The sequence below is a fragment of the Dysidea avara genome, chromosome 9, assembly GCF_963678975.1.
Source record: "Dysidea avara chromosome 9, odDysAvar1.4, whole genome shotgun sequence".
NCBI lineage: Eukaryota > Metazoa > Porifera > Demospongiae > Dictyoceratida > Dysideidae > Dysidea > Dysidea avara.
The window spans coordinates 19,001,800-19,071,553 of record NC_089280.1 but is presented as its reverse complement, the minus strand read 5'-3'; the positions used below and the strand labels follow the sequence as shown (position 1 = coordinate 19,071,553).

The following is a 69,754-nucleotide window of genomic DNA, read 5'->3' as shown; positions in this document are numbered from 1 at the left end:
ACAGTTTAAATTAGTATGCTAGGACACTATCAGCCCAGCTGTATTCAGAATTGCAAGAGTTTTGTTGATTTCATCCACCCTTCAACCACCACCAAGTCTTCTATTCGACAGACTTTTGACGATGCTGCTAAGGTGTGCATATCCTGCTCACAGAAAATTTTCTTTTCAAGGAATTGCAGTGAGTGGACAGCATAGTTTATGTGTAATAATGTAACAAATTTCTATTTTTGCATGTAGGTTTAGGGTTTTTTGTTTGTTTGTTTAACCTTGCCGTGCCCACACAGATCTCTTCTAAGAGTGGTCGCATGAGACCAAGGTCTCATCATACTGTAATGTACTATTTACATGTTTCCTCATTTAATAATGATGATTCTCTCTGTGTATATAGTTGTTTAATATGACAAATTGTCAGTACAACAATGTATATGTATTTATACTGCCACTGAGCTAAATTTAAAAGGGGGGTTCTGTTGAAACCCCAGAAACCCATCTAGATCCGCCACTGTTAAAGTGTCTAGGTAAAACAATCTAATCAAAAACAGCCAAGCTGTAAAAAAAGGTGCGGCCCCCAAAAAGGCCATGGTGAAAAAAGATGTGAAATCCAAGGTGGCGGCCAAGAAATGGCTGTGATGGTAGGTTAATGGTTACATTTTAATAACAACAATTCAGGTGAATTTGGTGCCAAGACCAAGCGGCACAAAATTCACCTGAATTGTCGTTATTAAAATGTAACCATTAACCTACCATCACAGCCATTTCTTGGCCGCCACCTTGGATTTCACATCTTTTTTCACCATGGCCTTTTTGGGGGCCGCACTTTTTTTTACAGCTTGGCTGTTTTTGATTAGATATCACTTCTTTTTGTATTTGTATACTGCAAAGCCGGCCTATGGCTGGCTTTGGGGCTTTTTTAACCCATGTGTTTTTTTCTTTAACACATGGAAGAAGAAAAGAACTTAAAGAAGAATTTTAGTACTTCAATTATTTTTGATTTTATTAGTAATTATACAAATTATATACATATATTTATTACATGCCCATTATTCCCCACAGGATTTTTTTTGCAGCTGATCTCTCTACTGGGTGACTTGAAATGTAGCTGAACTATATACAGGATGGTTTCTTTGTAGCTGAACTCTCTACAAGGTAACCTCTTCTAGCTGGTCTCTCTACAGGGTATTTTGTTTCTAGCTGAACTCTCTACAGGTGATTTGTTTGCAGCTAAACTCTCTACATGGTGGTGTCTTTGTAGCCGAACTCTCTACATGATGGTTTCTTTGTAGCTGAACTCTGTACATGATGGTTTCTTTGTAGCTAAACTCTTTACAAGGTGACTTCTTCTAGCTGAATTCTCTACGGGGTAATTTCTTTGTAGCTGAACTCTCTATATGATGGTTTCTTTGTAACTGAACTCTCTACAAGGTAACTTCTTCTAGCTGATCTTTCTACTGGGTGATTTGTTTGCAGCTGAACTCTCTACATGGTGGTTTCTTTGTTGCTGAACTCTCTACAAGGTGAATTCTTCTACCTGATCTCTCCACAGGGTGATTTGTTTGTAACTGAACTCTGTACAAGTGCGTTTTTGTGGGTGATCTCACTGCAGGTTGATTTGTTTGTAGCTGAACTCACTAAAGGGTGATTTTGCTTGTAGCTGAACTCCTTGCATTGTATCTAGTTTCTAGCTGATCTCTCTACAGGGTGATTTGTTTGTAGCTGATCTCTCTACAAGTTGATTTGTGTGTAGCTGATCTCTCTGCAGGTTGATTAATTTGCAGCCGATCTCTCTACAAGGTAATTTGTTTGTAGCTGAACTGTCTATAAAGTGATTATTTGTAGCTGACCTCTCTGCAGGTTGATTTGTTTTAGCTGAACTCTCTACAGGGTGATATACTTGTAGCTGAACTCCTTACATTGTGTGTAGTTTCTAGCTGATCTCTCTACAGGGTGATTTGTTTGTAGCTGATCTCTCTACAAGTTGATTTGTGTGTAGCTGATCTTTCAACTGGTTGATTTGTTTGTAGCCGATCTCTCTACAGGGTAATTTGTTTGTAGCTGAACTCTGTACAAGGTGCTTTTTTGTAGGTGATCTCACTGCAGGTTGATTTGTTTGTAGCTGAACTTACTAAAGGGTGATTTGCTTGTAGCTGAACTCCTTACATTGTGTCCAGTTTCTAGCTGATCTCTCTACAGAGTGATTTGTTTGTAGCTGAACTCTCTGTAAGGTGATTTGTTTGCAGCTGAACTATCTACATGGTGGTTTCTTTGTTGCTGAACTCTCTACAGGGTGTTTTGCTTGTAGCTGAACTCTCTGCAGGGTGATTTGTTTCTAGCTTATCTCTCTACAGGTTGATTTGTGTGTAACTGATCTCTCTACAAGCTGATTTGTTTGTAGCTGAATTCTCTGCAAAGTGTTTTGTTTGTAGCTGACCTCTCTTCAGGGTGATTGTTTATAGTTGATCTCTCTACAGGGTGATTTTTTTGTAGCTGACCTCTCTTCAGGGTGATTTGTTTCTAGCTGATCTCTCTACAGGGTGATTTTTTGTAGCTGACCTCTCTTCAGGGTGATTTGTTTCTAGCTGCTTGCTCTGTAGGTTGATTTGCTTGTAGATGAACTCTCTACAGGGTAACTTGCTTGTAGCTGAACTCCTTACTTTGTGTCTAGTTTGTAGCTGATCTCTCTACAGGGTGATTTGTTTGTAGCTGATCTCTCTACAAGTTGAATTGTGTGTAGCTGATCTCTCTGCAGGTTGATTTGTTTGTAGCCGATCTCTCTACAAGGTAATTTATTTGTAGCTGAACTGTCTAAAAGGTGATTTGTTTGTAGCTGATCTCTCTGCAGGTTGATTTGTTTTAGCTGAACACTCTACAAGGTGATTTATTTGTAGCTGAACTCCTTACATTGTGTGTAGTTTCTAGCTGATCTCTCTACAGGGTGATTTGTTTGTAATTGATCTCTCTACAAGTTGATTTGTGTGTAGCTGATCTCTCTGCAGGTTGATTTGTTTGTAGCCGATCACTCTATAGGGTAATTTGTTTGTAGCTAAACTCTCTATAAGGTGATTTGTATGTAGCTAATCTCTCTGCAGATTGATTTGTTTTAGCTGAACTCTGATTTGTTTTTAGCTTATCTCTGTACAGGTTGATTTGTGTGTAACTGATCTCTCTACAAGCTGATTTGTTTGTAGCTGATCACTCTGCAGGTTGATTTGTTTCTATATGATCTCTCTACAGGTTGATTTGTTTGTTGCTGATCGCTCTAAAGGTTGATTTGTTTGTAGCTGAACTCTCTGCAAAATGTTTTGTTTGTAGTTGATCTCTCTACAAGGTGATTTTTTGTAGCTGACCTCTCTTCAGGGTGATTTGTTTCTAGCTGATATCTCTACAGGGTGATTTTTTGTAGCTGACCTCTCTTCAGGGTGATTTGTTTCTAGCTAATCGCTCTACAGGTTGGTTTGTTTGTAGCTGAACTCTCTACATGGTGATTTGCTTGTAGCTGAACTCCTTACATTGTGTCTAGTTTCTAGCTGATCTCTCTACAGGGTGATTTGTTTGTAGCTGATCTCTCTACAAGTTGAATTGTGTGTAGCTGATCTCTCTGCAGGTTGATTTGTTTGTAGCCAATCTCTCTACAAGGTAATTTATTTGTAGCTGAACTGTCTAAAAGGTGATTTGTTTGTAGCTGATCTCTCTGCAGGTTGATTTGTTTTAGCTGAACTCTCTACAGGGTGATTTATTTGTAGCTGAACTCCTTACATTGTGTGTAGTTTCTAGCTGATCTCTCTACAGGGTGATTTGTTTGTAATTGATCTCTCTACAAGTTGATTTGTGTGTAGCTGATCTCTCTGCAGGTTGATTTGTTTGTAGCCGATCACTCTATAGGGTAATTTGTTTGTAGCTGAACTCTCTATAAGGTAATTTGTTTGTAGTTGATCTCTCTGCAGGTTGATTTGTTTTAGCTGAACTCTCTACAGGCTGATTTGTTTGTAGCCGATCTCTCTACAGGGTAATTTGTTTGTAGCTGAACTCTCTACAAGTTGATTTGTGTGTAGCTGATCTCTCTGCAGGTTGATTTGTTTGTAGCCGATCTCTCTACAGGGCAATTTGTTTGTAGCTGATCTCTCTACAGGGTGATTTATTTGTAGCTGATCTCTCTTCAGGGTGATTTGTTTCTAGCTGATCTCTCTACAGGGTGATTTTTTGTAGCTGACCTCTCTTCAGGGTGATTTGTTTCTAGCTGATTGCTCTGCAGGTTGATTTGCTTGTAGATGAACTCTCTACAGGGTAACTTGCTTGTAGCTGAACTCCTTACTTTGTGTCTAGTTTGTAGCTGATCTCTCTACAGGGTGATTTGTTTGTAGCTGAACTCCTTACATTGTGTGTAGTTTCTAGCTGATCTCTCTACAGGGTGATTTGTTTGTAGCTGATCTCTATACAAGTTGATTGTGTGTAGCTGATCTCTCTGCAGGGTGATTTGTTTGTAGCCGATCTCTGGAGAAGGTAATTTGTTTGTAGCTGAACTATCTATAAGGTGATTTGTATGTAGCTAATCTCTCTGTAGATTAATTTGTTTTAGCTGAACTCTGATTTGTTTTTAGCTTATCTCTGTACAGGTTGATTTGTGTGTAACTGATCTCTCTACAAGCTGATTTGTTTGTAGCTGATCACTCTGCAGGTTGATTTGTTTCTATATGATCTCTCTACAGGTTGATTTGTTTGTTGCTGATCGCTCTAAAGGTTGATTTGTTTGTAGCTGAACTCTCTACAAAATGTTTTGTTTGTAGTTGATCTCTCTACAAGGTGATTTTTTGTAGCTGACCTCTCTTCAGGGTGATTTGTTTCTAGCTGATATCTCTACAGGGTGATTTTTGTAGCTGACCTCTCTTCAGGGTGATTTGTTTCTAGCTGATCGCTCTACAGGTTGGTTTGTTTGTAGCTGAACTCTCTACACGGTGATTTGCTTGTAGCTGAACTCCTTACATTGTGTCTAGTTTCTAGCTGATCTCTCTACAGGGTGATTTGTTTGTAGCTGATCTCTCTACAAGTTGAATTGTGTGTAGCTGATCTCTCTGCAGGTTGATTTGTTTTGTAGCCGATCTCTCTACAAGGTAATTTATTTGTAGCTGAACTGTCTAAAAGGTGATTTATTTGTAGCTGATCTCGCTGCAGGTTGATTTGTTTTAGCTGAACTCTCTACAGGGTGATTTATTTGTACTGAACTCCTTACATTGTGTCTAGTTTCTAGCTGATCTCTCTACAGGGTGATTTGTTTGTAGCTGATCTCTCTACAAGTTGATTTGTGTGTAGCTGATCTCTCTGCAAGTTGATTTGTTTGTAGCCAATCTCTCTACAGGTAATCTGTTTGTAGTTGAACTCTCTATAAGGTGATTTGTTTGTAGCTGATCTCTCTGCAGGTTGATTTGTTTTAGCTGAACTCTCTACAGGGTGATTGCTTGTAGCTGAACTCCTTACATTGTGTCTAGTTTCTAGCTGATGTCTCTACAGGGTGATTTTTTGTAGCTGAACTCTCTTCAGGGTGATTTGTTTCTAGCTGATCTCTCTACAGGTAGATTTGTGTTGATTTGTTCATTGCTGATTGCTGTAAAGGTTGATTTGTTGCAGTTGAACACCCTGCAAAGTGTTTTGTTTGTAGCTGATCACTCTAACGGGTAATTTGTTTGTAGCTGAACTCTCTCCACAGTGACTTGTGTGTAGCTGAATTCTGTGTAACTGAATTCTCTAGAGAGTGACTTAATTGTAGCTGAATTTTCTACACAGTGCATGACTTGTTTATAGCTGAACTTTCTTCAGTGTGACTTGTAATGTTCTGAATCTCTATAGTGATATATTTGCTTAACTCTCCTCATGGTGACTGTCTTCTTGCTAAACTGTCTATAAGATTAACTGTTTGCAGCTGAACTCCCTACAGAATAACTTGTGATGTAATAAAATTCTATAATGGAGTAAATAAATTAGCCGAATGCTCTATTAGGGTGACTGTTCTATTAGAGTATCTCGATCTCGCATTTGCTACACGGAGTTGGCTTTCGAATCATAACTCAGTGGTTTGTAATCCGATTCTTCTGTACTACTGCAAGGACTTTCTATGAAGATTATTCCAGCTATACACCGATTTTCAGCTCATTGCTCTAAGCGGTTTGCCTAGTAGGCGTGAAAACTAATACTTTTTTATTCATAAAAATCGATCGCGTAATTGTGACACAGGTTGGGTTTTGTGTCATATCTCCGTGGTCTTTATCTCGATTCCTTTCAAACCACCAAAAGGCACTCCTACGATGGTTACTCCATCTACATAGCAATTTTCAACTCGTTCCATGAAGCGGTTTACACTGTAGGCGTGACAACAAATCGATCTTGTTTTACGCGAATAATCGGTCATAACTGCTGAACCATTCATCGGATTTGTACCAAATTTGATGCTAGGATTCGCCTTGGGACTCCCTTTCTGTGTGCCAAATTTCAAGGCGATCGGAGTACGCGTTTGCTTGTTATAGCAATTTTTGCAAGTGTGCGAAAAGACGAAGAAGAAAAAAAAACGAAGAAAAAAAAAACGAAACTTTGGCAGCTCGTATCTCGGAAATGACTGTAGCGATGTCCTTCAAATTTGGAATGTAGACTCCCTTGGCTGGCGGGCAACTGTGTAGCAAATTTGGTTCCAATCAGATAAGTGATCACCGAGATACAAAGGTGTGAAAACGACGTTTTCGTTCTTCCTGTCAATATACTCACGGTGTGGCGCGCCGGCTTCTTGGGCCGCACGACACACTACCGTGTGTCTTGATTATACGGCTGCTCTCATCAGGAGACACAAGAAAGTATCGAGACCCAAGTGTGGGTTAAAGTTAGGGATATATCTTTGACAAATTTATAAACAAAAAGATACTTACCAGTAGTGAGAAACTCACTGACATGCTCTATTGAAAAATTGTGATATTGCACAAAGATTCAGACATTAATGCCACATCTCACTCACTTCCACCAGGAAGTATGGAGCAATGTTGGTATTTTGCATGATGTCCAAATTTCCCTGTATTGATGTAAGGTTGATTAAATTCCCTGTGGAATTCCTATTAGTATGAGGCAATGGTATAGCTATTGTGAGAATCTCGCAACTTATGTTGTCCATCAGTAATTGTGAATCTCAAGAGTTATATGGAGTCAAAGGTTGGGCTATTTGTAAGTGAGTCTGTTTTCATTCAGCCATGCCCAGTATTATTAACAAACAAACTGGATATTCATGTGTATACTTTCAAAGGTTTAGCACTGAAATGAATGTTTTTCTATAATTATTTGATCAAAGCCTGATAAAGATTAACATTCCCAGCTTAGAACACCGCAGACAAGTATCTAGTATCACCCTCCTCTACAAAATTGTTCACAATCTCATTGATATATCCCCAGTTGATTTAATCCCTGTCACTTCTAACACCAGAGGACATGATCAAAGATTTCATCATATCTATGCAAGGACCAATCAGTACAGTAATTCATTCTTCCCTAGATCAATTAGACTGTGGAATTCACTCCCACCTGACCTAATCCAACAACAATCATTACAAATTTTTAAGTACCAACTGAAATTATTATTACTTTCCCCTACCAATCAGTAATCCCATAATCAATCATATTATAAAACATTTTGTATGCATGTTTCATATGTGCGTTAATCCTCAAACTGAGGCTGCACATTTTTGGAAAATAAAATAAATAAAATAAAAAAAAATAATAAATAAAAGTAAAAAATGAGCTCACTGAGCTGGGAGTTGAAATAAACTGGTGCATACATGTTGTAAACAACTACTCAGCATTTCATAATCAATTTTACTAATTGTGCAAAAACAAATGCCAGACCATCACCCCAAGCTAAAGTGTCAATTCATTGATCAAATTACTACAAAACTCTTCAGAGGCTTGTAAGACTTTCTGGGCTTGCTCACTTGCCCTTAACACTTGTTTGTTATCTGTGACTACATACAATGTGTCTATGCATTTAGATCAGTGCAAATGCCTTGAGAAAGCAATAACAAAGGCGACATGTCGATATAAAACATGCTATCAGCATGTATATGTTATACACCTGTAGTTTCTAAGATTAAGTGTGGTAAAATGATGCAGCTACTAGTCAGTGGATTTGTGATGATGTGGTTGCTTGTTCAAGCCAACTGTGAGGTGAGTTAAATTAAATACTACACAGATGCTAACAGCATTGAGGGGCGAGCCTGAACAAATATTCGAGAAGGTATAATATGTGATCATCACCTATATAATGTTGTTCTAGCAAACCCATAGTCTGTGGCTTGGCATATTGATTAGAGATTATAAGTGCGACCATTCAAAAGTGCATGCCGCGATTATGAGACTATGTTGTTATAGCTAGTATGTATGTATGTAGCATTAGATCAATTGTTTGCATTTGGAAATATGTCAGCACGTATGGTAGGCTATTGTGATAGCTAACATAATGCAGCAATAGTGCCTGCCAACACAACTGCTGCTTAAAACACACAAACATTACAAAGATAAAACCAGAACACAATAAACTTATAAACGAAAAAATTAAAAGTGATCTGTCTTCCCAATTTGAGGGGAAATGGAATGGTTTGGACCATCCATCAAGAAAGTGTAGAGGGTAGTAGGTATTTAGACTAAATTATAACAAACGATTTCTCTCTTCATGGTCTGGGGTAGATGGAGTGATGTGGTTCATCTCATTTGAAAGAGAAGGCATAACTAAAATAGAAACAATAATTATTTATACTGCACACACACACACACATGTAACAAACCATTTCTGTCTTCCCAGTTTGACTGGTCTGGGGGAGATGGAGTGGCCTGGTCCATCTCATAGGAAAGAGAAGGTGTAACTAAAACAGAAAATGTAGCTACTTTTATGCTGCACACACACAGAGGTGACAAACCATCTCTGTGTTCCCAGTTTGACTGGTCTGGGGGAGATGAAGTGGCCTGGTCCATTTCATAGGAAAGAAGAGGTGTAACTAAAACAGAAAAAAAGTAGCTACTATTTATGCTTCACACACACATGTATCTCTGTGTTCCCAGTTTGACTGGTCTGGGGGAGATGGAGTGACATAGTTCATGTCATATGAAAGAGGTGTAACTAAAATGGAAAAAGTAGCTATTATTTATACTGCACACAATGAAAGCATGAGAGCAACATGTGCGTAGACTCAAAAAAATAAAATAAATTGGTAGAATTGCACGTGCTGCTTGGTCAGTGCCCAGCTAAGAATGGAGGGAGATACTGATATGAATATTTCAGAAGTAGTAGAATGTAAGTCTGGAACAGTTCATGGGATTTTTGTTGGCGGAGTTTCACCCATCAAGAAAAGTCAGAAGAGGAATAATGTTCAATATTTTGAGGTGAACATTAGCGATGGTGGAAAAACTGTTCATATGGTTTCGTTTGAGCCGAAGTTGTGCAAGGAGGTGGAGATGCCTACAAAAATAGACGGAAGTGGCAGTCACAAATTGTTGCATTAAGAGAAACCGAGAAGATGAATTTGAAATCTTAGCACATAGTAAATCATCCATCACTAATTCGCCTAAAAAGTTTAAGGTTAATGATGAGGGCACCGATAAGATTGCAAAAGTGAACATTTGTGATTTAGGAACAATTGAAGAACTGATAGATCTTGGCAACATGTAAATGTAGTAGGGAAAGTTGAATATTTATCTCCAAGTGAGGAAATAAAAGGAAAGAGTCCAGGTTGTGTGTACCACATGCCTAGAAAAGTCAGAGTGATATCTGATTTGTAATAATATTATAGCAATAATACCCCATGCAAAAACAGTTTGGCTGTACAAAAATGGTGTCCCCATCAAATTAAAAGTAACACGACAACTAAAGGAGCTAATATCTGGGTGAGGCCAAGAAATACTGGCAAATAAATCATTATAATTTATAAAAATTTGATCCTTTATCATTGACTCGTACAGTCTTGTTGCATTCCTAGCTAATTCCCTGTAACTCTAATTGGCTAGTAATTTAGCCGCCTTTTTTCTCCTCTACAACGCCGCACTATTTAGAAAGGTACCAATTTACTAGCCTATTAGATTTACAGGGAATTAAGTAGGAATACAGTCAGACTGCACAAGTCTATGATAAAAGCAAGATATTACTTTGGCTGATGGTACAAGCCAAAATAATATTAAAGTATATCTGATTGTGAACCATACTATTAAATTAAATGCAATAATTACATTTTATTAATGAATATATAATGTGGAGTGGTCATTTTGACTTTGGGTTCTATTTCTTTGATCATAATTATGTGCTTTTTTGTTATGTTCTACATATGTAGCCTCTTTGTAGTTCTTCCTCCATGCATGTAGCTGGACAAATTATGTTGCTGTCTTGTTTTCCATTACACAGTTAGGCACAAGACAATGCCATAGTGGAATATGCTGAGTCAAGTGATTGATGATGCAACAAGTTGTATTCATCTAGGGTGCTAAATGCTTGATCTACAACATAAAGGTCATAAGTATGTTTGAACAGAAGTCACTGATGTGCAACACTGAAATAATTCACTTTATTGTTAGATCTGGTAAAGCTACTAATAGCTAGCTATATTTGATATACACACAATGCAAGCAAACAAAATAAATTGTGACTGGATTTTGGAAAATCACCCTTATGGGTGCATTGTTGATTCAGAGAAAAGCATATTTTAGTAAAACTTCACGTTACTCACCAGCCTTGGCAGCTACACGTTTGGATTTTTCAGCAAAGATGGAGCAATTCACAACCTTTAAGAACAACTAAGGTGATCCCTGTAGAGTTTCCCGCCATTTTAGATAAACTTTTTTCACCAGTGTTGCTGTATCACGAGTCCTCAAAAAGGGGTGGAGGGTTGGGGGTGGCAGGGTGGGCAAGAGATAGACTACACAATGGATGAGAATGGTAAAAAGAGGCACCAGACCACAAAACAGCCTGTCAGAGGCAGGGAACAGATAGAAATCTCACAAAACAGACATACATCACACCTGCTCGTCTGTCCAGAGTGCATGAATCCCCCAAAACACTTCACTGTTGTTCACAGACCTGTACAGACGCCTGGTGTAGTTATACAGGCCGCCAGAGAATGGTCCACCAAAAGCAGACCTGACAAGTTGAAGGCAAGTTTGATATCCCCATAATGGAAATTGTTAGCCTGTGAGTGCAGCAACATACTTCATGCTGGTGTTATCTCACTTTTGCCTTTTGCACCCATATGGTTGATTTTGCTAAATCAGGTCACAATTGTGTTAATTTTATTAACTAAACCAGGTGTACATAAACACCAAAGGGTGTGGGTGTCTGCATGGATTCAGTGGAATGGAATGGTGGACTGGAATAGAATGGTGGAATGGAACAGTACTTTGGTAAATTCAATTAGTGGTCACCTCCACCTTCTAACAAAGATCACCTCTTTATAAAAACCGTTTTGCTTTAATGTTTAAATTGCTGCTATCTTGTTGTCTTAGAGTGTATCCCCATAGAATGGTCTTATTGATCAGTTGCAACATTCATTTCTTGGCCTCACCAGATATTAGTTCCTTTAGTTGCCAGTTGCTTTTAGTTTCGTGGACACACCTTTTTTGTATAGCCAAGCTGTTTTTGTATGGGGTAAATAGCTATTACTGTATTGTATCATAAATCAGATATCACTGGCTTTTTAAACATATCATGTGGCACACCATTCATCAATAAGACTGTCTTATATGGCTCTAAAACAACAATTCAGATATCAAAGTAAAACAGTCTTTGTAAAGAGGTGGTCTTTTAAAGAAGTGACCATTAATTGAAATGACCAAAGTACCGATCCAATCCATTCCACCATTCCATTCCAGTCCATTCCACCATTCCATTCCAGTCCATTCCACCATTCCATTCCACTGAATCCAGACGCCCAAAGGGTGTTGACAAACACCAAGAAGTGTTCAAAATTGAATTAGTGCAGTACTCAGGGGTGTTCCTACTACACCATAACAGGTGTGGGTGTTTAGGTAACACAGCAACATGATATGAGAACACCCAACTTTAACAGTGTGGCTATATCTTACTCCCACACACACATGCATGTACATGCACCTACACGATATTTTAAATCAAACAAACTGTTTGTTGTTTACATAATGGTGGGTATACCACAGGACACACTGACACATGAGAACCCATATTAATTAAGTAGTTCAGAAATGATGTCATACAGATGACTATATTATGGTTAAAATTCTCAATCATACTCCCACACAAACATGGATGCACGCCTACACAATATTTTAAACCAAACAAACTGCTTGGTATGGTGGTGTATACCACAGGACACACTGACACAAGAAAACACATTTGACCTAACTGGTGAACCAGAGCAACAGCATGCATGAATTTTATAAAAGATAAAGCAATCTGCTGTTTCCATCTGGGTGATAGGTAAGGAGAGAAATGAAACTCCATTACCCTGATTTGGTATCTAGAGTACTACCCATACACGTAGACATGCGTATACTAGTTTTTTGAGTTGCAGTGAATAACTTTTACTGCGTGAAAATTTTAATTTAACGTAAGATACTTGCCGAATGCCTTAGTGTGAGGCAAGCAACCTTGAGCTTTCTGTATTATCTTATTCATTTATATTTATAGCTATGTTTGTCTGCAATAGAAGTGCATCAATGAATTGGATGATATAATGTGGCAAGAGTTGTTGTGCAATCCACTATGTGATGGGTCTTGTAATTATCTTTGTTGTTGTCACTGAGAGCAGCCTTACAAAGGATTTAGTATTAATTTTATGTTTGCCAGTGTTATATACCTTTGACTTGTGGGAAGCATGAAGTTTCATTTTAATAGCTTAACGCATCTACACCTGCTGTACTTGACTAAAAACAGTGTGTTTATACATTGTTATATACAGTATACTCTTAGCACTTGCTCCATGCATTACCATGTATGGGTCAAACTAGAATATTCTGATCAATGTGATTATTATATGTAGTGAGTATCTCGGTGTACAATACAATGTGAACATTGTATGTCATCGTTTTGCACTGCATGCAGTAAGTTGCATTGTTGGAAGATGTGTTATGTAAAGTTGTATTGTCAGAAGATCAGTTATGTAAAATTGATGGCCGGGATCATAAGTATGTTCACTGGTTCTGTGTCAGTTGCAATGAACTGGTTACGGCTCTTATCTAAAGTAAATCATTCTATAGATTTAGTATATCGTAATAAATTAACATAAATCATAGATATTATAGAACAAAATTTTATGCCTAACTTTGGCACAAATGGCATCCCAAGGTAGTTGCATCTTATTGAGTAGAGGCCTGTGTACAGAAAGTATATATATGCAAATGAAGAATATGTTTTTGACTACATTTTGGTGAAGATTTACAAGCCATTGGCGGTTCTAGGATTTCTAACAGGGGGGTTCCAATGATAGTAGGACTCAGATGCTGGGGGCACAACCCCCAGATGCTGGCAAGGTTTTAATTGTATAATGCTTAAATGTTTAAAAACTACTATACACATTACTTACTGATCCTCGCTACTCAGTATCATCTCATGCCATCACTTTCTGAGTGTTTCTTGAAACTTCTGCAATGCACGGCAGAAATACAATGGTGTCTTAATTGACTATAGCTTATCAGTCTTAGAAAGGATACAATGATTAGGCATTGATCTTTTAACTGAACATGGTGTAATGAGTGTGAATGAATTGCATGCTTACCACACGTAGTGAGAGAGAGTGTAGCTATTTTATCTTTTATTATTTATTTATTTATTATCTAATTTATCCAAAGAGGAAGGGGTGGCACCAAAAGGCTATGCCTGCACAAGGGTGTTTCTCCACAAACTTTACATATATACACACAGAAAACTACTACATACAAAAACACACACAATACACAGAAAACATAGCTATTTACAAAAAAAAACAAAAAAAAACAACATGAAAACAGAGTACACACAAAATATTACATGGTACAAAAATAATTCTTAACTGCATGATGAAAGGCATCACAATTAGATAAGAATAGAATATTAAATGGGATCTTGTTCCAGATATTAATTAAAATGGTGTGTTACCAAAAAAAGAGAAACGAAATGAATTGATGGTAGTCTATAGCAGAACCATACACTTTTTTCATCTTCCAACTTCTCAGCCACTATTATTATTATTATTATTATTTGTTTTCACTGTGCAGAAATCACATAATGCATAGGTATAATTACATAAGTTATTACAAAATTAGGGGAATTAACTATGTAGGGGGAGGGGGTTCCAAAGTTTAATCACAGAGGGGGAAAGGAAAATTTATACTAGTCAATGTTTGTCATCAGTTGCTTGTAGTATCCTTTGGATCATTAGGGGTAATTACTATTTATGATCATTTGTTGTTATATGAGCATTAGTTGTACAGGCTTCTCTAATGTTCAGCAAGTATACTTACAAATGATGAGCATTGTGCCTAGCATGGCCTATCACAGACAAAGTATGCAGTTATGTAAATAAGATGGTAATGTCTTTGTTAAAATTGAATAGCAGTATGGAATCTGAAACACTCAGCTAAGGTAAAATTGATCAAAATATAAGTGAACCAGGAGAAGATTCAAGGCTTAACAAGGGGGTACGCCATGACCAGGGTAGTATAGGTAGTTACATAAAGTTGAGGTTGCCTATAATCTAGGTATGTAAAATTCTGAGTTGCCATATAAATTCTCCATCCATCATCATACTAGGGATGCTGCAATAGTCATGAGATACGATATAATATTGTGACATAAAATCATGACATGGTATGTAGTGGCCCATTTATGTCAACCAGAAATCAGCTTCACAATACCTACATAGTGCCTTGGTAGAGCCCAATAGGTTACTACAAAAATGTTATTCAGTGGAATTTTCTACAGACTGATGGATCGACTGACTTGTAATGGAAATTGTCTGAGATCTCTGTAGTGACTAGATTGATTGCAGAGGCGCTTCTCATAGTACTCTTTGTTTGCTAACAGGCTGAAAACAATGTATAATAAGTCACTTCATTAATTCATAGTTGGGATGTACATTCAGAAGAAAAGAACTTGACAAGTCTGGCACCATTCTTTCTTCTGATGACAACAATTGAAATAGTACTCAAATTTGGTCTACTTTAATGAATATTGTGATCAAAAACTACATGTAGCTTTACTCTTGAAATTATTGTGGAAATTCACCAAAGGGAGACATGTTTTTAACTAGAACAAGTTACGTATGTCGTGACATAATGCCTATGACATATGTCATGACATCCCTACATCATACAGTATATGGTAGTGTTGTATATTAAAGTTTGTATTTTCACACTAAAAATATTGTAAGAATAAAAGTATTGAAATAAGGAGGTCACCTATTATATTATTATTATTATATTATAATGTGCAGAACCTCAAAAAGAGTGTGTGGCACAACATTACAAGTGGGTGAGTTGTGGGGAAGGGGGGTGTGACTTATTACAAAACAGTTCGTACATACAGTCATGTTATTATAAGTGTTCTTTTGAAGTGATCTAGAGTTGGAGAGTTAATGATTTGCTGGCTAAGGCTGTTCCACAATCTGATGGCTGACGGGAAAAAGGAATATAAGTGAGTGTTAATTCTTGAGTAAGGGAGCTGATAGCAGAGTCGATGATGGCGAGTGTGGGAGGTGCAAGGGATAAGAGATTGGTTGCAAGGCATATTTATCAAGTTATTAGATATCTTATACATCATTGTAGCTTTTATGCATGCTCTTCTATTTTGTAGACTTTTCCATCCAAGGTTGTTAATAAGGTTAGTTACACTAACAGACCAAGAGTAACTGTTCGTAACAAATCTACTTGCACGCCTTTGAATCTTTTCCAACATTAGGATATCTTTTTGAGTATGGGGATCCCAAACTGTGCACGAATATTCTAGAATTGGTATAACTAAGGATTTGTAACAGGATTCCTTGATGTGGGGTGGACAGGATTTTAAATTTCTATGCAAAAATCCCAAGACAGAGCTTGCCTTTTTGGAAATATTGGAGATGTGCTCTGACCAGTTCAGTCTCTCATTAATGGTAATTCCTAGGTATCTAACTGATGAAACTTGTTTTATAGCTGTACCATCCATTCTATAGGTTATGGTTAATGGTGAATGTTTGTTTGTGATGCAAAGAAATTCGCACTTGTTAAAGTTAAACAGAAGTTTCCAATCCTTGGACCATTTGACCAGTCTGTTGATGTCATCCTGGAGAACGTTTTGATCATCTCTGGTTTTGATTTTGTAATATAATAAGATATCATCAGCATATAGTTTGATTTTGGAGGCTATATTTAGGGGAATATCGTTTACAAAGCATAAAAAAAGGAGGGGGGCTAAAACAGTTCCTTGGGGTACACCAGATGTTACTATGGAAGAATTGCTACTTGTGCCATCTATTGTTACTTTTTGACTTCTATTATAAAGATAGTGCTTGATCCATGACAAGAGGGGGCCTCTGATCCCATAATGTGATAGTTTATTGCATAGTCTGGAGTGTGGAACTCTATCAAAAGCTTTTGAAAAGTCCAGAAAAATGCAGTCCATTTGTGCATTATCATTGAGGCAGTTGACTAAATCATCTATGGTTGTTATCAGTTGAGTTTCACATGATTTGCCTGCTTGAAAGCCATGTTGTTCTTCAGCCAGAATGTTACAGTTAGTTAAATGTGAAAAGATACAGCTGTAAACAATATGTTCAAGAATTTTACTACAAATTGACGTTAAGGAGACAGGACGATAATTGCAAGTCTGAGTACGGCTGCCCTTCTTGAAGATGGGAATTATGTTTGCAACCTTCCAGTCATCCGGTAGAAACCCTTAGTGTAAGGATGATTGAAAAATTAGAGTTAAAATTGGTGCTAGTTCCTCTGATAGCTCTTTTAAGAAATATGCTGGAATAATATCTGGTCCAGTACCTACCTGAAGTAGTGAACATTTAATCTTATAGGAATTAAATGTCCACTATATCTTCAGGTGTAGGTGACCTCCCTTGTTTCACTATACCTTTTATTTCTTTGCTCCCTATAATCAAACTTAAAATTCTTAATTTTTCCTTGTAGCTATACTTGTAGTGTAATAAAACACTCTGTCTTGTAAACATGTAGTTTAGTTGAATATAATCTTATATCCCTATTAAGAATTCAGGGGCGGATCTAGGGGGGTTTCTGAGGTTTCCAGAAACTGGTCAAGTGTATTCAGGTAATTAAAATTATATTTTACAGTGATTTGCAATGGTACAAAAGTTCAGATCGAAATACTCTAATAGAGCAGTCAACCACTCTAATAGAACAGCCACATTTTGTATTTCTCTGAAGAACTGTAAGTAGCTAGCTAGCTACTTTATTCACCTGTGCCAACACAGTAAAAAATAGTCCAAAATCTTATAACAAAGTATTAAAGTCTGAAAATCTTCCTGGGGGCATGCCCCAAGACCCCCAGAACAACATCCATGTCTGTTGTATGCTTCAAATGTCAAATTTGCTCTGTCCCTTAACTCTTTAGTCTGCACCTGATACTGCACCAGAAGCAAGCACAATTAAGCAGCCTACATTATACCTAACATACACTGCTTGAAGGTTCTTAGTTTACTAATTTGTTAAGATGCCTTACTGTAGATATACTGATAGTAAAGTGTCAGTAAACTTAAGTATATGGAACATAATTATTTTACTAAGTTTTAAACTCTCAGTAAAACATCAGTGAATGCGGGTTTACTGAAAAACTACTAAAATAACAAACAATTAACTGTTCCATGCAGGGGCGGATCCAGAGTTTGGAAAGAGGGGGGGGGCACCTTTCTGAAAAACAGTTGAAGACCAAAAAAACTTACTGAAAACCAGTTGAAGACCAAAAAAAAAAAAAAAAAGGTCACGACAATAATAGCTAGTTATCCTTACCTACTATATCACGTCTGTTATGTAAAATAAAATCCTATTTATAGCTTCATAGGTAAGCTACACTGCCTCATGAACATTGTGACTGCTTTATTAGAGTAATTGACTGCTCTATTAGAGTATCTCGATCTTGTATGCAATTTCTTGAAGGGGGGGGGGGGGGGGGGGGGGGGGCATTTGCCCCAAATGCCCCATCCTGGATCCGCCACTGCCATGTACTGGGGATATACCACTGTAGTAAACTAAGATACTTCAAGCAGTGATAATAATTGTTATATTTTTGAAGTGTCAATATTGCTACCAGATTCAATTTCAAATTGCACAATTTTCTGGAAAATCTTGCCTTCATACTCCCCTAAATTTACATTTGCATATAGCAATAGATTGAAAATCAGTCACTAAATTCCTGGGGCCACCCTTGATTGAAGCTAAACTCCATGGATGCTTATTATACACATTATACATGCATGATGAGAAAGACACATTCATAGACGCTTGGTAGAGCTGTATTTCCAGACTGATAATCTATATATGCATGCATGTACTGCAATATCTATGACCTGCATATAGTCTACCACATACAGGGCCGCCCACAGGGGGGGGGTAACTGGGGCATTTTGCCCCGGGCCCCAGCCTGAAAGGGGCCCCAGGAGACCCCATGAAGGGCCCCCTGAATACCTGTTTAAAAGATCGATATACTCTAATAGAGCAGTCAGATCTAAATACTCTAATAGAGCAGTCACAGTATTCTTCAGAGGAGCAGTGTAGCAAGCTTATAGATAAGGAGATATGGTTGGTGATGGGTAATTATTGTCATTGCCAGCAGGTTGTGACCTTTTTTTTTTTTTTTGGTCTTCACCTTCCAACTTGGGTCAAGGGCCCCACTTTAACTCTTTGCCCTGGGCCCCTTAATTTCTCTGGGACCCTGACCACATATATAGCTAACAGCACATTGAATGGCATTACTGCACTGTAGACATGGCAAGCATGCATCATTAGTTGCAGCCTTTATATAATTTGGTTTGGTACATCTACTTACATGGGTTGAGACACACCTTGGCAGAACCACTTGTAGTTTGTGTGTATTATTCAATTATCAGATGCCACACTACTGCAGTTGCAATTGATGGTGTATATAAGGGCTGGCATACAGTTGCTGATCTAATGAGTAGTACAAGAATGCTGCAAGAGGCTGTACTTATAGTTTGCCTTTTTTGGGGGACCAGTTCTGAGGTATAGAGTAAGGTGTAGTTGAAGAAATAAAAATTAATGTATGAGTGTCCAATGCTATAGTAACGGCTTTCCTTTTCTTAGGTGGTAAGGACCAATGATGCAAAGAATGTGATCATACCTTTCTACAAGCTCTATACTCCATATGACATATTAGGGAATGCAGAGTTTACTACTGAGTACAGTCAGTACACGTCAACAGCATTAAAATTTGATGGAGATACTACTCCTGGAAAGCGGATCTTCAAGCTACCACTAATACCCAATGGTATACTCTACAGCTATTCTGACATCACAGTAGTTGTAACAGTAGGATTAGACAATGAAAAGCGAGATAATGCTCAAAAGTATTATGACAGTGATCCTAAGTTTCTTCTATCTGATGGGAGAACTGGTATAGGATTTGATGTGCGAGATGAACTTGATAACAGGGCTATTTGTAATGGAATGCAAGCCACAATGGGAGAGACACTTAGTTCAGTAGCCAGTTTTTCTGGCTCTCCTCATCAGTATTCTATTCTACCAGAGGAAATAGTCCTAACTTTAAAGCCATCTCAACGTTGGGGATCATGCTTCATTGCAGCTAATAGTGGAGTGATTTCTCCAGTTAAATATACTCGTAGCATCCACCCTGATCAAGGCCTCTGGTTAGAAGTATACAGGGAGGATAGCGGTGAACGCTATACATTTATTTACATCAAGATAGAAATTCATGAGAACTAATTATTGTGTGGGACTAACTTGACTGTACATTATTTTATCAAGCTTTTGCTGACATTCACCACTCTGCAATGAAAACTTATTACACACTGTGAACGTATAGTTTGTTTCTGTACTTAAGTATATACATACAATATTTTTTGTGGAGTTGTGCCATACAGTAATATTATACGTAACTACAAGTTAGATTAGTGTCTGCATACATGGTGTGATGGTGGTTATGATTTGATTATTCTAGCAGTTAGGACAGCTATCTTTAGTAGAAAACATACTCCACCTGGAAGCGTGGTGCAGTCATGCAGCACCCACACAATTTATTATTTTTAATTTAAGGTGGTGATTGGAAAAATAACAATAGCAACCTACCAACTGCACAGCAACAAAGACATGTGTCTGTATGTTATAATTCATACCCTCTAAACAGTTAGCAACAGGTAGTTATATATACTCATTATACCCTACCTAGAAAGGATAAAATTCAAGATAGTGGCTATAATGTACATACAGGTGACTCATGCAGCCTGTATAGACTGAAATGATACTGGAAACCATACAGCTGTTGTGACACACTTGTTTTCTCCAGCTTATTTTAGATAGAAAATGCTCCTTGCTTTAATCTTTCTTTTACCACAGTGCTGTCAGTGCATGCATGGATACTGAGCAGTTTCTGGTGGATATTATCATAGGTGGATGTTAGTACCTAGTCTAATGATCGGATGATGGTTTGGTAGGTGAGATTTCTGCTCCAGCATAAAAATTAAGAATAAGCACTTTTGATGAAAAACATACATTTTTATAACAACTGTATAGCTATGTACTAGTTCTGCTGGCCATCATGTACCAAAACTTATTACACAGCAAATACCGAAGTCTCAGGATGGCTACAGTCAAAGCTGCCTACAAATTTAATTACCAATTGCAAGGCCAGAAACTACAAACATAATAAATACTTAGGTTTAAGGAAGAAAATCCATCCCTCCTGGAGGAAGACTGAGTGTGCCTCGACTAGACATTGGGTGACCTGTAGTTCGAATCCTGTGGCTGGAGGGATTTTTTTCCCCTTACTTTGGCCCCTTTTCTGTTTCACCTTATTAGCTATAAGTCATTTAAGTCTCAGCCCTTGTAATCATTGTTAGGTTAGGTAATCTTAAGAAGGCTACAGCACATGTTGCTGTCAGACCTTCAGTGCTGGTCACTGTAAAGTGTTAATAATAACAATAATAAACCATGCAGCTTCAATTTGCAGTGTATAGAATGTAACTTAGTAATACATATTATGACAAGTGTAATGAGAAATTATATATATATATATATATATATATATATATATGAGATTCTGAGTAGGGATCACAGAACTGCATTAATCACAAAAATATCACCTCACCCACTGATATCATAATCCTATAAAATGACATTGCTTCAATTTACATATATAATGGAAGGCATTATGGGACAGCGTTGAAACTGGGTCACTACTGCTGACCCGGATGACCCACTGACCCAGATTAATCAAAGCCGAGGCGTGTGATAAGAGCTATGTTTCGGCTAGTCTCGAGCGAGCGAGCGAGACTACGTTTTGAGCGTTCGATTCGTGTTGAGTAAATATTGCAACTTCTCATCTGGCATTCCTCAGGGGACGGTGCTTGCTCCACTACTGTTTCTTTGTTTTATTAATGACTTGCCTAATAGAATCACATCCAAAATAAAATTATATGCAGATGATGTACTGTTGTATACTACTATTCACTCACAAGATGACTGCCACAGACTACAGCAAGACCTCGACACTTTAGTAGAACAGTGGGCACTAGATTGGAAAATGTCTTTTAATCTACAAAAATGCAAATTTCTCAGAATTACCAACAACAAAAAGCCCAATATTAGCTCAATACACTCTGCAAAACCAAACTATACAGGAAGTAACTCATGCCAAATATTTAGGGGTGACTATTGATAAGAATTTATCCTGGTCAGAGCATATCAATTAAATAACTAAGAAAGCCAATAATGTAAAATGCTTTTTACAACGTAATATAAGCAGGTGCCCCCCCCCCCCCCAAACCAAAAGTAATTGTTACAAGGCTCTTGTTAAACCTATATTAGAATACACAAGCACTTTCTGGTCACCCCACACACACAGAGATATTGATACCATCGAAAATGTTCAAAGGCGTGCAGCAAGATTTGTAACTACAATTATTCCTGATATGTAAGTGTGACTGAAATGTTATCTAACCTGAGCTGGCCCACGCTAACCAGATGTAGAAATGAACAAAAGGCTACAATGTTATACAAGATCATAAACTGCCAAGTTGACATAAATGCTGACCATCTTCTTATTCCTAACCCTGACATCTACCACACCAGAGGACACAATAAAAGATTTATGATACCGATGACAAAGATTGGCTCTTACAAATTTTCTTCTTTCCGTCTGCTATTAAAATTTGGAATTCCTTACCCAAACATGTGATTAATTTGACAGAGATTGAACAATTCAAGCACAACCTAGCTGGTCTAAACACTATTTAATTAATTAATTAGTAATTATTTATGATTATAATTGTACTATTGTTTCTTTTGTGCACCACACTCTTCTTGAGGTTTGCACAATACAATAAATAATAATAATAATCCTGAGTTCTTCCTATCTGATGGAATATATGGAATAGGATTTGAGCTAAGAGATTCTCCATATTGTCGAGGAATACAAGCAACCATGGAGGATGTTCTTGATTCTAGGACACGATTTTCCTATAATAGACCTGAATCATCAACTGAACCTGAACAACTCATGACATTCAAACCATCTCAACGTTGGGGATCATGCTTCATTGCTAGTGATAGTGGAGTAATTTCACCAGTTAGTTTTACTCAAAGCATCTATCCAGATCAAGGCCTGTGGTTAGAAGTGTACAGGGAGAATACAGATGAACAATATATTTTTAATGACATCAAGGTGGAGATTCATGAGAACTAACACCAGTATTCTTAGGTTTGGTTACAGCTAACATCACTAGGCTTAAGAAATGATAAGCTGTGATTTTAGGGTTCTGCTATTGTATACAATTTAAACAATGTGTGCAGTCATTGATTTTTGATATATTTAATTAGCAAGCCATATTAAAGGGGTAAATGCTAATGCAAAATTTTAGTTGTTACATGTTGTTAGATAGTTCCATTTAGAAACTACTTTAAAACAATAGTTATGTCAACAAGGAGCCAGCATCAGCCAAGCTGTTTTTCAGCTATTCCCTGAACAAATTAATATTTACATAGCTAAATAATTCATCTTAAAATTATTTTTACGATCCTGCTTCAATGAGTTGGGAAAGCTGTTCGAATGGTATATAGTGCCACAATAATACAGGCTTCTCTTTCTGTAGTTTAAATGCACTACAGACAATGATTTGTCATAGACAAAGCAGTTTTAAAAGTGATATGTAAATAAGATCTAAACCAAAACAGCCAAGCTGTAAAAAAAGAATGTGGCCCCCAAAAAGGCCAAGGTGAAAAAAGATGTGAAATCCAAGGTGGCGGCCAAGAAATGGCTGTGATGGTAGGTTAATGGCAAAAAATTTAATTACGACAATTCAGGTGAATTTGCGTTGCCTCCACTAGGATTCAGCACCAAATTCACCTGAATTGTCGTAATAAAAATTTTTGCAATTAACCTACCATCACAGCCATGTTTTGGCCGCCACCTTGGATTTCACATCTTTTTTCACCTTGGCCTTTTTTGGGGCCGCACTCTTTTTTTACAGCTTGGCTGTTTTGGTTTAGATATCACTTCTTTTTTAGGCCAGGCCAAATTAATTCACAGTTTATCGTCACCGCCCGCATGGGTTTTTAGGAATAGAGCAATAATTTCATAATTCATTATTTCTCACGTGATAATCATTGCTTACGCTTCTGAACTCGTTTTGTATATAAAACATGGTGTGTGCAACAAACGTGACGATTATTCCCAGCCTGGTCTTGTTAGTACCTTCAATAAATGGATTTCTAAAGGGAGATTGCATAAACGAATAGCTAAGTATTAACCGTGACGTAATCAAATAAGCTCTGAAATCATTGTTAAAGTAGCTAGCAACTGTGTGAAGCTATTTTTTAAATGTTTTTCCATGTTAAAAAAATTATGAAATATGAAAAATGACCTCCCGCCCGCATGATTTTTTCAAATATCCCGGACGATAAACTGTCAATCAACTTGGCCTGGCCTTATGGCAAGCCACAAAGCTGGCCATGTGGCTTTGATGCTTCGTTTTAACTTGTTTTTTTCTTTACTGCAGGAATTGTGGATCAAAGGAGTGTGTATAGCTTTTGTCTGATGAAATATTTGTATATTTAACATTGAATGATGATTATCACATACTGTAGTTAATAAGGTGACTTCTTACATAACTGAACTGTAGTTGAAACTCTCATTGTTCAGTGGCGGATCCAGGATGGGGCATTTGGGGCAAATGCCCCCCCCCCCCCCCTTCAAGAAATTGCATACAAGATCGAGATACTCTAATAGAGCAGTCAATTACTCTAATAAAGCAGTCACAATGTTCATGAGGCAGTGTAGCTTACCTATGAAGCTATAAATAGGATTTTATTTTACATAACAGACGTGATATAGTTGGTAAGTATAACTAGCTATTATTGTCGTGACCTTTTTTTTTTTTTTTTTTGGTCTGAAACTGTTTTTCAGAAAGGTGCCCCCCCCTCTTTCCAAACTCTGGATCCGCCCCTGTTGTTTGTAGCTGAACTCTTTTCAGGTTGATTTATTTCTTGCTGAACTCTCTACAGGATGATTTGTTTCTAGCTGGACTATCTACAGGGTGATTTGTTTGCAGCTGAATTCTCTACTTGGTGGTTTCTTTGTAGCTGAACTCTCTACAAGGTGACTTATTCTAGCTGAACTCTCTACAGGGTGGCTGAACTCTCTACAGGGTGATTTGTTTGCAACTGAACTCTCTACAAGATGATTTGTTTCTAGCTGATCTCTCTATAGTGTAACTTGATTGTAGCTGAAATATCTACAGGATGGTTTCTTTGTAGCTGATCTCTCTACAAGGTGACTAGTTTCTAGCTGATCTCTCTACAGGGTGACTTGTTTCTAGCTGATCTCTCTACGCGGTGACTTGTTTCTAGCTGAACTCTTTATAAGGTTATCTGTTTGTAATTGAACTCTCTACAGGATGGTTTCTTTGTAGCTGATCACTCTACAGGGTGACTTGTTTCTAGCTGATCTCTCTACAGGGTGACTTGTTTCTAGCTGATCTCTCTACAGGGTGACTTGTTTCTAGCTGATCTCTCTACACGGTGACTTGTTTCTAGCTGATAGGGTGATCTGTTTGTAATTGAACTCTCTACAGGATGGTTTCTTTGTAGCTGATCTCTCTACAGGGTGACTTATTTCTAGCTGATCTCTCTACAGGGTGAACTCGTTTCTGGCTGAACTCTCTACAGATGATTTGTTTGTAGCTAAACTCTCTACATGGTGGTTTCTTTGTAGCTGAACTCTCTACAAGGTGACTTGTTCTAGCTGAACTCTCTACAGGGTGGCTGAACTCTCTACAGGATGATTTTTTTGCAACTGAACTCTCTACAAGATGATTTGCTTCTAGCAGATCTCTCTATAGTGTAACTTGATTGTAGCTAAACTCTCTACAGGATGGTTTCTTTGTAGCTGATCTCTCTACAGGGTGACTTGTTTCTAGCTGATCTCTCTGCAGGGTGACTTATTTCTAGCTGATCTCTGGATGACTTGTTTCTAGCTGATCTCTCTACACGGTGACTTGTTTCTAGCTGATCTCTGGATGACTTGTTTCTAGCTGATCTCTCTACACGGTGACTTGTTTCTAGCTGAACTCTCTATAGTGTTATCTGTTTGTAATTGAACTCTCTACAGGATGGTTTCTTTGTAGCTGATCTATCTACAGGGTGACTTGTTTCTAGCTGATCTCTCTACAGGGTAAACTTGTTTCTGTCTGAACTCTTTACAGATGATTTATTTGCAGCTGAACTCTCTACATGGTGGTTTCTTTGTAGCCGCACTCTCTACAAGGTAACTTCTTCTAGCTGATCTCTCTACAGGGTGACTTGTTTGTAGCTGAACTATCTGCAGGGTGATTTATTTGCAGTTGAACTCTCTACAAGGTGATCCTTCTAGCTGATCTCTCTACAGGATGACTTTTTCTAGCTGAACTCTATAGGGTGATATGTTCATAGCTGAACTCTCTACAGGGTGATTTGTTTGCAGTTGAACTCTTTACATGGTGGTTTCTTTGTAGCTGAACTCTCTACAGAGTGACTTACTTGTAGCTGAACATTGTATAAAGTAACTTGTTTGTAGCTGATCTAGATGAACTCTCTACTGGGTAGCTTTTTTGTAGCTGAACCCTCTACGCAGTGACTTGTTTGTAGCTGAAGTCTCTACAGGATGACTTGTTTATAACTGAATTTTCTTCAGTGTGACTTATAATGTTCTGAATCTCTACAGCGACATATTTGTAGCTGAACTCTCTACAGGGTGACTTGCTTGTAGCTGAATTGTCTATGAGATTAACTGTTTGTAGCTGAACTCCCTACAGAATAACTTGCAACGCAATATAATTCTATTATGGAGTAAGTTATAAACGTAGTTGAATGCTCTATTAGGGTGACTGTTCTATTAGAGTATCTCGATCTCGCATATGCTACACGTAGTTGGTTCATAACTCAGTGGTTTGTACACCGATTCTTCTGTACTACTGCAAGGACTTTCTATGATAATTATTCCAGCTACACACCGATTTTCAGCTCACTGCTCTAAGCGGTTTGCCTGGTAGGCGTGAAAACTAATAGTTTATTGTTCATAAAAATCAATCGCGTAATTGTGACATAGGTTGGGTTTTGTGTCATATCTCGATGGCTTTTAACTGGATTCCTTTCAAACACAAAAAGGCACTCCTACGATAGTTACTCCATCTACATAGCAATTTTCAGCTCATTCCTTCAAGCGGTTTACCCTGTGGGCGTGACAGACCTTCGACCTTATTGTACGCAAATAATCGGTCATAATTCCGTGAATGTTCATCGGATTCCTACCAAACTTGGTACTGAGATTCGCCTTAATGAGCCCTTTAAGTGTGAAAAATTTCAGCCCAATTGGAGCACGCATTCGTGTTTTATGGCGGATTTTGCAAAGTGTGCGAAAAGAAGTAGAAGAAAAAAACGAAGAAAAAAAACCCAATCTTTGGCAACTCGTATCTCGGAAATGGCTTGAGCGATTTTCTTCAAATTTGGGATGTGGACTCCCCTACCTACCCGGCACTTCTGTAGCAACTTTGGTTTCAATCGGATAAAGCTGATTAAAGCATCACAGAGCTACAAAGGTGTGAAAATTGCGTTTACTTTCTTCCTGTAAATATACTCACGGTGTGGAGCGCCGGAATCTTGGGCCGCACGACACACTACCGTGTGTCTTGATAGTGATTTTTTGTTAAAATCTTGTGAATTTGAATGGTATATAGTATGGAATCTGCAATGTCCAGCAAAGGTATAAGATTAAACACAGAAGAACTACAAGTCAATTGATGAGACAAAATGTAAGTGAACTCTCTAGTTTTTGAGGTGACTGATATTTGGTAGAAAACTGCATTTATCATTCGATTGTGTGTACGATACCTAGGAGTGTATACTGACAACCTGGCAATGTCTTACGGAGAGATCCTAATTTGTGGCAAAATTAATCACTTTGAACCACTGTGATGGAGATACTATATCAGGCAGACAGGCACACATTTTTCCAATAAGTGATGTTGCGTAGATTACCTTGGGTGGATTGTTGAGACCTGATATTAAATATCTCTGAGAATTTTGGGGCACTTAGTTTTAGGCAGCTAGCCACATAAAAAGCTGTACAATGGCACACTATATTGTCTGCTATAGTTGTCTAGTTATTATCATTAATATTATTAGAATAACGTACAAAGGTGAGAAACAAAGGGAATGCAAGTACAAAAGTTAGTTCAGATATGCTAATGTCATGATGACAATAATGCAATTCTATATCATCAAGATACAGTAGCATATTATCCTGACATTAACATCAGTAATGGCAATAGGAGGATCATAGTTAAAATAGATTGAAATAGCAACAGGCCTAGAACAGAGCCCTAGGCCTGATGATTGGGGTTCAGTTACTTAACACAGTATCACACTATAATAGCACCTCAAGTGGCTTGACCTTTTAAACCAATCAACAGTTTTCTATTGTTAGTAAAGTATTAAGCTGACCAAAATTTCATTTTATACAGTAGGTTAGTGCAGGCAATTAGTGGATATATCAAACAGTATACATTCGTGATAGGGTGTAGCATGCATGTTTCATGCACATCTCTTTTTGAGGTGGAAATCATTTGATATGCTGTTCCTATATATAGATATGTCTCTTTAGCCAGCCATTCATTCATTGTAGAGTACAGTTAGCCCTGGCCACGTGAGTCAAAAATCCTGGTATTCAAAAACCTTAATTGGTTGTCAAAAACTCTGGTTAAACTACATGTATGCATATACAGTATTTGAAACTATTATGAAGCTGCCTCAATAAACCTTATTTATTTAAGGACTGATGTCAGTGCCTATGTGTGTGTTATGGAGATCCATGCCAGCAGCAATCATCACTGTGACTCTTTAGCATGACTTTATATTCATCTAGATTAGAATACTGCATGGTTTAGTTTGTTAAAAGTACTGCACTGCTCTCTTTTCCTTTGATATTCACATGGCATACATATGCAACCACTGTAGTGTTTCTACAAGCATATAAACACAAATGTAATCCAGTCTGACAAAACCAGTCTTATAACCTTTCCAATTGGCATGACTTGATAAACTCATGTTGTGAGTAAGGTAATTAAAGCAGATAGCACAATTATTAAACTGTTACATGGTAGAGATGGTGCACAAGGCACCTAAAGATGGCCAAGATGGTTGCAATGGAGTACCAGGCGTGAAAGGAGATGTTAGTCCTCATGGACCAAAGGGAAACCAAGGATCAAAGGGAGATCAAGGTTTACCAGGATGTAGAGATGGTCGTGATGAGGTACAGGATGCCAAGGAAGATGTTGGTCCTCTAGCTCGTGGTGATAAAGGAGATCAAAGATTAACAGGACCAAGGAGAACCTTACTAGTCTATGTTTGATGGGGTCATGATTCTTGTCCAAGAACTGAAGCAAAACTTTTGTATGCAGGGAGATTTGGTGGATCTCACCACACACAAAGGAGGTGGCAGTACATAATCCATAGTGCTTGCCATTAGATCCTACCTACCTCAAACATCCACCTGGAATGCAACTGCTTCATCCCTGACCATGTGGTGGAGATTATAGACACCAGAGATCATGTTGTATAGTGGTATATACAACAATAGGGAATTCCTTATGTACATACATACACTCACAGTTACTTGTCTATATCATTCATCAGTCATCAACAGCACAATCATGGTGATCTAATTTATCACCTTGCTGCTTGTCTGCCACTATAAATCTCATTGATTACTTATGTAGGTTACCTTTGCTCTGTTGCTTAATTGGCCTATATGCTACCATTGTAGCTCATCGTGTCAGTCTGGAAAACTGCATGACTGCGCTGCACAAGGAATAAAGTGACATTAATTTTATCAATGATACATACTCCCGTTAAAAATAATTTGAAGTCGTATAGTTGTGCCACAAGCAAAGGCAATTATATTGTTTAATGCTACTGAACTTAAAATCTTTAAGTGACAGTCTGTTTAACAGGAATGAATCATGAATTTGATCATTTCCCTGTAATCCATTTAGTGTATTAAAAGTTTTACTCATCAAAATATTTTTTGTCAATAAAAGTGATAGAGCTTTTGCCAGCCAAAAAGAGAATTCCAAGTAATTGTCTTCCTGGATCTGACACTGCTGTAAGAAGGAAAGACCTGCCAATACAGGGAGTCAAATCTACACTCAAAATTTAAAGCCTTATCAAAATTTAGCGTCTTTGTGAAACAGATTCTGTGCACTTTTATTAATTGTGATGTTCAATAGATAAGTATAATGTGTTGCTCTGTCTGTTTTCAATGCTGGTAGGAGAGCATAATGTGTGCTACCTATCACCTACATACATACCATGAACTTTGCAGTTTACATACACTTTACCATAAGCCATACAAGTTGTCGACACAAAGTACAAACAAGGAACTAAAGTTTTGAGCTTGGCAGTTACTAAAAAAGCATTATCCTTTGGATGCTAGGAGATAGAAATTAAAAAATAGAAATGACCATGAATACACTATGTGTATGAGTGACTATATGAATAGCTGATAGCTGCCATAAGCACAGACCTCTAGTCTCTCTGTATCTTAAAGTGCTAGCTATTCTACTAGGGACTTGTGAGAAGGCTAAAACCTGCACTAAATATAGGAAATCAGAATCTTGAAACTAAACTGTGAAATACACAAGAAATCTCAGACCCAGCTAGTGGTGACTTTACCTTCTAGCAACATGCAGCTAACAAGCAATAATTCAAACTATTTTATAAAACTGCACTACACATTTTGTTACTCATGTTTGGTATTTATAGATAATATTACTCAGCATACCTCAAAGTAGAACCTCTTATAATATGTATTAAAGGTTTAATTATTGTAATTCTCACGACGTGAACTACTGCATATAAATTTTATTCTGACTGTGGCTGTCATGGCTTGGTTTCCTGCTAAGATAGGATCATCAACAGTTACAATGAAGTGCTACCATCATCATCATCATCGTCATCTAACAATAGCATCATTTTGAAAATTACGTTATTAGCCTACTTGCCATACCAGTGAGTTTATCTGTGCTTTTGATACAATAATATTATGCTTAACAGATTATGCCTACAATGCATACATAGCTAGTTAAAGCATAATTATAATTTTGAAAATAAAAAAAGTATTTTTACTGGATTGCTAGTATGTATATGTGTGGGCTAGAATCCCTGGATGAAGCCTTTTGATAAGCTATAGATACAGTTTTACAGATCTCTCAAATTTTGCTTAACTTGTTGGCATGAATGCATACATTTCAGCCGTAATACCCATGCAGTATAAAAGTGGACTGTATACATATATATCCCAAACAATATGTCTCAGAGACTCATAATCATGAGAATTTATTCTGCATTGAGATTTTAATTATTCGTGTTGTTTTGTCAGAAAAAGACAACATCAGCCACAGTCTGTTCTTCAGCTGTATCCTTAGATCTTATTGCACAACTACGTATTTCCAGTACTACAGCTGGCCACACGTGGTTAAGTAAAAGTCCTTGAAACAGCAACAGCAATTGCCATATCTTGGTATCGAACCTGGAGCCTTCTCTAACTATTGGGCTGCTATTATACTGACTCGCTATACTGTTTCCCTGCAGGCCTCTCCACTACTATCTGAACCTTAGTAAGGTGTGAGTTATAATATATTTCATACTTATCTATCCATGCAAAAGGCAAAAACAGCCAAGCTGTAAAAAGGTTATAGCCATTTGTTAATGAGACTGCCTCAATATAGGTCCCAACACAGCTATCATATAAGTATATGGCTTCATGTATGGCTTCAAAACCACCAGTTGAACTCTTGGTATTACCTATGCCTATAGTATTACCTAAACCAAGAGTTCATAATATTATGAACTCTTGCCTAAACTGAATAAATTTGAAATGCATGTTTATTGCAACTGTCAGCATGCTCAACGAATGACTTCTCCAAGTCCTTCAACATTTGAAGATGCTAAGGAATCGTAGCATATGATTTTCTTCTTTTTTTGAAGCTTTGCTATATCTATGCAGCTACAAAACCATAGCAATGTTATATGTTATACTGTCCACTATAATATTAGAAGGTTGTATGTTCAGAAAAATATTTTTTAATGTCTGAACAATTAGTCTTACCTATGTCCTGTTGCTATAGATAATACTTTCCCTATACAGTCATAACATGCAATACCAGCAAACAACTACGTGATATCATAATATGCCTACCTGGTTGTGGGACAGGAGTGACTCCAAGTGAGTCTTCCCTACCAGTGCCTTCAACGTGCTGTAAAGAACAAACAAAAGCATTGGTACCTGCTTTACATGCAGGACAACTAATGTGACATAATAATACATTGTGAACCAAGATATGTGGGCATAAATCACACGTGTTAGACTGTGTTGTAAATGCTGATGCTGCTACAGCATGTAAGTCACCTAACACCTTTACTGCAATAGCTAACGATTTACATCCTGATGGTATAGCTATATCTAGTTAGATTCTTCCACTTTATCATGTTTGCATCCACCTTCCTATACTCTATATGTGTTGTGTTGTGTATGCATACACATTACAAAAATTCAAATGATGATACATATCGGTATAGCTATACATTATCTGTGTTGTGTAGAACAATCTGAATGATGACAACATTTTCCACTAGTGTATATATATAAACAATGTTTTCACCGCTGTTCTGAAGACTACACACATTGTCTTGTATAGCAGTTTGCAATTGTACAGTATGCGTGTGCTACTGTATTGCACTACTGTGAGATGGGTCCTATTGTGTAACTACAATATACGTCATACTGTGGTTCCTGCCATGGTGGTATAGCTACTGATACAAAGCTGTATAGGCATGATGGAGTTTAAACTAAGTTTAATGTTGAACACGATAGCAGCATCAGGCATTTGATCGCGGTGGACAATAATAGGAATAGTGTGCTTTAATAAGAATACTTGCAATTGCGCAGATGCACCACAATTAGCGGTGGACAATGTGTACCATCGGCCAGCATCCAAGAGGCAAAGGTATGTGTTGAAGGTTATATATAGTCAAGTGGTCAACATTAAATCAATGTAAATCAATATATCCTAGATAATATCATGTATAGTCACAAGCAGCACCTTGTGTATTGAATTCCTTTGATGTAGTAGTACTATAGACAGTTATGTACAATTTTTATAATTGTATGATAAATCGTGTGACATAACTCAATGGGGAAATTTTAATTCAATACAATAATTAATTTTGGATCATGTAGCTAACTAGCTGCATCAGCAAAGTGTAGCATGACATAATAGCATCGTCATTCGTCAACAACATCTGCTGTATCTGGTAGCAGTCACTATAAAAGGAGAAGTTTCTTGTACACCAACTTCATACTGCAAAGTGTACTGCCAGTTTGGTTAGTTAATAGTGTTTCCTCTGAACTGCCAGTATGTCAGTTCCAGTCTCATTTGCTTTTCTTATGCTTATTGGAGCAATCTGCTTTTCTCCTGCAGTGAATGCTGACAAGCAGGTAAGTACATTATGAATCCTCAATCCTGTGGCTTGTTAAGCTGAGTACTATAATTATACTGTACGCATTGGTATAAATGTGTGTGTATATATATGCACATTAACTAGTTTATTATCTTTATTAAAATAGATTCAGGTTGTAGAGACCATTTTGCCCTACCATCAACTGATGACACCTGATTGGATACACTCTTACTTCACTATCACTGGACCATTTACACTCTACCCTCAGTATTATGAGATTCCTGCTGGTACTGTAGCTCATCAGCAGACCCTACAGCTCCAACTGGTGGCTCCTGGCATCCTATCCACTACTGACAGTATTACTGTAACCATCACTGTTGCAATGGATACTGGAGTGGCTCAAGGAGACCATGATCCACGGTTTGGAATAAGTGATGGAAAATAATTTATAGGCTTTCAGATGCATGACAAAGGAAACTACCCTGCACTTTCTCCATGTTTTGGGAATGAAGCTGACATAAATAACAAACTATTTACAAATCTGAAATCTGGTGCAGGTTCTTTAGTAGCTTCACGGAAGTATTCTAGTGAGGTCAGGTTACAAATCAGGCCAAAGGAGAGGTGGGGTTCCTGCCACACAGAGCATGATGAGGGATATACTAACATTGCTAATTATCAACGTAAGCTGGACCTCAGTCAGGGATTGTATCTTGAGATGTACCGTGCTGATCCTGGTGAAAGATATCGCATCAAGTATATCAAGGTTGACATTGAACTGAATTAGTAATGTCCTAATACATAGTGACTGGAACATATAATTGTGTTAGATTCTAGGACATTTTGAATCTTTGATCATTGATGAAAATATGTGTACTTACATTTTGTGTATTGCATATACATATATCTACTGTACACTGTTTATCAACTAATTCAGCATACATTCAATTGCATTAGTGAAACTCCTGTATTTAGCCCGCACTGTTTGGGACATTCAGGTTATCCAAACTAGATGCATGGTTTGCGGTCTGATAAAGTTTTGGATAGATCAAGTACAAAGATAGAGCCCATAATAATTGAGGGTTACATGTTTGCATGATGCTGCTTATTGTGCTAAAAATAACTGCCATTTGAGTTTTGGGAAATGGTGAATTCTTACATCTCACATGATCAAAAACTTTTCTGTAGAGACTGCACCTCTCTGCCCACTGATCATGAACTGCATAGCACTAGGCAATAACATTAAATCACAGCTTTGTATTTATATATAAAACAGATTATTATTTATCATAGCATGTATACTACATATCATAGTCACTGACATATTCACTAATGCTGACAATAGTCTAACCAGACTGCCATGCATGATAAGCTAGAATGGTGCATTTGTTACAATAAACAATGTACTTGATGAGTGTTTCAATAATAAAACTATTGACTACAGTGCAGTGATCGATACTTATAAGATAAGGAATCTTACTCCCACACAATTGACACAAACATGCATGGATACATGCCTACACAATGTTTATAAACTGCATGCTTGTTGATTACATAATGGTGGGTATATACCATAGGATGCACACTGACACATGAGAACCCATATTTAACAGAAATGATGTCACACATGCAGATGACTACATATTATATTATGGCTAAAATTCTCAATCTTACTCCCAAACATGAATGGCTTGAATGCACGCCTACACAATATTTTAAATCAAACAAACTGCTTGGAATGGTGGTGTATATCACAGGACACACTGACACAAGAATAACACATTTGACCTGGTGAACCAGAACAACAGCATGCATAAATTTTATGAAAGGTAAAGCAATCTGCTGTTCCCATCTGGGTGATAGGTAAGGAGAGAAGTGATACTCCATTACCCTGATTTGGCATCTAGAGTACTACCCATACACGTAGAAATAGGTATACTATATTGTAGTTTTTGAGTTGCAGTGAATAACTTTTAACCGTGTGAAAATTTTAATTTAATGCAGGTACTTGCCGAATGCCTTAGTGTGAGGCAAGTAATCTTGAGCTTTCTGTATTATCTTATTCATTTATATTTATAGCTATGTTTGTCAGTGAGTGCAATAAAAGTGCATCAATGAATTGGATAATATAATGTGGTAAGGGTTGTTGTGCAATTCACTATGTGATGGGTCTTATAATTATCTTTGTTGCTGTCACTACTGGCCTGGAGAGCAGCCTTACAAAGGATTTAGTATTTATGTTTGCCAGTGTTATATACCTTTGACTTGTGGGAAGCATGAAGTTTCATTTTAATAGCTTAAAGCATCTACACCTGCTGTACTTGACTAGAAACAGTGTGTTAAGACATTGTTACAGTATACTCTTAGCACTTGCTCCATGCATTACCATGTATGAGTCAAACTAGAAGATTCTGATCAACACAATTGTGATTATGTAGTGAAGCATCTTGGTACATGATACAATGTGAACATTGCATGTCATGGTTTTGCACTGCATGCAGTGAGTTGCATTGTCGGAAGATGTGTTATGTAAAGTTGCATTGTCAGAAGATGTGTTATGTAAAATTGATGGCTGGCATCATAAGTATATATCCACTGGTTCTGTGTCAGTTGTGATAAGCTGGTTATGGCTCATATCTACAGTAAATCATTCTATAGATTTAGTATATTGTAGTAAATTAGCGTAAATCATAGATATTATAGAACAAACTTTTATGCCTAATTTTGGCACAAATGGCATCCCATAGTGCACTGATCACTCTAGTTAGTTGTACAGAACTATCTTATTGAGTAGAGACCTGTGTACAGAAAGTATGCAAACGAAGAATATGTTTTTGACTACATTATGGTGAAGGTTTACAAGCCATTGGCGGGTCTAGGATTTCTAACGGGGGGTTTCTAGTGGTAGTAGGACTCAGATGCTAGGGTTTGGGGGCACAACCCCCAGACGCTGGCAAGGTTTTAATTGTATAATGCTTAAAACTTGATGTTTAAAACCACTATATACTAGTGTTGTTTTAGTAAGGCATTTGACTTTTAGTTTTAGTTATAGCTGTAGATAGAAAAGAGTTTTAGTTAAAGTTTTTAGCTTTAGTTACCATCATTAATATATTTTAGTTATAGTTTAAGATGTTAGAAATTTATAGTTTTAGTTAAAGTTTCAGTTTTAGTTACCATCTTCAATACATTTTAGTTATAGTTACAGTTTTAGATGCTAGATTTTTATAGTTTCAGTTAAAGTTTTAGTTGCCATCTTCAATACATTTTAGTTATAGTTTTAGATCTTAGATTTCAAGGGTTTTATAGTTTCAGTTATCCATACGGTATACTGTACGTGCCATTCAAAACAATACCATAGTACTAAATATGATCATTAGGTATTTTCTGGCCAAAAATATCACATATAACCACATGGCTTTTGGATTTAGATGCAAATACGTATGCTAGTTGCACTGATGTATTTAATGGAGTTTAATTAAACAATGTTAATGTTAGAGGTATGCGGTATGTTACTTACTGACAGCTTGTAGTTGATGACCAGGTAGATGCAATAGGGTAAATGGGTTCCACAATGCAAAGTAGGAAGGAAACAATGAACATTATAATCAGGATAACTCTCAAAAAGTATGTGTCAGAAAAGAGTGCACAGATAGCCACACGGAAAGTAGGAAAAAGTTTGTCTCTCCCAAAGCCCACCCCTAGATCTAGGAGACTACACCCAAAATATGTGTATATATTGTGAATAATATAAGCAGTGTATGAATAATAATGAAACAAACAAAAATTGATCAATAATAAATAAGATACATGTCAGGCTGGGGGAGGATATGCACCCACATGCGAGACTCAAGGGGTAGAATTCCATGAGTTGCCTCCAACTCAAAGGTTAGCTTGAGGCATGATAGTGCATGCAGGGTTTCGTTAGGATTGGTAGGATGACGTTAGAAATTCCTGTGGTGTCAAATATAGGAGAACTGTGGAACCCTGCACAAGTTACCAAAACGACCACCATCACTAGACAGTGGTGGACAAGTGCCACATGGCAAACAGTGTTTGTGTGATTGTATTAAGTAGTGCTGTGTGATAATCGTGAATAATTGATTATCATTATTATCGAGAAAAGTTTCATTATCGCATTATCGTGATAATGGGAAATTTCCTGTAAACTACATGAGGCGAACCTGAAATGAGACAATGTTACAATTCCAACTTTTTAGCATTAAACCCTTGTGATGATTATTAAATATCTTTATAGCAAAACACTTTTAGTTACTTTTATATACACTGGCAGATAGGATGTGTATAGTGAATACTTAGCTACATGTGTTACTACAATATAGCAAGGTACTTTTAGTTTTAGTTTTAAACAATCAACAACTTTTACAATTGTAGGTGGTAAGTACTTTTAGTTTTAATTTTAATTATTTGTATACTTGGCAAGTACTTTTAGTTTTAGTTTCAGTTTTTTGCAAAATATTAAATGATATTTTTAGTTTTAGTACAAGTTTCCATGTAAAAATTGAGGCACTTTTAGTTTTAGTCTTTTGACAAATTAGAAAAACTTAAGTTTTAGTTTCAGATAACTAAAAGTAAAAGCCCTAACTAAAACCACTTTTAGTTTTAGTTAACTAAAACAACACTACTATACACATTAGTTTTTGTCTACTGATCCTCACTACTCAGTATCATATCATGCCATCACTTTCTGAGTGTTTCTTGGAACTTCTGCAATGCACGGCAGAAATACAATGGTGTCTTGAGTCTTAACTATATAGCTTATCAATTTTAGAAAGAGTACAATGCTTAGGCATTGATCTTTTAACTGAACATGGTTTAATGAGTGTGAATGGATTGCATGCTTACCACACGTAGTGAGAGATTGTAGCTATTTTATTTATTTATTATCTATTTTATCCAAAGAGGAAGGGGTGGCACCAAAAGGCGATGCCTGCACAAAGGTGCTTCCCCACAAACTTTACATAATTATATACACACACAAAACTACCTACTACATACAAAAACACTCAAACAATACACAGAAAAATAAAGCTATTTACAAAAAATCACATTGTGATAGAGAAGCTGAATGGAGTGACGCTCACTTGACTGACTGACTGTTATCACCTGATTTTTTATTTTGTTATTTGTATCACTACATGACACGTCATTGAGGTCACTACATGTTTTGTTGTATAAATAGGGCATTTAAATGTATATTGTTGCCTTCCAAATTAGCCCTCAATAAAGTGAACTGTTAAGCTGCGATTCTTCCTCGGATTCTTCTTGCCCTGATTCCTCTGGCGGCTGGCGTGCTGTTACACCTGGTGACAGGAGTGGTCGATTCGTTCTACAGCTACTAAGCTTGCTAGCTAGCTCGCGTATGCTGCGCTCGGGGAGGAGCTACCAACCTGAGACAGAACCAGCAATGTCAGAAGTAGCAGAGCTACTGAAGGCCTGGATGGAGGAATCCCGCAGACAAGAGGAGAACCGTAGAGAAGAACGAGACGAACTCTTCGAGAAGGCACGACTAGAGGAACGTTGCCAATATGACGAAGAGAGACGCCTTGAACGGGAAACCAGCAGGAGGCACTATGAAGAATTAGTTCGAGGGCTAACCGAGGGAAGGCCGCGTCGTGTAGAGGTGGTACCAGAGTCGCTAAAGCTTACGAAACTGGCTGAGAATGATAACATCGAAGCTTTTCTCACCACCTTCGAGAGAGCTGTGGAAGCCCATGGCGTGGACAGAGACAAGCGGGCAGCAATTCTAGCCCCTCAACTTACTGGGAAGGCACGATTGGCTTATGCTGCAATGAGCGACCACGACGCAAAGGACTATGACAGAGTGAAAGCAGCCATTTTTCGTCGTTACGACATCAATGAAGAGACCTACCGACGACGATTCCGTGATGTGAGGCCAAAGGAGAATGAAACTCCTGTGGAGCTTGTTATCCGTATCCAGGATCTGGCAGAAAAGTGGCTGAAGGGACGTGCAGATCGCCAGGCAGTGGTCGATGAGTTGGTGAAGGAGCAATTTGTGGAGGTCCTGCCTGAGGAGATTAAAGTATGGGTCAAGGAGAGGAAACCGCGGACTAGTGAGGAAGCTGGTCGACTGGCTGAGGACTACAGACAAGCCAGGAAGCGGGATCTTTGGGTTCCTGGTATGGAGCCAAAGAAAAGCAGCCAAAGGACATGTTTTACCTGTAAGCAACCTGGTCATCTGGCGAGAGACTGCCCTACGAAAGTGGCAACAGGAGTGTCCTCAAAAGGGGAGGATGCTACGAAGGGAGAGACTGCTGTAAAGGGAGAGAGGAAGAAACGGGAGGACAAGCCCTTAGTATGTTACAATTGTGGAGGTAGGGGGCATACGTCAAGGCAATGCCCAAGTGGCTCATTTTATTGTGGGGCAAGGAGTCCTTACAAATCCTCTAAGAGTAAGTTTTTGAGTAGGTGTGAGGGTATGGTGGAAGGTCAGTTGGTATCTGATATTGTATTAGATACTGGTTGTTCTAGGACCTTAGTCCATAGTGACCTTGTCAGTGACGAGAAGCTGAGACAGGGTGAGGCTGTTACAGTCCAGTGTGCTCACGGGGATACTGTGGTGTATCCTCTTGCCAATGTGGAGTTGGAAGTGCATGGACAGGCTGTGTCAGTGGAGGCTGCGGTATCACGAGACTTTACCACAGTCCGTGTTGTTGGGGACAGATGTTCCTGAGCTGTTGAATTTGTTGAGAGCCAATGATGGTGGACAGGCCCTCATGGTGGTTACTAGGCGTCAGGCCCTAGCACAGGCAGCCCAGTTAGAGCAAGGGGAATCAACTGATTCTTCCAGTAGTGTAGAGCCTGTACAGGAACCTGAGGTAGCCACGGGACAACCGGAGGAGCAAATGAGTGTTTCTCCTAGTGCGGATAGCAACGAGCAGTTTGTGTTGTCAGGTGAGTTTGATTTTGGTGATGACATGTTTGTTGATGATAGGGCTGTAAGATCAAAGAAGTCACGATCAGACAAGAGGAAGGACCGGTATGAATGGGCATGTCTTAAGAGGCTTCAAGAAGATATCCCCAATGTGAATCAGTCTAAACAGGAGCTGCGTAAGCTGCAGGATGAGGTTCCGGGCATTCGGGATATGAGGGGGAGAAGCCCTAAGCAGTTTGTTGAGCAAGATGGTCTGCTGTATCATGTGTGGACCCCGAAGAAAAAATCAGGGGAAGCTGTAGAACAACTGGTTTTACCAGAGCAGTTCCACCAGATAGTGTGTAAGTTGGCTCACACTATCCCACTAGCAGGTCACCTTGGTAGAGACAAGACTGTTAAGAGAATCAGTAGACGGTTCTTTTGGCCAGCTCTATTCCATGATGTGGCAGACTACCGTCGCCGATGCCCTGAATGTCACCGTACTGCAAAGGGAAGCCATCGGAGAGTACCTCTAATACCTCTACCAATAATGAAGGAGCCTTTTGAGCGTATAGCTTTGGACATTGTTGGTCCTCTGCCCCGCGGTAGAAGAGGTAACCAGTATATATTGGTAGTGTGCGACTATGCTACTAGGTATCCAGAGGCCATGCCTCTTCGTTCCATTGATGCAGGTACAGTGGCAGAGCACCTGATCCAGTTATTTGCTTGTGTGGGCATTCCAAGAGAGATTCTGTCGGATCAAGGCACTAACTTCATGTCGCAACTTCTTAAGGAGTTGTACAACCTCTTGCGGATACACCAGATCCGTACATCTCCTTACCATCCGCAGACTGATGGATTGGTAGAGAGGTTCAATAAGACCCTGAAGTCGCTCTTGAGGAAGCTTGTTAATAAGGAGGGACGAGACTGGGACAGGCTGCTTCCTTACATTTTGTTCGCTTATCGTGAGGTTCCCCAGGACACAACAGGATTCTCCCCATTTGAGCTTCTATATGGAAGAGAAGTTAGAGGTCCACTCGATGTGCTTAAAGAAGTGTGGGAAGCCGACAAGAAGAGTGATGAGAGTGTTGTGTCACATATTCTCTTAGTACGTGAACGGTTGGAGGAGATGACTGAGCTGGTGGAAGAGAATGTTAGAGCAGCACAGGGACAGCAGAAGAAGTGGTATGATCAGACAGCTAGGCAGAGAGAGCTACAGCCAGATGAGGAGGTACTTGTGTTGTTACCTACTAGTAGTAATAAGTTGTTAGCTCAGTGGCAAGGGCCATATCGCATACTACGCAGGGTAGGTAAGGTGAATTATGAGGTGTTGATGCCAAATAAGAGGAAGAGGAAGAATGTATTTCATGTAAATATGCTGAAGAAGTGGTATCCACCAGTAGCTACAAGTTTTTGGTCAATTGAACAAATGGACATGGAAGAGGAGTTCATGCCCACATGGAAGTGTGAGGGTAGTGATGCTCCTATTGTAAGTGACCAGCTGTCTAAGCAACAGTTGAGGCAGTTGTATGACTTGCTGGCGAAGTTTAAGACGGTGATGAGTGGTAAATGTGGACGGACTTCAGTCTGTCAACACCACATTCACATTAGAGGAGATACTCCAGTCCGTCAGCAGCCATACCGGTTGCCACATGTGTATAGAGAAGCTGTAGAAAAGGAAGTAGAGACGATGCTGGCTGAGGGCATTATTGAGCCCTGCAGCAGTGAATGGGCCTCACCAGTTGTGGTTGTTAAGAAGAAGGACAACACCATCCGGCTGTGCGTGGATTACAGAAGACTTAATGCTGTGACACGGGTTGATGCTTACCCGATGCCACGGGGGGATGATATCCTGGACCAGGTGGGTCAGGCTAGATACATATCCACTCTAGATCTGGCGAAGGGATATTGGCAGGTGCCAGTTGCTGTAGAGGATCGTCCCAAGACTGCTTTTATCACACCCCAGGGGTTATATCAGTTCCGTATGATGCCATTCGGTCTGTGTGGGGCACCGGCTACATTCCAACGCATGATGGATCATGTTATTAGAGGAATGAACAAGTTTGCCAGTGCCTACCTCGACGACCTCATTGTGTTTAGCAGTTCTTGGGAAGATCACCTGGAACACCTCCAGGCAGTGTTGAAGCGTCTTCAGTCATTGGGTTTGACAGCTAAACCTTCTAAGTGCCAGTTGGCTATGACAGAGTGTAAGTATTTAGGGCATGTGGTGGGGAATGGAGTGGTGAAGCCAGAGAGGGGCAAGCTTCAAGCAATAGCCCAGTTTCCGCTTCTGACAACCAAGAAGCAAGTGCGATCCTTCCTTGGATTAACTGGCTACTATAGACGTTTTATTCCTCACTATGCCACTATTGCTACACCTCTCACCAACCTCACCAGAAAGTCAGTTCCGGAACATGTGAGTTTAGATGATGAAGGTAGCAAGGCCTTTAGTAAGCTAAAGGAAATAATGTTGTCATCTGCTGTTTTGAAAAATGCAGACTTCACTAAATCTTTTATTTTGCAGACAGATGCCTCCGAAGTAGGGGTTGGAGCTGTCCTGAGCCAGCAGGATGATCAGGGACATGATCACCCAGTATCCTTCTTTAGCAAGAAGCTTCTACCTAGAGAGCAGCGGTTCTCGACAGTTGAGAAGGAGTGTTTGGCTGTTAAATTGGGTATCGAAGCTTTTGAAGTTTACTTGCTGGGCAGAGAGTTTGTGATTCAGACAGATCATAGAGCCTTACAGTGGCTCACAAAATTCAAGAATCACAATAGTAGACTGATGAGGTGGAGTCTGGCATTACAGCCGTATATCTTCCAAGTGCAACATAGGAAGGGTACTGATAATGCTAACGCAGATGCTCTCTCCAGATTACCATACTGGGAAGATGTCTCAACAGAGCTGTGTGATACTGAAGAAGGAGGGAGGAGTGTGATAGAGAAGCTGAATGGAGTGACACTCACTTGACTGACTGACTGTTATCACCTGATTTTTTATTTTGTTATTTGTATCACTACATGACACGTCATTGAGGTCACTACATGTTTTGTTGTATAAATAGGGCATTTAAATGTATATTGTTGCCTTCCAAATTAGCCCTCAATAAAGTGAACTGTTAAGCTGCGATTCTTCCTTGGATTCTTCTTGCCCTGATTCCTCTGGCGGCTGGCGTGCTGTTACACACATGAAAACAGAGTACACACAAAATATTACATGGCACCAAAAAAAATTCTTAACAGCATGACGAAAAGCATCCCGAGTAGATAAGGATAGAATGTTAAATGGGATCTTGGATCTTGTTCGGGATATTAAAATGGTGTGTTACCAAAAAAAGAGAAACAAAATGAATTGATGGTAGTCTATAGCGGAACAATACACTTTTTTCATCTTCCAACTTCTCAGCCAGTATTATTATTATTTGTTTTTACTGTGTAGAAATCACATAACACACAGATATAATTACATATGTTATTACAAAAATTAGGGGAATTAACTATGTAGGGAGGTTCCAAAGTTTAATCACAGAGGGAAAAAAGGAAAATTTATACAAGTCAATGTTTGTCTCATCAGGTGCTTGTAGTATCCTATTCTTAATCACGGATCATTAGGGGTCACTATTTATTTATGATCATTTGTTGTTTTATGAGCAGGCTTCTCTAACGTTCAGCAAATATACTTATAAATGATGAGAATTGTGCCCAGCATGGCCTATCACAGACAAAGTATGCAGTTATGTAAATAAGATGGTAATGTCTTTGGTAAAATTGAACAGCAGTATGGAATCTGAAATGCTCAGCTAAGGTAAAATGTAAGTGAACCAGGAGAAGATCCAGAGCTTGACAAAGGGATGCACCATGACCAGGGTAGTATAGGTAGCTACATAAAGCAGGGAGATGCCTCCACAGCTGCTATAGGTATTTTCCATGTCTTAGGACTGAATTTTTTGATGTAATATCTAACTCATAGTAATAAATCATACTTTCTGAGTGGTCTACAAGAACTGCATGCAGGGATCAGTGACAGACATGAGTTCAGCTATGAACTTAAGTAAATTGTCATATTATAAGAATGAAATAAAAAGGCCCACTTAATTTAAAGTTCGACTGGCAGGCTACATAGCTAAGTGTGCCTATGGGTTAGTGTTGCAGATGCACGTTCTCTTATACTCAGAGGAGGATTCTTAATAGTTTTACATACAGCGACTGTTCTATTAGAGTATTTAACTGACTGCTCTATTAGAGTATCTTGATTGTGTATAGAATCACTGTGAAAAGAGGGATATAAGATGGTATTTCCAGTGGCTTATAGAATATTGAACTTTTTTAGTGGCAAAAATGTGTTTCTGATATGGTATCTCCATCCCAGTGGTTCAAGGCAAGTAATCTTGCCATGGGGTAGTTACTAATCACTTTCATTTACATTGCTAGCACTTTAATTACTTTCGTAGGCTTGTTTGCTAACATTTTCATGATCATTTTGCTCAGATATTCCTTTGTATTCCTATAGTTCTTGAAAATAATTCTATGGCCATTTCAGCTCAGTTACTATCGAGGTTTCAATTATTGCTATTAGTCTATCTATTACTCAAGCTGAATACACAGAATGTGTCTACTTAATGTCGCTGTAGCATGTCTGGTACAAACACTGAAGCCCAAATTGAAGAGTGTTCTTGCTTTTAAAGTGTGATTAGTAGTTACTATGTAACTATAATTGTAACTAGGGCTGGGCGGTTTCTCGGTATTATAGTAATACCGCGGTATTGCAATGAAACGATATCTGTATCGCGTAGATTTCGGTGAAACGATAATATCACGATATCGATATTATTACGATTTTTAGTGTTTGTGACAGCTTATTAAGCCCTTAAGGTTGTTATAATACACCTCAAATAATCACGTGATACTACTGCAAACAAGGACCTAGTACTAGCTAGTCAATTTTTTTTTGCAAAGATCGAGATACTCTAATAGAACAGTCAGCTAGGATCGAGATACCCTAATAAAGCAGTCAGCTACTCTAATATAGCAGTCATCTTTAATAACCGCGATAAATAGTAATATCGTGATATATTTCTGCACGATATATCGTGAAGCGAAACTCCAATGCCGCCCAGCCCTAATTGTAACTATTTAATATTGCAACGTAGAGGTACGTACGTACTTTTCAGACAGTTATTCCTAGTTACAAGTTGCTAAGGCTGTGTTACTAGTTACTTTAAAAGCAGTCTATTACATAACTTAGTTACAAAAGTAATATAGTTACCCTAACTGTGTTTGCAACAAATGTAGAAGCTCTCCATAAGACATTACCAGGTTAAATGCTGGTCAGACACTCCCAGATATTATACAGTAGAAACTTGTCTCAATACAATACTATCAAATGGTAAGCACAGTTTCCTACCATAGCTATAGGTGGATTGTCAAGACCCAATAAGTACATGTAAACTTTGGTACACTTTATTACGATTTGCTGGCATCTAGCCAGATGAAAAGCTGTGCAATGGCGCATTAAAGAATCTGTTCTAGTCACAACTTTCATATATCACCAGCATATAATATATTGACAGTAGGATAGTTAACACAGATAAATAACAACAGACCTAGATTATACAGCCCTGGTGATTGGGTGAGTCAGTTCATTGCGAGTACATGCAGACTTAACATACTCATTGAGGGATTAACAACTGTATTAATAAATACATTCTCAGTCTGATCATGACCATTTTAACCAAAAGTACTATAGTCTGCTATGCTGAAATAGTATTATTAGTTAGTTGGTTAGACTTCTGATCTGTTTGTTTCTATAGATGCAAAATTTTGAGTTGCCATATAAATTCTCCATCCATCATCATACTAGGGATGCCACAGTAGTCGTGACATATTGTGACATAAAATCATGACATGGTATGTAGTGGCCCATTTATGTCATAACAACAATTGAAAGAGTACACAAATTTGGTTACTTTAATGTACAAAATTGAATATTGTGATCAAAAACTACATGTAGTTATACTCTTGAAATTATTGATGTTGTGGGGAAATTCACCAAAGGGAAACATGTTTTAACTAGAGCAAGTTACGTATGTCGTGACATAATGTCTATGACATATGTCATGACATCCCTACATCATACAGTATATGGTAGTACTGTATATTAAAGTTTGTATTTTCACACTAAAAATATTGACCAGAAATCAGCTTCACAATTATTTATACCTTCATGGTGCCTTGGTAGAGCCCAATAGGTTGCTACAAAAATTTTATTCAGTGGAATTTTCTACAACTGATTGACTGACTGACCTGTAATGGAAATTGTCTGAGATTTCTGTAGTGACTGGATTGATTGCAGAGGCGCTTCTCATAATACTCTTTGTTTGTTAACAGGCTGAAAACAATGTGTTACAGTAATAGTCACTTCATTATTTCATAGTTGGGGTGCACATTCAGATGAAAAGAACTTGATAAGTCTGGCACCATTCTTTCTTCTGATGCAGTATGTGTGAGTTCACTAGTGTTATAAAAACAGTAAACAAACAAGTACAAGAAACAAAAAAAGAATTTTAAGGATCATAAAAATAAAAAAGTATTGAAATAAGGAGGTCACCTTCCTAAAGTAGTGGACATTTAATTCCTAATTCAATCATGGGTATAGGAATTAAATGTCCACTATATCTTCAAGTTTAGGTGACCTCCCTTGTTTCACTATACCTTTTATTTCTTTGCTCCCTATTATCAAGCTTAAAATTCTTAATTTTTCCTTGTAGCTATCCTTGTAGTGTAATAAAACACTCCATCTTGTAAACACGGAGTTTAGTTGTATATAACCCTATATCCTTATTAAGGATTGAAACTAAACTCCATGGGTGCTTATTATACACATTATGCATGCATGATGAGAATGACACATTCATGGACACTTGATAGAGCCGTATTTTCAGACTAATAATCTATATATGCATACATGTACTGCAATATCTATGACCTGCATATACAATGTAGCCAACCACATATTGAATGGCATTACTACACTGTAGACTGGCAAGCATGCATCATTAGTTGCAGCCTTATATAATTTGATTTGGTACATCTACCTACATGGGTTGAGACACACCTTGACAGAACCACTTGTAGTTTGTGTGCATTATTCAATTATCAGATGCCACACTACTGTAATTGTAATTGATGGTGCTATATAAGGGCTGGCATACAGTTGCTAATCTATTGAGTAGTGCAAGAATGCTGCAAGAGGCTAGCGCTGTACTTATAGTTTGCCTGTTTTTTGGGACCAGTTCTGTGGTATATATACTGTATGTAAGGTGTAGTTGCAGAAATAAAAATGTATGAGTGTCCAATGCTATAGTAACGGCTTTCCTTTTCTTAGGTGGTAAGGACCAGCGATGCAAAGAATGTGATCATACCTTTCTACAAGCTCTACACTCCATATGACATATTAGGGAATGCAGAGTTTACTACTGATTACAGTCAGTACACGTCAACAGCATTAAAATTTGATGGAGATACTACTCCTGGAAAGCGGATCTTCAAGCTACCACTAATACCCAATGGTATACTCTACAGCTATTCTGACATCACTGTAGTTGTAACAGTAGGATTAGACAATGAGAAGCGAGATAATGCTCAAGAGTATTATGACAGTGATCCTAAGTTTCTTCTATCTGATGGGAAAACTGGTATAGGATTTGATGTGCGAGATGAGCTTGATAACAGGGCTATTTGTAATGGAATGCAAGCCACAATGGGGGACACACTTAGTTCAGTAGCCGGTTTTTCTGGCTCTCCTCATCAGTATTCTATTCTACCAGAGGAAATAGTCCTAACTTTAAAGCCATCTCAACGTTGGGGATCATGCTTCATTGCAGCTAATAGTGGAGTGATTTCTCCAGTTAAATATACTCGTAGCATCCACCCTGATCAAGGCCTCTGGTTAGAAGTATACAGGGAGGATAGCGGTGAACGCTATACATTTATCTACATCAAGGTAGAAATTCATGAGAACTAAATATTGTGTGGGACTAACTTGACTGTACATTATTTTATCAAGCTTTTGCTGACATTCACCACTCCGCAATGAAAATTTATTACACACTGTGAACTTATAGTTTGTTTCTGTACTTAAGTATATACATACAATATTTTTTGTGGAGTTGTGCCATACAGTAATATTATACGTAACTACAAGTTAGATTTGTGTCTGCATACATGGTGTGATGGTGGTTATGATTTGATTATTCTAGCAGTTAGGACAGCTATCTTTAGTAGAAAACATACTCCACCTGGAAACGTGGTGCAGTCATGCAGAACCCACACAATTTATTATTTAAATTTAAGGTGGTGATTGGAAAAATAACAATAGCAACCTACCAACTGCACAGCAAATAAGACATGTGGCTGTATGTTAAATATGTTATAATTCATACCCTCTAAACAGTTAGCAACAGGTAGCTATACTCATTATGTCCCACCTAGAAACATATGCTAGGGTAAAATTCAAGATAGTGGCTATAATGTACATACAGGTGACTCATACAGCCTGAATAGACTGAAATGATACTGGGAACTATACAGCTGTTGTGACACACTTGTTTTCTCCAGCTTAGAAAATGCTCCTTGCTTTAATCTTTCTTTTACCACAGTGCTGTCAGCACATGCATGCATGGATACCGGGCAGTTTCTGGAGGATGTTATCATAGGCGGATGTTAGTACCTAGTCTAACGATTGGATGATGGTTTGGAAGGTGAAATTTTTGCTCCAGCATAAAAATTAAGAATAAACACTTTTGATGAAAAATGTACATTTTTACAACAACTGTACGTACTAGTTCATGTACTAAAACTTATTACACAGCAAATACCGAAGTCTCAGGATGGCTACAGTCAAAGCTGCCTACAAATTTAATTACCAATTGCAAGGCCAATTAGTATAGACAATACAAACATAATAGGTTTAAGGAAGAAAATCCATCCCTCTTGGAGGAAGACTGAGTGCGCCCTGACTAGACATTGGGTGACCTGCAGTTCAAATCCTGGGGCTGGAAGGATTTTTTCCCCTTATTTTGGCCCCTTTTCTGTTGCACCTTATTAGCTATAAGTCATTTAAGTCTCTAATCATTGTTAGGTTAGGTAATCCTAAGGCTGCAGCACATGTTGCTATCAGACCTTCAGTGCTGGTCACTGTAAAGCATTGATAATAATAACCAAGTACTATAGTCTGGGTGACAAAACTCAAAATCCAATGTTATGTCACACCGGAGGTAATAATAATACAAGCGTGACATCATAAATATTTAATAATAATAATAATATACTATGCAGCTTCAATTTGCAGTGTAAATAGAATGTAACTTAGTAATACATATTATGACAAGTGTAAGGAGAAATTTTATATATGAGATTCTGAGTAGGGATCACAGAACTGCATTAATCACAAAAATATCAACTCACCCACTGATATCAAAATCCTATAAAATGACTTAATTGCTTCAATATATATAAAATGGAAGACATTATGGGATGACATTGACAAGTACATCGTATCAGTAAACTTAAAACCTGCTACCAAAGAGTTAAAAAACCTTTTTTGCTTCTGCTGTTATGTAAACTCACTACTATCACAAACTTGACTCAAAGCATCCTTTATCTACTATGTGGATGCTATACTCATAAAACGCTTGAGGAAGAACATAAGATGCTGCTATATGTACAAAGGTAAATGAGCTCTTTCATTAAACCAATACTCAATGTGCTGCTCTCGTATGGAGACCCAAAGCAAGTTTTTTAAATTGCTACACTGCATGGAAGGAGTTCATAAATGTGTGTCTATTCTGATTACAGGAAAAAGTAGTTCATCAAGTGATTTATACCAGGAACTGGTGCAAATTTAGCATAAAAAGTTATATATACAATTTATTTTTTTATTTTTCCAAGATTGTTTACAAATTTATCAAAATAGAATGGTATGGAATTCCAGGAATCGGGTGAAAGAAACAGACTTGATGAATAACAAAATAATAGTGGAAATACAGTAGAAACAGAATATGCAGTTCTTTAAACATTGCTTACATTGGTGAAGGTTAATTTTGAAGAGCTTGTTAGGCAAATTCAAACACACAGTGCAGTGTTCTAATAGAGTGTCTGACTGTTCTATTGGAGTGTTAGCATTTATTTTAATTTTATTATGATTATGATTTAAAGTACCTGATAAAGGCAGAGCCTGTATACCAGAAGGCCTTATAAAGGCCTAAGATGTTTATATTAACTGCACATTTTAAATGCTTTTCAACGTACAAAATTACAACAGTTTATAATATGCACATGACTATTATGCATTGTCAGTTGCACAAGTATGTTGAAGATCCAACAGTATCCTGTACTAGTGGCCAATATAATATACAAAATTAATAGCTAAAACTACAAGTAATCAAAATTTGGTACGGTGGGTGATTTGTTTCATCAGTGGGTTATGGACAAGCAGAAGAAGAGCATGCAGCTTCTATTTTCACGCAGTGTAATAGCTATACAATCTGCTCTTGTGGGCTAAGTTACATATAAGTTACAGTGGAATGCCATAAAAGTACTAACAATTTATCTTTAAAAGTAACATACGTAGTGATAAAAGGTAATAAAGGATAGGTATGCATAACTATGATTACACCTTTCTTTACAGTAATCTTGATTAGTGGTTACATTGTAGTATTAAATTCACAGTATAAAAATATGAAGATTATATTCTTGATAAACAACAATGTTGGCTGGGTGATGCATTATTACAGGGGAAATGCATCAAAATTACAAGATGCATGTACAAGGTACAAAAAGTCTGAAAAAGAAGTGAAACATAAAAACAGCAAAGCTGTAAAATAAAGTGCTGCCCTCAAAAGTCTATATTGTTGCTGTTATTAAAAAATTTATTGCATATAGAACTCACAGAAAGAGTATAAAAGCACAGATCATTATGCATAATATTAGTCTTTAGGAAAGAGGTGCAATGACAAAATCATCTTTAATATCACCCAGTTCAATAATGAATCAGTCATAGAATCCCACAAGTTGCTAGCAGAGTGTAAAAAAGGCTTTAAATATGTATCAGTTCTGGCTAAAGGAATAGTGAAGTGCTAGCTGTGTTCACAGGTAGATGATGAAAGGGCAAAACTGAAATGTCAACAAAACTAAGTAATACATTATGTTATTCGGTGTTCAAGTAATGGTCACTTAGATGTTCAAGCATGGCAGTTACACTATACTGTGATAAGAGAAGTTGACTGCAGGTTCAAAGATGCCTAGGTCCAGTCATGGATTTTTTCTCCTTTCTCCACCTTTTCATACATACTTTATGTAACAACTTTAAACAGGCTGTAGGACCAGGTGTCCTACAGACCTTCAGCACTTGTGCTGTAAGGCCTTAATAAATAAACTAATGTCCATGCATTTGGTTCCACAAGGGGTATTTTGAGATAACAAGTCACTCTCTAGAGTTCCTATGGATACATATACATATACATGGATACATTGACAAAGAGAAAACATCCTGACCACCTGGCAGACTCCTGTAAGCATTTGAGCATTAATTGGATGGCTGCAGGTTTGAGGCTGCCCAGGTCCAACCATGGATTTTTTCTCCTTTCTCCTGCTTTTCAAACATACTTTATGTAATAGCACTTGTGCTGTAAAGTCTTAAAAAATAAATAAATAAAAGTCAAAATGAGTGGGACTATATGTTGAACCATTTCTATTTTAGTGTTTCTGGTGATGAAGGTGTGGGGACCACACTGCATGTAGCAACGTAGACTAGTATAGGTCTCACTAAGGATGTATAACAATTGGATTTCAGTGAAGCTGGACACTGGAAGAAATTTTGTTGTAAAAGGGGGCTTTTGCTTTGCTACAAATATGTTCTTTTCAAGTTAAGTGTTCATCTATCACTACTCCCAGGTATTTTTGCTGTATTTGCTGACTATATATGGAGCTGGTGAAAAAGAGTTATGAAACTACACTGTTCATGCATTCAAAATCAAAATTACACATTTTATTTGCTCTCTTAAGATACAGAATAATTGACTGATTAGTGGCTGTTGATGGAGTGTAACATTTAAAAGAATTATTTACCACCATCATCTTTACGATTGTATATTACTCTATACTCTTAAGGAATAGTGTGCTTTAAGTTAAAGCACACTATTCCTTCAGAGTGTAACACACTATTAAGGAATAGCACATTAAGTTAAAGTACACTATTCCTATTCCTTATTGTTAAAGCCTTTAATATCTATCACTATGCACACAGTTACCTACTTGATATACACACAGATGTGCATGACTAGAGACATTATAAGAAGTAGCACCATTTGTCTGATATGCTAGTTGCACAAGCAGAAGTATACATACACATCACATGCATACTTGTACGACATTATAAGAAGTAGTACCATTTGTCTGATATGCTAGTTGCATAAGCACAAGTATACATACACATCACAAGCATACTTATCCATCACTGTTATTTGTAATATCACAAGAGAGGAAGGTTGATGGCTTGTCTTACTCTACTCTTCGTTGTTATCCTTGCTGTCAGTAAGGTAGCATCACTTTGTTGTTCTGATCAACAGCTACCAGCTAGTGGTGATGGAGACCTCCAACAAGTTACTACCCTTCAATACTGCCTGGTTGATAACTGTACCATCATGATGATCGATACTGGAGAGAAACTGGACATTGTCTACACTACTGATAGCCTCATTGTCATTACCCCAACAGATGGCCACACTTCTGTGATGATTGCTAGACAAGAAAAGGAATTTTTATGTATGCCACCCACTGCTAATTCTGATCATGGTAAGACCGGTCAATTTATAGGATTACTAGTTATGGCTGTGCTAATAACGGTAACAAGTGGGTACAACGCTGCTGTTCACCTGATATTCAAAGAGTTACGCAATCCACTGGGAAAGCTGATAATGCTGTATAGTCTCTCAATAGTCTCGCAATGTCTTGTAATATGTGTCATCTTAATGATGCATAGTGTGATAGCTCTGAACTCACAAGCAACATGTCAAATAATTACAACTATTTTCATGACTACAACTATGAGCATAGACGGTTTTGCCACCTGCATCCTTACCCATTTTGCTTATATTATGTACTGTAACCATCACCTAACCAGAGTGTCTGCAAAGAAATCTGAGTATCTTTTTAGAAGATACATTGCTTATACAGTTGGCACAGCAATTTTCTTCCTTGGTATAATGACTACTTACGATGTCATCACTGGTGTTGGCAGATACACACTACAACTAGATGGACACTGTATTTTTATCAGCAACACTCAGTACAAAACCATTTGGATCTGGAGAGTCAACACAGCTATCAACAAAATTGGTCAAATCATGATGTTTGCCATCTATCTGTTTTATTTCTACAAAATCAAACAAAATATTGAGCTTTCTAGTCAGAACAAACAAACGTTATCCAAGGTAGCTGTTGCAATGGGAGCCACCATTGGTCTGTCTCAACTCATTTGGCTAGCTTCTGCACTGAATACAGAATATTCTCCAATTTCAAAAATCACAGGATCAGTTTCTTACTTCATACAACAGTGCGTGATCATGGCCACCCTCATGTGTACTGACAAAGTGTCTCGACTTTGCCAAGAGCTCTTCCCAAGAAATCAAGTGGCACCATCACCAAACTGAGCATGCATGTATGTATATTCCAATATTTAAGGACACAGCTGCATTTTCATATAGTTATAAGTGCACATATGTACTGTATATGATCAATTGTAATCCATCTTGTAATTGTTTCTTGTATATGTTGAATCATAATATGAAGTATTACATATTCTGTGTCCTACTTAAATAACCAAACACATCATTAATCATGACATAATATGTAATTATGCCATATATATATGAGCTTAAATTACTTCACACACGATGTTTTGCCATGAAACTATACTGGTGATTCTTAATGATGTATATGATTTATTTGAAGTTACAGCTAATCTAAAATATCTCGTAATTTAAATTGTACACAACACTATTGTCCATGTATGCTTTAGATGCAACTGCACCTGTATTAACACTGTGGTAATGGTGCCATGATAATGTCACAATAATCACTATATCATGGGACTTGTATCACGATAGTCATGATATATTAATGAATTGAATATGCTAATTTTTTCACAAGACAAGTTCTATTCAGTCAAACTCATATTTATAATAATGATTTGTTTTTTATGCATCACCACATGTTGTTAGAGAAATACCCCCATATTTTGCAAATATTAAGTCACTTTTCACAAAATAATTTGTATCACGGTATAGCTTTTTTCTGTCACGATTACCATGAAATGTTTCTATCATGATTATCGTGATATGCGATATGTCATATACAAATGTCAACTGGCTATCTCAGATAAAAAGAACCATGGGTCATGCACTAACTGGAAGTTAAACCCTAGTAGATGAAAACCTCTTTGAAGGCAAAGATTTCTTGTGGTAAGCACTCGTTTCTCTGAACAAGCTGTTGTTGAAATGTAGCTATGTGCCGCCCAATTTGTACTACGTATACCTGTTGAAACATACCACTTAAAGGACTTCCTCTATTTCTTTGCTACTCACAGTGGTGTTTAAATGAGCAGATGGAGAAAATGGTTTAGGTTTTGGGTGGGGTTTGATTTACGATTAGGTTTATTTTTCTTTGATAAACTGAGTTGCTTGTGATTTGGCTCCAACAATCATCCTCCAACAAAAACATGCCAAGCTACCATGACAACAAATCTTCACTTTTCCTGTGTTCTCTCCTCTAGCATTACATTAACAATCAAGCACATCAAACTGTGATCAAATGCTTGAAACCACACGATTGTGCCTTTATGGGATAAAAGCACACCCACACTCATATGATGCCATTGTTATTGACACCTTGGGCTCAGGTCAATACGATATCCTACTTGTGGTGGAGTACTATAACTTCAATTAAGGCTATATCCTTATTTTTAAAAGTTCCCTCACTTTTTGTGCACTAACTCGGGCTCTAGTTTTCATAACAAAGTATCATATCAAAACTATTGTACAGATTTTGTCAAATGAAGCCATATTTACATACGAATTTTGACCACAAGGTACTAATAGAAATTGTCTTTAAATGTGATATAAAATGTATTACTACACACCTCAGACCACTATAACCCACTAGCATGACAGTAATACTGAAAAAGCAACACTTCGGAAAGTTAGTATTTCTCATACCAAAGCACGGCAAATTTTGGTACAACAGGATTAAATTCCACACTAACTTGCAGCTCATAGAATGCTCTAAATAATGCTAACCGTGATAATGGGGATATTTCCATGTGTGACTTGGAATTGAAGCAATAATCAAGTTGTGTGCAACTGTCAATATGAAAAGAATGGAAATTGTTCCAGACTTTTGTGCATTAAACAAGCAATCCCCCCGGAATTGTGATGAAAGTGCATTGAAGAAAAAAAGCTAAAGGTTAGATGATGATAATTCTGCCCATGTTAAGCAGAAAACTTACAGTGTAAGGCGTTATGAAAAGTTGCACTTTAAAAACCGCGTTTCAGTCTGGCCGTACAAAAATGTATTGAAAAATTGATATACGAGTAATTCTATTTTTGCGACAAAAGTTTTGATACATATACATTGTCTTAGCTTTATAACATACAATGTATATCTGATCAGTGAACCACCATTCACCATTTACTAGTTTTGTGTAACAACTATTGACTCACATGAATACCAAATGGAAATATGCAATTAAAGCAAGCAGCATACGATGCATGTCCTACCTTCTGTGAGCCAGCAGCGGTCTCAAAGTAAAGGTTCCCAGATTGCAAACATCGCTGCAATATCAAACATACAGGAAGTAACTGATTGCTTGATAATTATTGTAGTGATTTAAAGCAGTGTGGTGTGGTGCCTTCAGCTCTCATAATCTCACAATCACTGGCACCAGCTCAAGGAGTGAAGGACACAGGAAGAAGTAGACAACACAACAGAGGTTACAGCAGAACAGGCAGTGACAGATTACACAAAGTCCTTCACACCAAAAGCCAACCACTGTGCCTCTAGGCAAAGAGGTCATCACAAGGCACCACAAAGATGAAAACTCAGTTGGCAGTATTTATAATGACTGTTATCGAAACCGATTGTGGGTTATGATTTAAAAACAACAAACCGATTTACAACACGACAAGCACTAGTTTACTTCGACTTCGTTCTCCTTTTATTGACCAAGAGTATTACTCGTAGACTTAACATATCATACCTCAGGAGCACAAATCGTTCATAAAACTGGCTTACTGTAGGACACGACTTCCGTTATCGTATGTACATGTGCTGCTCATTAATAAGAATCGAAATGCAGGTACCGTGTCAATGGCTACGTGGACTCCGCGGAGTGAAACTGCTACGAAATCTACATCGCAGATACTCTCAAGACCGTTTTGCAAATAACAGTGAGTATTTCTAACTGCGTGTTTGTCTTGCCTCGTCGTGTTATCAAAGTTCATAGAATCAAAAGTTTCAGTGTGTTTGCAGGCCTTTTCTTGAGACCGTTGATAAAATGATTTAACAGAAAATTGATAGTGACACATCTGTTTAGTAGACTACTTACAGTTTATTTTGCGTTTGCTAAGGGGAGTTGTGTAGACAGTTGACATCCTTTATAAAGTTATGTGTGTAGTGTACGTATATTATGCACCTATCAATGTTTTACCCCACTACTATGAACACGGACAGAAGTGGGGGCTAGGCGGGGATTAGTCGGGGAATCAACCTCAAACCGTGCCCCCAGGTGGTGGGGTATTTGATGCTACGAGGGCACGTAGCGGGTGTTTCGGGGTCTTTTACTGGGGGGATAAGTGGGGATTCCACATCAAAAGTAGCCCCAGGTAGTGGGGATAAGAATTTTTAAATGTTTAAATCCTCACCTCTGCCCATGTTCATAGTAGAGGGGCAAAACATTGATATGCGCATTACGGCAAAGCCTGTGGATCCTGTTATTACAACACACTAAAAAAACCCTGCTAATGTATGGATGCAATTGTCAAGAGATCTAACTTGTTGAAGTCCAACTGTAATAGACACATGTATTGTACATTAAATTAATGCGCAACTATTGATTTATTGCAAGGTCCAACTGAGAGTCTTGACCCAATGCAAACAAATTTTGAATCATGTAGAATTTTGTGTTCATGTAAAACTTTCTTTTTGAGCTTCATTATCAGGTAATGACAACACTCCAGTAACCAGTGGCGATTCTAGACCTGGCCTACAGGGGGGTGTATCCATTCACTGGACTGGATTACTGGACTAGTATATTTTTAGTTTTTGCACATTCTGTGGTTAAAATTTATTGAGTCTCACATTTCAAGGGTCCTGAGGGAACCTACAGCCCACTACTAAATGCTGAATATGAGCGATAACTGTCTTTTAATATTTTTGCTGTGATTTATTATGTCCTACAACACTTATTCCCTACCCTGGTGTACAGTAATGCTGTAGGGAATGTATATCAGCAATAGTTAACCAGCGATCGACTTGCTAGTTGACAATATCCTTCAAGATATCCTTAGTGTGAGCTCAGGAATTGAGCTTGCATGGATGGACTTGTTTTCAGTGCCGCAGGACGCAATGATTATAATTAAGCGCACGCTGAAAAAAATTCTAATTGGTAAGCCTTTCTCCAGAAGTACAGGTCTTGCCACGCAAGACTATACTATATGTGACCGAATCTGCGAAAACAGGACATAATCGCATATTTTCCGATTTCCTGTTTATTAGATATTTATACTCTATATAGCCAAGTGTACCCGCTGGCAAAGTTTCAGGTTCATATGCCAATAACTTTTGGAGTTACAGCCCTACAAAGTAGCAACAACAGAAAAATCGATATGTACAGCAAGTATAGGGAAAATAAATTACAGGTGCTTACAAAAATGCTTGTAACTTACCAACGGATTGAGGTACGGAGCTAAAATTGTCACCACCCTGTTCGCCATGAACAGGGGAATCAATTACTGGGCAAGTTTTTCCTTTACTCGCCCTTCTTCACTGCATAAAAAGGCTAAATTCTTGAAGAAAAATCGATCGCATATGATCGCTTCGACATAACGTAAACAAACGCTTATAACTTACGTATCCTTGGGGTTACTGCAACGACAAAAAGATTTTCTAACTCCTCTTGAGCAGCTGAATAAGATGATATCCAGGTTTTTATTGTTAGTCCCTTCCTTCACTACAAAAGAGGGGTTAAAAGAATTTACGGAATTTTTTCAATAATATGCAAGTATTTCGCCCAATGTATTCAATGCTTTATACTGTACATTTAGGCTTGTGCGATCATGTCCCTTTTTCTCAGATCCAGTCACATATGTGACCAGATTTAGCAAAATCAACCATATGGGCGCCAAAGGCAAAAGTGAGATAACACCAGCATGAAGTTGCTGCACTATCAGGCTAACAATTTCCGTATCAAACTCGCCTTCAACTTGTCGGGTCTGCTTTTGGTGGACCATTCTCTGACAGCCTGTATAACCATTCCAGACGTCTGTACAGGTCTGTGAACAACAGGGAGGTGCTTTGGGGGGTTCATGCACTCTGGACAGACGAGCAGGGAGCTGAATGTGTGATGTATGTCTGTTTTGTGAGATTTCAGTCTATTCCCTGCCTCTGATGGGCTGTTTTGTGGTCTGGTGCCTTCATTTACCATTCTCATCCATTTTGTAGTCTATCTCTTGCCCGCCCCGCCACCCCCCACCCTCCACCCCTTTTTGAGGACGCATGATACAGTAACACTGGTGAAAAAACCTATCTAAAATGGTGGGAAACTCTACAGGGATTACCTTGGCCACTAGCTGCTCTTAAAGGTTGTGAATTGCTCCATCTTTGCTGAAAAATCCAAACATGTAGCTGCCAAGGCTTGTGAGTAACAAAGCTTTAAATTATTAAAATACGTTTTTCTCTGAATCAACAATGCACCCATAAGGGTGATTTTCCAAAATCCAGTCACATATATAGCTTGCTCCTTGAGCTCACACTAAGGATATCTTGTCAACTGGCGAGTTGATCACTGGTTAATTATTGCTGATATACATTCCCTACAGCATTACTATACACCAGGATAAGGAATAAGTGTTGTAGGACATAATAAATCACAGCAAAATTATTAAGACAGTTATCGCATACTCTACTGCTCATATTCAGCATTTAGTAGTGGGCTGTAGGTTCGTTCCCTCAGGACCCTTGGCTTGCAAGACTCAATAAATTTTAACCACAGAATGTGCAAAAACCAAAAATATGCCAGTCCAGTAGTCCAATCCAGTGGATGGATACACCCCCTACAGGGGGAGCAAGTAGTTAGAGAACAGCATGACTATTGTCGTATGGCTGTAACATAAAGTAGAATTTCTGGGGATTGTATCCCCAGAAGCTACAGGATTTTTTCAATTTGAAGGCTTGAAAACAACCTAAAATTTATGCTAAAAACATGAAAAATGCTAAAAATAACAATGCCAATCTGTACTGCAACCTTTCCCTTAGATTTTTCAAAACTTATTTTTCATTGGGGGAAGGGGGGGGGAGGCATGGTCCCCCCTTAGAATCACCTATGCCAGTAACCCCATACCACCATACCACCTGGTAGAACTTATCTTAAAATTGGCCTTGTCTGTTGACTGTCACTTTGACCACTGGTCATGGTGCCGTAGTTGTTAGAATGACACCTTGTGGAAACTTTCCTATGTAATTCATTCTGATTATAAGGTATTGCTTTACTACCCAACTGTTGGTATTATTTTAGGTCACCATAACAGTCACTCGTCGCTGCGGAGCCACTTGTGTGGGGAGCTGCGGGCTAGTCATATTGGAAAGAATGTTGTACTGTGTGGTTGGCTACACAAGATGAGGTAAGAATACATTATATGGTGGAACATCTAAGTAAAAATATTGGGTGAAGTTTGACAATGCAATCCATGCTATAATTGGCATTGTGTAGCCAAAATCTCAAGATAATGTTTGACTGTTTATGGATTCATCTGTGTAATGTAATGGTATGGTTTGATTGGTACCAGTCTACTAATGGTAGTGCTAAGCAATATACACCGAGTATTTAGTTAAACCGTGGTATCTGTTTTTGATACTGTTTATAATTTTCTTAACACAATACTGTGGATTTTAAAAAACAGTCTTTAAAACTATTTGTATGAAAAATACGAAAGGATATAGACTGGTGTACAGTAACACAATTCTGTCTTGAGTAAAAATGTTAAGATTTTTACTTTTGTATTAGCAAAGGTCTACAATGGTATCTAACTAGTACATACTGATAATATAGTTATATCACAATATCAAGTAACAATATCGTACTGTCTATGAAATAGTGATGTACCAATTAATTGGAAATTGGTTCATCAGCCAAATTTCAGCAATATCGGTATCAGTAATTATTAGAAGATTGTTTAGCCGATTAATTTTACTGACCTTGGTGCTATTGTTTTCATAACAATAAGACAAAAATAAAGTTTAAAATGGAAATTTTACAAAATGTGTGTGAAATTTTGGTGAACATACACATCGGATTGGTTATCGGTATTGGCCATTATATGAATTTCAATATCGGATAATCGGGAAAATCTTTTATCAGTGCATGGATTCTTGCTACTATGAAATATACAGCACTACCATATGGGCTGTTGTCCTAATTGAAACCTTAGCAAACTACTGTAATAGAACATATATAGTTATAAACGAAGTACTCTTTTTAGACAGCCAATTTTTAAAGGTCAAGTAACACTGGTACATGACTAGCTTTTGTTTTCATATTCATGTACAATGTACTGTTACACTGAGTCATGCATTAAACAAAGCACATATTCCTGTTGTGCACAAGTACAGCAATTCATGTTGACTTTACAAGACTTTATCTGTAGAGTCCAAGTTGAATGATTGTACATACTAAACATTGTTGTTGTTCTTTGAAGGCTGGTTGGTAAGAGAGGTCCTCTGTTCATACCACTAAAGGATCACACTGGGGTCATACAACTGATCACTACAAAAGATCACGTTAGCATTTTACCATCACTAGATATTTTAGTTGGCCATGATCCCTTTGTAGAATCTGCTGACTAAATTAAGCCAATTACCAACTGAATCAGTAGTTAGTGTGCATGGATGTGTCCAGTCTCGTCCACAGCAAGATAAAAATAGTGTGAGCTATTTCATCTCTTTTGGACAACACGTTTTATGTGACTCTTTTCATAGGACATGCCAACTGGGGACGTTGAAGTGCTTGTTGATAATGTTGAAGTGTTGAATGAGGCCTCACAAAACTTACCATTCTCCACTGCAGATCTTAGTGTACCGGTGAGTTGTCTATAAATATAGAAAGTGTGTGGGTGCGTGCGTGCATGCGTGCCTGTAGCAACAAAAAATACACACTACCTCATGTGGTTGCTTATAGGTAGGTCATGAACTGCAGATGGAGTATCGTCCATTATATTTAAGAAAGTCCAGCACACAAGATATTATTAGACTAAGATCAAAGGTTGCTATGGCTGCAAGGAATTACTTAGAAACTTTACATGGTAAGTACGCAAATAGAATCCACGATTCTCTTTTAATGTGATTTGATGTTTTCAACTTTACAAATACTAGGTTTTGTGGATATCGAGACACCAACATTGTTCAAGAGAACTCCAGAGGTATTTATATTATATAGCAAGGCCTTGGCTATTTTTAAGACTCAACCAAGCCGTATTTATCAACAGGCCATTAGTGTATATATGTATGCAGTATTAGAGTAGTTGAACAGTGCCATGTATGTAAATGAACCTTCATTTATCTGAATAGATTTACTTACACCCAATGATTTTGTGGGTGAACTGGTACATAGGTGTTCAGGAGTCAGTGTGATGTTTTGTTTTTTATTTGATGTATGTAGGGAGCCCGTGAATTTATTGTTCCTACAAGATCACCAGGGAAATTTTATGCATTAGCGCAAAGTCCACAACAGGTATGTTCATGGCAAATGTTGTATCTGCAACTTGTAAAGAATTTTCCTTAGTTCAAGCAACTGTTAATGGTGGGAGGTTTTGATAGGTATGTATATCATGTTCGTGTGATGGTTGGACCATATGAATGTTAAAGGTATTACCAGTTTGCTCGATGCTACAGAGATGAAGACATGAAATCTGACAGACAACCAGAGTTTACTCAAGTATGTGTGTATGGCCTGGAAGGTACTTACATCTTGTTTATGGTAGATAGACCTGGAGATGGCCTTTGTTACTCAAGAAGACATCATAACACTAACTGAGGGACTTGTAGCTCATATTTTTGCTAATGTACTTCCATCTCGTCCTCAACCGCAAATTCCTTTCCCACGTCTGACCCATGCCAAAGCCATGGAAACGGTCAGTATATAAACAAACACAGTGTAAGATGTAATGTTTTGTTTCTTGTGTTCATACTCATAGTATAATTCTGATAAGCCTAAGATTGGTGAAGAGGAGTTTAATTTCCTTTGGGTGGTTGATTTTCCTCTTTTCACCAGATGTCCTTCAACTGGTAAGAAAGTTTATCTCATAAAAACACAAGATGGGCTGTTATTATTGTTGACATACACAGGTATGTTAGAGTCATCACATCATCCGTTTACAGCTCCACAACCTGATGATGTAACACTTGTTTCTACCAGTCCTGAAAAAGTATGTAGTTGTAAGTATGGGCTTTTTTGTGAGCAAGCAATTAAAGTGTGGTCTAAAATAATTTCTCTGTGCATGTTATGTGATAATGCTCGTGATCGTGTGCCACTTGGTTTGGCTGAGGCATAAGGTGACTGCTATATTAGAGTATTTGATTATTGGAGTATCATTTTTGTAGTACTAAATCCTGTTCAGGGTCTTTTTAACCAATGAAATTGTCGTGGTTTCATAAGCACTTTTGAAGTAATTGCCAGCTTGCTATGTTGTCTATAAAATATTCTTCTCTGACTCGGTACAAAGCATACAGGGGCGGGGTCAAGGGGGGCTCCTGACCCCCCTCCAAAAATTTTTAGTATACTAAGATCGAGTTACTCTAATAGAGCAGTCACTCTAATAAAGCAGTCACAGTATTAGAGCAGTGTGTAGTGAGCTATGTAAGGATTTTTATGTACTTTATCAGCTATAATTGCGTGGTTGGTGAGGTGGGCAGCTATTGTCAGCTGGCTGTGACCTTTTTTTTTGTCTCACCTTACCAAACCAGACAATGTAGTGCCTCGGTTCATTTTTTTCACCCCCCCCCCCCCCCTTTCCATAAGTCTGGATCCGCCCCTAACTGCATATGCTACGTATAATGTCTAAATTTAAAAAGATGTTTCCAGGTCCTCATTCTGAAGGGTTTGAAAATTTACTGCTAATCTGTTAATCCACTTGATCTTAGAAGCATCAAAACAGTAAAGATTCAATCCGACAGCTTCAAGTTTATACCAAGTACATAGAAACAGATAAAGTCCATTGGTAGAGCAAATCATTGAGCTACACTGCCAGAGTAGGCTCACGGGCAGCTTTAGGTTGCACATATCGTACCTTGACATCAATTTTCTACAGCTGTCACTTGACTCAAGAACTTAGTAGAAAATCAAGTTGAAAACAATGACAAGATCTTATGATTGGTAAGCCTCACTATACTTTTTAATTAGCTCTCCTGAGTGCCAACCTGGTCGATTGTCTCTACACATAGCAACATGACGTAGCAGAACACCTCAAGTTGCATAGCCTAATTTAAGTTCTATACTTTTCTGTGCAATTTTCACCACGAGACCACATGTTTCATGTAACTTACTGCTCATGGTCAGAAGACAGTAACCATCATCTATAAATTTACGTATTTTGATGGAATGTAACAGAGAAGTGGGCAGTAAAACTTTAGATTTAAAGTTTTGATGATTCACAAGAATGCTAGTATAAGGACCGTAAGTCACACACACCACCATAAGTCACACAGCTCCCGAGCTGACCATCAAACACCAGCCAATCCGAGAACCCAAAGACTGAATTGCAGATGAAGACGTGGTTTTTTGTTTCTTTTTTTTCAATCAAATGACAGCTATTGTGATTACATACAACACTTTTTACACTTCACATTGTACATAGCCACTGTATGTATTTTTCTGAACAGCAATGAAAGTAGCACCAAAGACACATTGGGGTATTAACTTGTACATATATTGGCATGTTTCTCATAAAGAAGCAGCCATGCCATGTGGACTAACTTCTTACATTAAAAATCATTTTTACTGAGTATATCCGTTATGTATGACCAAGGTATTCTGTAGCCATAATGCAACTCATTGTGTTGGCTTCTATCTTCCTTCATTAGACCATGACTTTAATGGTTTTCTGACCATGCGTGACCATTTCTGTCTTGTTCACTGTGTTGATTGAGTTTTATGAAACCATCAAGTGTGCATATGTAGTGATTGTGAAATGGGTAATACTTTCCTCAACTGTGTCAACATTGAATACAACTGAACAAATTATTTGGTGAGATCTCACTAGAACTGCAATCGTTTTGTATTGCTGTTCTGATCGCTTGCATCTTAAAATCTTTAATAGAATTTCAATCTTCCTTGAACATCGCTGTCTTGTACACCCAACCAAATGCATTGTATAAGTCTTGTGGAACCTTTGGGAGAAGTGTTTAAGAACACAGCCTTGTTTATACAAAAAAAGTAGTAAACAGTAAATAATTCTCAATACAGAGATCTGTAACTAGGTTGTGTATGATAATAACCTTGATAAGCTATTATTTGTACGTAGCTTATGTGTCACTACTCTAGGTTAGAGGCCTTCACTATGATTTAGTGTGTAATGGAGTTGAACTTGGCGGTGGCTCCATTAGGATACATGATGCTGTACTACAAGAATACATTTTATCCAATATATTAAAGGTATAGTGTGATATCTTATAGACCAATATAAGGGGAATGTGGTAGGTAGCTGATCAGGATATAGTGTCATTTTTGATGGCATTGTCACATTCTGTATGTGGGATGTTGAAGTATCATGTAAACACAAATGTAGCTTAGCTTCAAGTATGAATTCTTGGTATTTCATTGCAATACATGATGTAATGCAGTACTCAATATAATGTTTCTTACATGATTTGCCAATATGACAGACTAATATGTAACATGTTGCCCATTGGAACCAGTTTACAACTGTAAATACATACACAATGGTTTTTAAAACTTTTTTTGATAGGTCATACAGGTTTTTGCAATTGAATTCGTCGCCTTTGCGATTGAATTCGTCCCGTTTGCAATTAAATTCGTCGGTATTGCAATTGAATTCGTCCCGTTTGCAATTGAATTCGTCGGTTTTGCAATTGAATTCGTCGGTTTTGCAGTTGATTAGTCGGTTTTGCAATAGAATTCGTCGCGTTTGCATTACAATTCGTCATAAACAAAACGGCTCCAAGAAACCAACCCGTTCATTAAGAGATGAACTATTTATGCCATGGAGAGTTACACTTGAGACACTAGAAGGTAATTGAAGCTGGTAGTACGCGAAGTTGATAGCTGTCTGACAAGTTAATTAACTTTCTCGCGAGTGACCACACCCATCGCGAATGGCATAGTAGAGTTTGGAATGTTGCTGGATAGGCTGTAGAGGAAGAATTATTGCCTTATAAAGAGTTGTTTACTACGGTTGTACTTGAACAAGTTCTTGTAGCAGCTGCTACATCATGTTTTCGTGTTTGCTCCAGCTGCCATTCTTGTTACGGACGAATTTAACTGCAAAAGCGACGAATTCAATTGCAAAAGCGACGAATTCAATTGCAAACGGGACGAATTCAATTGCAACAGCGACGAACTCAATTGCAAACGGGACGAATTCAATTGCAACAGCGACGAATTCAATTGCAAACGGGACGAATTCAATTGCAAAGTCGCCGAATTCAATTGCAAAAACCTGTAATGTCAGACCATTTTTTTATTTTATGGCTTTTGGGTCGATAAATGACAGATGACAGCTCTTATATTTTGAGCTCTGGTAATGTGATGCCATGAATCATGAATTTAACTTGTACTTGCTATTAGTTTCATCAACACCTAATTAGCTTAGTATAAACATGCTACATGTAAGGAAACGTGTATCATCTCAACCTCCCTTGTTGTCACACCCACTGGAGTAAGGAAGTAGAGGAAGCTAACTTAGCTAAGTGTATGATAACGCATTTGTAACTTTACAGGTTAAAGACATTGGAGTGTTTTCTCACCTACTTAAAGGACTAAGAATGGGATGTCCACCCCATGGTGGCATTGCTCTAGGTAAACGTACACTCTGTGTGTGCTTTGATAAACTTAGCTGTGTAAACTTAAGTAGCTATAGTGTTTAGTTCACTTGATGCTTGGTACATAGATTGGTGTTCAGGAATTGGTCACAAAAACCATTCCAATTTATAACATCATACTTTCATCTATCACTACTTGTCATTACATTACAACTTAAGTAAATTGTTACCCTTTCCACTTCTGCTACTCACAAATTCTTCAAATGTGGTTTATAGCTCATATCACCCTGGTGTTACTCAAGTTTCAGCCTTCTCTGGTGAATGTTATAACAATATACAACAGCAAAAGCAAAACAATTGATTCGTATAATGAATGTAATATAGGAAAAAATTACAAGCACTTTTTAATGATCATAAATCATGAAGGCAACAAGCTGTGGACGGGACATGTCTCATTATCTTCACCACGAATTAGGGGAATTCAGCAAAAGTACAGCGTACATACATCCTTGTTTTCAAGGAAGAAGGCTGTTTAAGCTTAGAAATGGCGATGTAAATGTTATTATATTTTTATGGCAATGTAAACAAACACACATAACTCATATTTGCTTAATGGCAGTAACATGAAACAAAGATATTATAATTCTTATGAAGAGACGAAACCATTGATAATGTGTCTTGTCACATTTATACAAGTGTAAAGAAAAACTGGGAATTTTAAGTTGGTAGAAAAAAAAAGTAGGGAAACGAGAGAGGTCACCTACACTGCAGATGAACATTTAATCCCTACTTTAGTCTATACCCATGACTGAATTAGGGATTAAATGTTCACTAGTATATCTGCAGGTGTCGGCGACCTATCTTGATTCTTTTATTTTCTATGATCCCTTAAAAATCCTAATTTTTCCTTATACTTGTTTGTTTACATTTTTTGTAACATTATTATGACTGGTGAACGTGCGCATACTGCATCAAAAGAAAGAATAGTGCCAGAATTAATGTTTTCGTCTGAACATGCACTCCAACTATCAATTACTGGGAATTAGCTATAGTATGTTCACGTTGAGCTGAATCCTGAAAAAGAGCTAAAAATTAAAAGTGGATTTTTTCTCAACAGAGTTAACATTTCAGCTAACCAGATGATTATTGGTAACAGCAAAGGTGTCAACAACAGACACGTATGGTTCGGCTCCATTACAAGCTCAGGAAAGGGCTGTAATGGATACTGTACTTATATGGCTTGCCCATAGGAAATGTATTGTGAAAATTTTGATTGGCCATAAATATTATGTCAAACATTTGAACAAAATGATTTCGAAACATTTTTAGTGGGTCAAGCATTTTTAGCGGGTCAAGCAGTACTACAAATGAGCCAAATTTCAAGATCGTGTATAATTGCATCCATGAGTTATTAAATGTTTTTGAGGGCTCAGCTCAGCGTGAACATACTATAGTCCGCTTCTATGTCCAGCCCTTTACACAGCACTACAAGTAGGAGAAGCACCTCTGCAATCAATCCAATCACCACGAAAAAATGGATGATTCATGTGTCCCAACTATCAATTACTGACTCTCTCTTTTTTAAATTTTGTAGCTATCTATTGGAAGCATTTAGGGTTGTACTGAAGGCACTTTTGGGCTTGGTTGTACCTAACCAATACTGCCAAGGCAACAGGATGGTATTGTGAAGCTGATTTTTGGGTGATATTTTTGGCCAGAAAAACCCAAACCTCCATGATCCCTAATGTACAGTACTACCGCACTGTAGTTGTGTTTTCACTCAGCAGGTCACTAATATGGATTAGTATTGGCTATTTATGACATACAAACACAAATCAATGCAATACTGATGCTGTATTAATTTATATACCATGAACCCACCTAACTTCAAAGGCAAATTTGAGGGTACATATCTTATAAGCCCTGGCTGACCATGGTACATTTAGCATGGCTGGCTATGCTACATTTTAAACGTACCATGGCCTTGATGTGGGAGCAGTACCACCAATTTCTGTTTATGAAAACTCAAGCCAAAATCGATTGTGGGAATTTATTATTGGTCACATGATGAAAGCCATGCGTCCAATTTTGCATCCTACAACACTCAGACGGAAGAGATTTGTCACCCTTGCCATCCTTTGAGTTGAGAAATGTTGAGAACTAGCACTATAGCATATTCACGAGTGGTTCGTTGCACTTTTGAATACAGACCAAACCCACTTTTCAAGTAACACGAGATAACCACTCTACAGTTGAACTTACCCTTATAGGTGTTTAGTAAATGTTGGTGGCTTTAAAATACTTGTAAAATTGCTTAATTGAATTTTCCTGAGGACTTGCCTGTTCATGTTAACAAACGTAGTCACAACATTAGTTGTATAATCGAATTTTACAAGTTGGTCTATACAAATAAATTCAGTGCTTGGTCTCATATTGGCTTGGATAATTAATCGCCCGCAGGCTATTAGCCTGCTATTGGCATGGTACATATCAGTTGTATCACCTGCCCTTGTGATTTGCCTGATATGTGCACCCACGCCCTCAGGCCTGCAGCCCTCATGCTTGGGTGTACATAATATCAGACAAATCATGATACAACTACTACATATTCATAGACAAACTCCACTATTGCTGAAGATTTGCTTAAAACTTTGCCAGCATTTTTGGTAATGTAGTCACAATATCTGGGAATGAAAACAGAACAATAGAAAGATACCAGCATTGATGTATCACCACTAACATTTTATTTTAGACTTGTGGTGTATATTAGAAATGTTATACATATCATTTTTTTCCTTGTGCAGGTTTTGATAGGTTAATTGCTATACTGTGTGGAGGGATACCGTTGACTGACACCATTGCATTTCCGAAGGCAGCTCATGGGAATGACTTGATGTGTAAAGCTCCGTCATCTCTTCCACAAGATGTACTGGACATGTATCATATCCGTGTAAAGAAGGAAGATAGTTAGTGATTATGAGTATTTTAAATTATGGTAATGTATAATCAAATATGTACTGAAAACAAATTGCAGCACCTACCTGTATAAAAGGTCACCTCTCTATAAAGGCCAACTATAAATTCCACAAATGATAAGTTTAAACACTAATTCACCTGTCTAATGCATACAGTCACCTATACATTCAGGCCAAGAAATTTAGGTCCGAAAGTGATTGGCTTAGACAGATTCCACTGTATATGGAAAAGAGTTTCTACATAATAGTTCCAGAAACTTGCAGTAGGATCAAAGTTTTGCATCAAAACAGGTACAAGAAGACAAGAACAATGTGATGCAGTAAAACTAACAGGAAACTTGCATTGGTTCCTCAGAAGTGGATAAGGGAGAGC

General features: G+C 37.8%; 6 protein-coding genes and 1 long non-coding RNA gene across 8 annotated transcripts; 6 read left to right on the top strand and 1 right to left on the bottom strand.

Annotated features, from left to right (window-relative positions):
- The first annotated feature begins 19,138 nt into the window (after positions 1-19,138).
- LOC136265479 (uncharacterized) lies at positions 19,139-20,076 on the top strand. The gene is made up of 2 exons (XM_066060357.1): positions 19,139-19,194; positions 19,276-20,076. The coding sequence occupies exons 1-2, from the start codon at positions 19,141-19,143 to the stop codon at positions 19,912-19,914; spliced, it is 693 nt and encodes a 230-aa protein (XP_065916429.1). The 5' UTR covers positions 19,139-19,140; the 3' UTR covers positions 19,915-20,076.
- Positions 20,077-33,078: 13,002 nt separating this feature from the next.
- On the top strand, positions 33,079-34,148 carry LOC136265482 (uncharacterized). The gene is made up of 2 exons (XM_066060361.1): positions 33,079-33,235; positions 33,365-34,148. Exons 1-2 carry the CDS (start codon positions 33,155-33,157, stop codon positions 33,641-33,643), a joined length of 360 nt encoding a protein of 119 aa, XP_065916433.1. The 5' UTR covers positions 33,079-33,154; the 3' UTR covers positions 33,644-34,148.
- Positions 34,149-38,298: 4,150 nt separating this feature from the next.
- LOC136265475 (uncharacterized) lies at positions 38,299-39,777 on the top strand. Its single transcript, XM_066060351.1, has 2 exons — positions 38,299-39,626; positions 39,706-39,777. Exons 1-2 carry the CDS (start codon positions 38,576-38,578, stop codon positions 39,711-39,713), a joined length of 1,059 nt encoding a protein of 352 aa, XP_065916423.1. The 5' UTR covers positions 38,299-38,575; the 3' UTR covers positions 39,714-39,777.
- Positions 39,778-39,827: 50 nt separating this feature from the next.
- On the top strand, positions 39,828-43,190 carry LOC136267553 (uncharacterized). Its single transcript, XM_066062716.1, has 2 exons — positions 39,828-42,503; positions 42,612-43,190. Exons 1-2 carry the CDS (start codon positions 39,828-39,830, stop codon positions 43,053-43,055), a joined length of 3,120 nt encoding a protein of 1,039 aa, XP_065918788.1. The 3' UTR covers positions 43,056-43,190.
- Positions 43,191-47,323: 4,133 nt separating this feature from the next.
- Positions 47,324-48,343, top strand: LOC136265483 (uncharacterized). The gene is made up of 2 exons (XM_066060362.1): positions 47,324-47,383; positions 47,469-48,343. The coding sequence occupies exons 1-2, from the start codon at positions 47,324-47,326 to the stop codon at positions 48,105-48,107; spliced, it is 699 nt and encodes a 232-aa protein (XP_065916434.1). The 3' UTR covers positions 48,108-48,343.
- A 4,080-nt stretch (positions 48,344-52,423) lies between these two features.
- Positions 52,424-56,465, bottom strand: LOC136265489 (uncharacterized). Its single transcript, XR_010705548.1, has 3 exons — positions 56,337-56,465; positions 55,918-55,971; positions 52,424-53,950 (listed from the first exon to the last, which is right to left on the bottom strand). It is a non-coding gene; the product is annotated as an uncharacterized lncRNA (long non-coding RNA).
- LOC136265469 (aspartate--tRNA ligase, mitochondrial-like) lies at positions 56,384-69,434 on the top strand. Of its 2 annotated transcripts, XM_066060342.1 has the most exons (16): positions 56,384-56,586; positions 59,931-60,036; positions 61,111-61,192; positions 61,245-61,337; positions 61,391-61,492; positions 61,590-61,713; positions 61,784-61,830; positions 62,070-62,141; positions 62,193-62,227; positions 62,276-62,345; positions 62,392-62,541; positions 62,605-62,695; positions 62,756-62,835; positions 64,950-65,060; positions 66,365-66,443; positions 69,211-69,434. In XM_066060342.1, the coding sequence occupies exons 1-16, from the start codon at positions 56,457-56,459 to the stop codon at positions 69,375-69,377; spliced, it is 1,539 nt and encodes a 512-aa protein (XP_065916414.1). In that variant the 5' UTR covers positions 56,384-56,456; the 3' UTR covers positions 69,378-69,434. The 2 variants fall into 2 exon arrangements, with proteins under 2 accessions (XP_065916414.1, XP_065916415.1); XM_066060343.1 differs by lacking the exons at positions 56,384-56,586; positions 59,931-60,036 and having other exon boundaries at positions 61,109-61,192; positions 61,245-61,335.
- The last annotated feature ends 320 nt before the right edge of the window (positions 69,435-69,754 follow it).

Bases quoted from the DNA above. Each gene is read 5' to 3' on its own strand.
- LOC136267553 (XM_066062716.1), top strand. From the start codon at position 39,828: ATGGACAGGCTGTGTCAGTGGAGGCTGCGGTATCACGAGACTTTACCA. The intron at 42,504-42,611 runs GTGAGTTTAGAT...TTTATTTTGCAG, and splicing joins GAAAGTCAGTTCCGGAACAT to ACAGATGCCTCCGAAGTAGG.
- LOC136265479 (XM_066060357.1), top strand. From the start codon at position 19,141: ATGCTGCAAGAGGCTGTACTTATAGTTTGCCTTTTTTGGGGGACCAGT. The intron at 19,195-19,275 runs GTATAGAGTAAG...TCCTTTTCTTAG, and splicing joins TTTGGGGGACCAGTTCTGAG to GTGGTAAGGACCAATGATGC.
- LOC136265483 (XM_066060362.1), top strand. From the start codon at position 47,324: ATGCTGCAAGAGGCTAGCGCTGTACTTATAGTTTGCCTGTTTTTTGGG. The intron at 47,384-47,468 runs GTATATATACTG...TCCTTTTCTTAG, and splicing joins TTTTTGGGACCAGTTCTGTG to GTGGTAAGGACCAGCGATGC.
- LOC136265475 (XM_066060351.1), top strand. From the start codon at position 38,576: ATGCTGCGCTCGGGGAGGAGCTACCAACCTGAGACAGAACCAGCAATG.
- LOC136265469 (XM_066060342.1), top strand. From the start codon at position 56,457: ATGTACATGTGCTGCTCATTAATAAGAATCGAAATGCAGGTACCGTGT. The intron at 61,714-61,783 runs GTAAGTACGCAA...TACAAATACTAG, and splicing joins TTACTTAGAAACTTTACATG to GTTTTGTGGATATCGAGACA. The intron at 62,346-62,391 runs GTATGTGTGTAT...TGTTTATGGTAG, and splicing joins GACAACCAGAGTTTACTCAA to ATAGACCTGGAGATGGCCTT.
- LOC136265482 (XM_066060361.1), top strand. From the start codon at position 33,155: ATGTCAGTTCCAGTCTCATTTGCTTTTCTTATGCTTATTGGAGCAATC. The intron at 33,236-33,364 runs GTAAGTACATTA...TTATTAAAATAG, and splicing joins CAGTGAATGCTGACAAGCAG to ATTCAGGTTGTAGAGACCAT.